This window comes from Neomonachus schauinslandi, chromosome 4 (genome assembly GCF_002201575.2).
Source record: "Neomonachus schauinslandi chromosome 4, ASM220157v2, whole genome shotgun sequence".
NCBI classification, from domain to species: Eukaryota; Metazoa; Chordata; class Mammalia; order Carnivora; family Phocidae; genus Neomonachus; species Neomonachus schauinslandi.
Genome location: NC_058406.1, coordinates 14,477,331 through 14,530,566, shown reverse-complemented (window position 1 = coordinate 14,530,566; position 53,236 = coordinate 14,477,331). Strand labels below are relative to the sequence as shown.

At 50.3% G+C, this 53,236-nt stretch overlaps 2 protein-coding genes and 1 non-coding gene across 3 annotated transcripts; 2 read left to right on the top strand and 1 right to left on the bottom strand.

Moving 5' to 3' along the window:
• Positions 1–993: 993 nt before the first annotated feature.
• On the bottom strand, positions 994–1,978 carry FAM43B (family with sequence similarity 43 member B). The gene has a single exon (XM_021683526.1). It carries the CDS (start codon positions 1,976–1,978, stop codon positions 995–997), a length of 984 nt encoding a protein of 327 aa, XP_021539201.1. The 3' UTR covers position 994.
• Positions 1,979–31,445: 29,467 nt separating this feature from the next.
• Positions 31,446–40,111, top strand: MUL1 (mitochondrial E3 ubiquitin protein ligase 1). The gene is made up of 4 exons (XM_021683524.1): positions 31,446–31,693; positions 36,038–36,125; positions 36,522–36,642; positions 38,131–40,111. The coding sequence occupies exons 1-4, from the start codon at positions 31,574–31,576 to the stop codon at positions 38,858–38,860; spliced, it is 1,059 nt and encodes a 352-aa protein (XP_021539199.1). The 5' UTR covers positions 31,446–31,573; the 3' UTR covers positions 38,861–40,111.
• An 8,255-nt stretch (positions 40,112–48,366) lies between these two features.
• LOC123324630 lies at positions 48,367–48,510 on the top strand. The gene has a single exon (XR_006539912.1). It is a non-coding gene; the product is annotated as a U4 spliceosomal RNA (small nuclear RNA).
• Positions 48,511–53,236: the final 4,726 nt, after the last annotated feature.

The window sequence follows — 53,236 nt, the reverse complement described above, 5'->3', positions numbered from 1 at the left end:
AGGCCCCCCCGGCGATCGCGCCCTCTCCCGTGCAGGGACCGGTGGGGGGGGGGGGGGGGGGGGGGGGGGGGGGGGGGGGGGGCATCCCTCCTGTGTCCACTTTCTGGGTGGCCAGTGTCCTCAAGCACCTGCCAAAGGTTCTCCTTACCTCCTTTGGAGACCCCATCTTGGTCCTAGTTGGAGGCACCTAGTGGGGAACCCCACACATCTGTCTGCAGAGATGTGGGGTGGGTGGAGTCTTGTGGGGGTGCCAGGTGCCAGGGCATACTCTTGGGCAGCTGCCCAGAGCAGAGGGCTGTTACCTGCTCTAACCTGTTGTTTGGGTTGGTAGGACCAGGCCAGTCTTCTCCGGAGATGGAGCAGTGAAGTCCAGAAATCCTCCAAGGGGTAGAGAGGCCAGGCACAGGGCCTGAGAATCCTTCCTTGTGTGTACGGCAGCCGACTCACTTCCCACCTTGGACCTGGCCTCCGGTCTCCCGGGCCACTATTCTTTCTCTGCAAGCATGCCTGCCCAGAACTGGTCCCATCCCAGGGAGGAAGGCTTGACTGGCCAAGGGCAGGACCACGGCTTCCACCTGGCCAACGTCCAAGGCCACCCTCCTGGATTTCTGGAAACTTCTTCCCCCTTCTTTGGAGGGGTTGTTCTGGGAGGGAGAGGGTGGTCTATGGGCAAAGACCTGTTGTAAAGCTTACGAGCAATTCCACGACGGAGGGCGCTCAGCAACTCCGGATGTGGGGGAGAGGTGAACATCGAATACTTCTGCTGCTCTCCTCCCCTTTGTCCCCCAATAATCAAGGGCGTATCAGGCGTCACCCTGAGCCAGGATGAGACGCGGGGCAGACAACAACAGAGACCACGAGGGAGGCAAGGGCCGGGGGACCAGAGGGGAGCCGAAGCGGGCAGGGCCAGGGTTGGAGGCTGGAAGTCAGGCCGGCGGGGGGCTGGGGCCGCGAGTCCCGCGCCCCTCCCCCCGCACCCCCACACGCCGCGCTCTTAGCGCGCCTGGCCCGCCCGCTCCCTGGGGCCGGCCTTCCAGCGGCGGGGCTGCGCGGGCGGCGGCTGCGCCGGGGCGCCCCGCAGGCTGCACGTCCTCAGCTCCCGGGCCAGGCTGAGCACCTCGGGCCGCTCGCGCTCCTCCGCGTCTGCGTCCTCCTCCTCGTCCTCCTCCTGGATGCTGCTGAGGCGCGGCGCCCCACGGCCGCGCTCGGCGGGCGGCGGCCGGTAGGCGCACTTGGCGTTGAGCAGCCGGCGCAGCGGGGCGCGGGGCACCGAGGCGGCGGCGCCCCCGGCGCGGAGGTGCTGCTGGCGCACGTGGCGAGCGTCGCTCTGGCGCTGCAGGCGCTTGAAGTCGCTGAAGGCCGCCAGCGCGGTCTGGCGGAGCAGGCGGGCCAGGGCGCGCGCCTTGTGCGCCCGCGCCAGCAGCACGGCGTGGCAGCGCAGCACCACGGCCTTGTGGCGCGCCTGGTGGCGGTAGACCCAGGCGAAGACGCGCGGGTGGCGCCCGTCCGCGGTGCAGTAGGTGATGCGCGGCAGCAGGTAGGCGTGCGCCGGCCGGCGGCCCCCCGAGCCCCCCGAGCTCCCCGAGCCCCCCGAGGCGCCGCGCTCGCACGGCTGCATGCGGATGCCGTGCGGCCCCAGCGTCAGCTTCATCTTGGTGCCCCCGCCCGGCCCGCAGCGCGCCCAGATCTTGCCCACGGCGTCGTCGGTGCAGCCGTCGCCCTTGGCGTGCAGGGTGACGGCGTTGCCCAGGTACCACACGGTGTAGGTCGGGTCCTCCTTGTTGAGCTCCACTTTCTGGCGCCGGCTGCGAAACACGCGGCCCAGGCGCTCCAGCGGCCAGTCGGGCAGCAGGTCCGGACAGGAGCGCAGGAAGCTGGAGAGTAGCGACGTGTAGGCGAGTCCCGGACTCAGGCTCTTCGCCTTGCACTTGGCCTCGTCCTCCACCAGCACGAATTTGTTGCGTCTCCAAGGCAGCATCGCGGCGGCGGCGGCCCAAGGGGCTGGGGGCGCCGGGAGCTCACGGGCGTCCTGGCCGGCGGCCGGGGGAGGGGAGGGCGAGCAGAAGCCCGCGGCCCCGGGGTCGCGAGCAGCTGGGCGGCGCCGGAGCCAGTCGGTGCCCGGAGATGCCCGGTGCCCGGCCGGGCTGGCAGCCGAGATGCCGGGGCGGCGGCCGAGCGTCCGGGAACAGCTTCCCCCGGGAGTAGCTCCAGCCGTCCGGGAAGCGAGGAGGGGAGGGGAGGTGGGCGTGGTGGAGGGGCCCCCCGGGCCCGAACTGGGGGGGGGGGATCCCGCAGTCCCCGCCGCCCAAATTGCGGCGGCAGGGAGGTCGCCGGAGCTGGGGTTGGCGGCTGGCCGCTCGGAGGGGTAGACCGAGAGCGCGAGACTGCGGTGGGGACTCCTTCAGGCGTCGCGGCTCCACCTCCCCGGGCTGCCTACATCACCGGGCGGGACCGCTAGCTCTCTTGTCCCCTCCCCTCGCCCTCCTCTCTCTCCTCCCCCGCGCCGGCTAGTGCTGCTCTTCGCCCGGGACCCGGCACAGGCGCGGTGGAACGGGATTAATCATTCTTATTGGAGGGGTGGGGATGGAGGGGCAGTTAAGGAGTAGGAATCTTTTGAAATGTACCGGAGGGCTTTGCTAAATGCACATTTTCCTGACCCCCCTGGTGGTCTCCACGCTCCCCTTGGCGCATTCGGGATCCCCCTCCTCTCTCCAGGATTCCTGCTGCCTGTCAGTCACTGCATGTCCCTACCCCCATCTCTGAGAGCGCTTTTGGGTGGGTTCCTGATGGGGCTGGCCAGGCGCACTTGGCCTCCTGTCTGCACAGCAGAAAGCCAGCTGAGGTGGCCGAGCTGTGCAGTGGAAAAGTACTGTCGCTTGGTGAAGCTTTCTCCTCGGTTCTTCCAAGGTCATGGGCCAGGCCGCTGCGCCTGATCTAGGAGAGCAGTCACTGCTCTGGCGCCTGATAGAGCCCCTCGCCTGGCCCGAAGCAGGAGGGTACTTTTTCAGGGTGGGGGAACGTTCCTGAGCAGTCCTGGGTCTTCGGGAATTGCATCTGACAAGCTCCCTGTGGCCAAAGGGCTGCCTCTGGGCCCTCTGAGGATTAAATAGTTAAGACTCCTGTTTGTGAATGCCAATCCTGCTCCCGAAAGCCCTGGGGTTTTGCATTCATTTTCTCCTTTAATCCTCAGAACAGCCCAGGCTCAGTTAAGTGCTTGCCCAAGGTCAAAGGGCTAGCAGGAGGTGGGACTTAGTGCTCTGCTCAGGTTTGGCTGACCCAGAAGCAGGCCCTCACCCTTCTAGGAGTCCACGAATGCTGCATCTAGATGGGCATTTTCCATCTTCCCCTGCGACCCATCAGTGGGGGCTTTAACTGGGGAGGGGGACTGAAGTACTCGGAAAGAGACAGTTGTCCCTAGGGGTGGGGGATGCATCTCCCCCTTTCAGGATTTGTTAAGCCACAGGTTCTGTAGAATCCCAGGTCGGCTCTGATGGGGCCCAGGAGTCTCACGACCTTGGGCTCTCACACAGTCAACATCCAGGCTCTTTCCTTGGCTTCAGAACAGGTCATCTGGGGAGTCTTCCAGGTCAGGAATGAGCTCAGAGGCTTGGGCCCGGCCAGGCAAGCCAAGTGACCTCTGGGAATGGGGGCAGTGGGAAGACTGTGTGTTCAACATTCAGGGTCAGCAGGCACCAGGAGTGAGTGGCTGGGTTCAGAGTCCTTGGGGGAATAAAAGTAAAAAAAAAAAAACCCAACCAACCAAACAAAAAAACCTCCCAAACACCCCCCCAAAACGAAACAAAACAAAACAAACCCCACCGCAACTAGGCTGCATCACTGAATGCTCCTAAAATGACATGCAAATAAAGAACAAGCAATTACTTAGAATTGCAGAATCTTAGCTTTGGAGGGGGCCTCACAGATGATCTAGTCTACTGTGGCCTCATTTTATTTTCAATATGGAAATGTCATTGCTTTTTAGTGATTATAAAAGTAATACGTGCTTGTGATCAACAGTCACCCAAGAAGGACATGGAAGCCTCCCGCTGTTCCCACCCTGTAGATGTGGCCTCATTTCCCCACAAGAGAACAGGCTCCGAAGACACAATGAGGCTTCATTTGAGTGCTTTTCGTGGGGCTAGATTTGCCCCTTGGGCCAACGGAGACATTAACTCAACCAACTCCCTTTATAGAAAAGACTTGAGATGGTTTTGACTGAAAGGTAGCTCACTGAGAAATCCTGCTATTTCCTGCCTTGGGGTCTCCTGAGTCCACCCTCTGGACCTCACTGCCTTGGGTGAGGGTGCCTTGTATCCCCCTCTTGGGAGGGTGCTGGTGGGAGTGGCCAGCAGCGAAGTATCATCGTGCAAAACTGAGATACCTCCAAGCCTCTTGAGGTTGCTCCGTTCACATATAAGGATGCAGGACTCACAGAGTTAAATTTGAATTTCAGATAAACAACAATTTTTTTTGTATAAGTAGGTCCCCAGGATTGCATGCCTTTTATCTGGTCGCTAAGCCTCCTGCCTTCCAGAGAAGGAGAGATCAAGGAGCTGCAGGTAAGTGTGCAGCCTTGAGTGCCTTCACTGCCTCCCTAAGCTTGCTCACCTAGTCCTGGTAGCATGGCTTCTGTTCCCATTGCCTTTGGGAAATCCTCTCTGGAGGATCACCCGGGGCTCTGTGAGATCAGTGTGCAACAGTCTGCTTTTATGTTAAGTCCCCTGGACCTCAAAGCAGCATTTGACATTGTGAGCCCTTTTGTTATCTTGTTCACAACTCACTTAGCCTCATTGGGGCAGGGATTCCCACCTCCCCCCACCCCCGGACCACACCTCACTTGGGGGGGCTCCTCTTTACACTCCCAGGCTTGGTCTCAGACCTTCTGCACTTCTGCCAACTTTGGTCCTTTAGAGGGCTCAGTTGCACCCAGAGCGCCACGGTCCTTTCTATTCACATTCCCCTCACTCAGGTCCTTGGTAAGAGCTCCCAACTTTGCATCAGCCATCATTGCTTTACGGACTGGTGTGCAGTTGGATTTTTTTTTTTTTTTGGTCCTTTTTCCACTCATTTTTATTTCTATCATATTGATACTTGTATTATTTTTATTTTAATTTTTTTGATACTTGTATTATTTTTAAAAGTCCAATAGCTGCCTAATAGTAGGCTTATACGTGAAAGGAGATCAGTCTCCTGCTCTACCTTCCCCAGTCTCAATTCTTACTTTTAAACACAACTGCTCTTTTACACATTTGAGATGGCACTATTGTCGTTGGCCTCCATGTTTTTAAATAACACATCTAATTCACTTTCTAGTTTTTAAAACTTTATCTATTGCCCACCTCCTATGGAAGATGAAGATTTGATGCCTTTTGATCTACCCCATCACACACATTTTTGCTCTCCCCTTCCTCCCAGTATTAGTCCAAACATTTTGTTGTCATTGTTCAGTGTTCAGTGCTTAATTATTATGATCTTGCAAACATTCAAAGCTGAGCCTTGAAGTGTGTTATGATTCCATTTACCTTATTGGACAACTGTTTCGCTTTTCCAGAAACAGGTAATTGCATTATTAAAAAAAAAAACTTCCTTATGTACTGTACCTATTAACTAATTCAGCCCCCCACTGTCCAACCTGGTTGAATGCACCAGGTGGTCTTTCAGTTCTAGGTGTTTCTCAGAGACATCCCTCCTGTAGGCATCCTCTCTGGCCTCCAATCTGCTCTGGTGACTCTATAGACTTAGCTCTACTTAGCTCTGCTACCATCCTGGGGAGTTTCTTTTGCCTGTTTCCTGGGTTGGATCTGGTTTAATGGATCCCTTGCTTCTGCCCCCCCCCGCCCCACCCACCTGTGTCTCTTTCCTTGTTTTGGCGTTTCTCGTTTCCAGTGGCTTTGATAGAGAGTTTGGCTGGGTGTAGAATTTTAGATTGGAAATAAATTTCCCTAGGAATTTTGAGGACACGATCCACTTGCTGTTGGAACGTCAAATGACATTCTGATACCTGATCCTGTGCATGTGACCTGATTTTTCCCTGTGAAAGTTTAAAGGGTCTTGCAGAGGTCTAAGTTTCATAGTGATGTGCCTTGACTCTGGGCACTTGGTGAGTCTTTTATTCTGGATCAATTTGAGGGACATTTCTTTGTGTTAATACCCTCCATTCTGTTTTCCGTTTTTGTTTTTTTCTTTGCAGACCTATTTTAGTCGGATGTTGGACCTCTTGGACTGGTCTTCTCATTTTTCAAAATGTTCTTTCCAATTTTCCATTTTTAAAAATGTTTGTTTTGTTTTCTGGGAAATTACCTCAACTTTATCTTCCAACCTTTCCATTAGATTTTTTTTTTCATATCTTTTCTCATAACTTTTCACTTCTAAAAGAGCAATTTTTCATTCTTTTTTAGAGCATCCCATTCTTGTTCATGTCTCAAAGAATGGTAATTATAGTTGCTTTTAAATTTTTTTTTAAAGATTTTATTTATTTATTTGAGAGAGAGAGAATGAGAGAGAGCACGAGAGGGAAGAGGGCAGAGGGAGAAGCAGACCCCCCGCTGAGCAGGGAGCCCGATGCGGGACTCGATCCCGGGACTCCAGGATCATGACCTGAGCCGAAGGCAGTCGCCCAACCAACTGAGCCACCCAGGCGCCCTGCTTTTAAATTTTTAAAAAAATTTTTAATTGTGGTAAAATACACATAACATAAAATGTACCATCTTAACCATTCTTTCTTATTTTTTTTAAGATTTTTATTTATTAAGAGAAAGTGTGTGGGTGAAGGAGCAGAGGGAATCTCCAAGCAGATGCCAAGCTGAGTGTGGGGCCGGATGCGGGACTCGACCTCACGACCCTGAGATCATGACCTAAGCTGAAATCAAGAGTCCAACACTTAACCGACTAAGCCACCCAGGCGCGCCCCTATCTTAACCATTCTTAAGTGTAAGTTCAGCATTGTGAATCATATTCATGTTGTTGTGCATCCAATCTCCAGAACTTTTTCATCTTGTAAAACCGAAATGCTATACCTGTTAAACAACAACTCCCCATTTCTCCCTGTCCTAGCCGCTGGCAACCACCATTCTGCTTTCTGCCTCTATGATTCCATATAAGTGAATCATGCAGTATTTGTCTCTTTGTGACTGGCTTATTTACTTTGCATAATGTCCTCAGGGTTCATCTGCGTTGTAGCAGGTGCCAAAATTTTCCTCCTTTTAAAGGCTGAATAATATTCCATTGTATAGATATACCATATTCTGTTTACCTGGTCATCTGTTGATGGACATTTGGGTTGCTTCCACCTTTTGGCTATCGTGAATAATGCTGCTATGAACGTGGGTGTAACAGAATCTTCAAGGCCCTGCTTTCAATTCATTTGGATCTATATCCAGAAGTGGAATTGCTAGATCATAGAGTAATTATATTTTGTAATATTTTGAAGAACTGCCATACTGTCTCCCATAGCTGCTGCACCATTTTATACCACACAAGGGTTTTAGTTTCTTCATCTCCTCACCACTTGCTATTTTTCTTATTATTATTACTTTAAAAATATATAGTAACCATCCTGATGGCTGTGAGGTGGTATCACATTATTATTTTGATTTGCATATCCCTAATTAGTGCTGTTGAGCATTTTTTTCATATGCCTGTTGGCTATTTGTGTATCTTCTTTGGGGAAATATCTATTCAAGTACTTTGCCCATTTTAAAATTGTTTAATTGTAGGAGCTCTTTATATATTCTGGATATTAACCCCTTATGACTGGCAAATATTTTCTCTGTTCCTTAGGTTGTCTTTTTATTCTGTTGATTGTGTCCTTTAATGCACAGAAGTTTTAAATTTTGCTGTAGTTCATTTTATCTATTTTTACCCTTGTTGCCTGTGATTTTGGTGTCCTATCCAAGAACTCATTGCCAAATTCAATGTCGTGAAGTTTTCTCCCTATGTTTTCTTCTTCTAAGAGTTTTATAGTTTAAGCCTTACTTTTAGGTCTTTGATCCATTTTGAGTTAATTTTGGCATATGGTGTGAGGTAAGGATCCAACATAATTTTTTTTGTATAAGGATATCCAGTTTTTCCTGCACCATTTGTTGAAGAGACCAGCCTTTTTTCAATGAGTGATCTTGGCACCCTTGTCAAAAATCATTTGACCATATATGCAAGCATTTATTTCTGGGCTTTCCATTCTATTCCATTGGTTTATGTCAGTATTTGTGTTGGTACTGTACTGTTTTGATTACTATGGTTTTGTGATAAGTTTTGAAAACAGAAAGTGTGAGACCTCCAACTTTGTTCTTCTTTTTTCAAGATGGTTATAGTTATCCAGGATCCCTTGAGATTCTATGTGAATTTCAGGATGGATATTTTTATTTCTGCAAAAAGTGCCATTGGGATTTTGATAGGGATTGCATTGAATCTGTAAATTTCTTTGGGTAGGATGGACACATTGTAACAATATGAAGTCTTCCAGTCCGTGAACATTGCTATTTATTTGTGTCTTCTTTAATTTCTTTCAGCAACATTTTATAGGTTTTAGTGTACAAATCTTTCCCCTTCTTGGTGAAGTTTATTACTAAGTATTTTATTCTTTTTGATGCTGTTGTAAATGAAATTGTTTTCTTAATTTGCTTTTCAGATCGTTCATTGTTAGTGTATAGAAATGCAACAGATTTTTGTGTGTTGATTTTGTATCTTGTAACTTTGCTGAACTTGTTCTAAAAGTTTTGTGGAATCTTTAGGGTTTTCTAATTATAGTTGTTTTAATTTTTATTTTTATTATTTTTTTAAAAAGATTTTATTTATTTATTTTTCAGAGAGAGAGAGAGAGAGAGAGAAAGAGAGCTCAAGCAGGGGGAGCAGCAGACAGAGGGAGAATCAGGCTCCCCCCTGAGCAAGGAGCCCAGTGTAGGACTCCTGGGATCATGACCTGAGCTGAAGGCAGACGCTTAACTGACTGAGCCACCCAGGAGTCCCAGTTGTTTTCATTTTTAAATTTTATGTATTATTATTATTGTTATTGTTATTATTTCTGGAGACTGTTGTGATTTTTATTCAATTTGGTATCCTGATTAAAATAAGAGCAAATAAGAATTATGTTTTAAAAACATTGCATTATTACTATATCATTTCAATATGGCTTTGCATTGATTGTATATATAGACAAAAATAACCTTGGAATTATAATTATCATTGTTTTAAAAAGCCTTCTTTAATTTCAGGCATTGCTCTGCTCCCTGGGTTCCTTTTTCCTGCTTTTCATTTTTTTATAATTAATTTTTAGAGATATAAATCTCTGAATCTCGTGTGGACAGCTTTCCTCTAATGTCTGGGAATCCTTGTTTCCTGTGTCTGAGAGGCACAAACGCAGATTGGAAACTCTGTATGTCTGGGGAGTGGAGAGGGATGAACAGGACTTGTTCATGGGCCTCAGTATCTGATGACAAACTCAGCCATCAATCTTATAAGGCAAGCCCAACAAAGGCTCTCCTTGACAGAACTTGAGTCAGACTCTTCTGCACCCTTTTGCTATGGCCCCAGTCCTGCATCGCTTGGTTTTAGCAAGAAACTTGATAAGTCATTTTGTTGATAAAGTAAGGCCCTGCCCTCCGTATCTGGTCACCCTCAATATCTGATCCAAATCCTCGTCCCCCACCATCATCCAGGTGAGATCTGATCACCTTCAGCAAGAATCCTGTGGAGTCGGTTTAGCGAGAATAACCCCTCACCCCTGATGTATCCTCTTAATAATTTTCCACCCACTGATTCCACCCTACTCCTTGGCTATAAACCCCCACTTGTTCTTGCGATATTGGGAATGGAGTCCAGTTCTGTACTGAGGTCTACTTTTCCCCTATTGCAATCATTTCTGAATAAAATCTGTTTTTACCCCTTTAACAGTCCAGCTCTGGTTTTTCTTGAACAACCTTCACAATATCGAGGGCTGTAGGTCTTTTCTTTTGGGCTGGCCACTGGCCCCAGAGAGAACTTCTAGACCCGCCTGCACATGGGAGAGGGGGTGTATAAACCGGGCTGCCAGCATTCTGGGGGAGGAGTGGAGACAGGGCCTCCTGCCTCCTGATCAGCATGCAGGCTGCCAGTGAATCCCTCACCCCGGCTATGCCCCAGGGTCCTCAGTCCAGAGGCCCTGGGGGCAGTCCCTCCAGAGAGGAAAACTCCAGTCGCCCGGCTAAGGACGTGGGGTGGGAATGCGTGCGCTTCTCAGGAAAGGGGATGGCATCTGGGGCTCTCACTGCAGGCTTTCACCCGGCCCTCTGTTTTTACTTTCCCCCTGCACCCTCATCACCAGCGATGTCTGGTGCTTGGAATACCCCAGTTCCAGGCTCCCCAGCATGACTCTTGTGAGGTTTCTGTTGTTCCCACCCTACTGAGCTTGCTACCCCTTGCCCGTGTGCCTTCCGTCTTCCAGAATGTTAACACCTCTCAGCTGCTGTCATCACTTCTCTCTTTTTCCTTGTCAGTTGGTGCCACTTTCGTTCTTTCACTGTCATGTTGGTGAGGCTTGGGGAAGGGAGGGGGAGTTTACTTCAGTTTTCCAGGTCTACCAGAAGTCTCTCCTCAGTAGTTTCAGATGGACCATTATTTTATTGTTTTTTAAAAAGATTTATTTATTTATTTATTTGACAGAGAGACACAGCAAGAGAGGGGACACAAGCAGGGGGAGTGGGGGAGGGAGAAGCAGGCTTCCCGCAGAGCAGGGAGCCCGACATGGGGCTCGATCCCAGGACCCTGGGATCATGACATGAGCTGAAGGCAGATGCTTAATGACTGAGCCACCCAGGCGCCCCATGGTGTGGTTTCTGAGGCAAGGACATTGTGGGTCACTGCCTGGTGGAAACCAGCTGCTGGGTCACGAGGACACTCAAGCAGCCCTCTGGAGAAGTCCACGTGGGGAGGAACTGAGGCCGATGGCTGGCATCAGTTCACCACGCATGTGAGGGAGCCACTTTGGAAGTGACCCTGCCGCCCCAGTCAGACCTTCAGATGACTCTGGCCCCAGCTGAAATCTGGGCTGCAACCTCGTGAGAGACCCTGCACCAGACCACGCGGCTTGCCCGCTCCCAAATTCCCAACCCACACAAACCGGGACATAATAAATGCTTACTGGGGTCGTAAATCGCTAAGCTTTGGGAGGATTTGTTTTTAGCAGAAGATAACGAGGACAATCCCTAATCTGTCAGTGGTCCCCCCAAAGCTCTGTGTGATTGCTACCCCCCCAGCTTCCCCAGGAGACCCTCTCTTGGCCTCAGCTATGCGGAGCTCCTTCCAGTCCGTCCACCTCCCCAGCACTGTCACGTCCTCTCCACAGGTTGGTCCTGCTCATCCCCATCCCTCCTCTTCATCTCGCGTCCTCTTCTAGCCTATTCATCTTTCCAACCAATGCCTAAGGGTCACCGCTAGGGAAACAGTCCCCTAAGCTCTCCTGCCTTCCCTTGGTTCTGCCCCTCACAGCTCCCTTAAAAGCATTTATCAGAATTGTCATCGTGTCATTATTCGTGTAATCATTTATATAACGCCTGACTCCCTCCACCCCTAAGACTCTGAGCACTCCGAGCGCAGGGAATGCTTCCATCTTTATGCTGCTGAACTCCACATTGCCCCCGACAGCATCTGGAACCTAGGAGGTTCTGAAAAGACATTTGTTGGACATGAGATGAGAATGAGGTGTGCTCCTGCGAGCTGACTCAGTGGTTGTCCTCAACTACAAGAGAAGCAGCTTTCAGCAAATCCCTAACTGACGGCAGGTCAGTAAGTTATTCTTAAAGGACAGCACATACACTTTAATTTAAAAAAACACACACACAAAACTCACTTCTGACAATGACTCATTTTGTGACCTTGGGCGGCTTGCCTTCCCTCTCTGAAAAAGGTAGATAGTAATTGGTGCAATGTTTCTCTTGAAGGCTGGGAACCATTTCATGTAGAGAGATTTTGGCAAGGTTTTCAAAGCTCTTAAAGTACAGTTTTCTTAATATCCAGGTGGTTGTAAGTGATTATGTAAATGGTGAATAGAAATGAGCTATGCTCTATCACATGGAGGCATCTCAGTTCTAGGTGTGTGTGTGTGTGTGTGTGTGTGTCTTTTGGTCTTAAACTGGTATACCTTTGTGTGTCTGTTTGTTTTAAAGAAGAATCTATGTTTGTTCTAGAATGCTCATGAACATCCAAAATTCTACAGATTTGTTTGAAGCGGTATTTTTTATAAAGATTTATTTATTTATTTGAGAGTGAGAGAGACCATGAGTGGGAGGGGCAGAGGGAGAGAGAGAATCTCAAGCCGACTCCACCATGAGTGCAGAGCCCGACATGGGCTTGATCTCACAACCCTGAGATCAGGACCTGAGCTGACACTAAGAGGCAGATGCTTAACCGACTGCGCCACCCAGGTGCCCCTGTTTGAAGCTGTATTCATTTCTAAGTCATTTGGCTCTATTCTTTTGTAATAATAATAAACCCATATTTACTGAAAGCTAACTCTGTGCCAGGCATTATGCAAAACCTTTTCCTTCACCAAGCCAATCCTCACAATCACTTTTGCAAGGCAGGAACTGTTATAATCCCCATTTTACAGATGAGGGGACTGAAGCTCAAAGAGGATAGATAACGTCCCTAAGGCTACGCAGCTGGTGAAGCAATAACCAAAATCCGTTTGGCATGCTCTTAACCTTTGGAAAAACTGCACATGTGGATTTGTGATTCAGAAATAAAGGGGAAAAAAGGGGTGCATGGGTGGCTCAGTCGGTTAGGTCTCTGACTCTTGATTTTGTCTCAGGTCATGATCTCAGGGTCAAGAGACTGAGCTCCGAGTCAGGCTCTGAGCTCAGTGTGGAGTCTGCCGGAGATTCTCTCACTCCCTCTTCCCCTCTCCCCGCTTGTGCTCTCTAAATAAATAAATAAATAATTTTAAAAAAAGAAACAAAGACAAAGAGGAATATGACAAAAATTCCTATTAATTCTGGAGGATTTTAAATGTCAAGGAGCCTTCAGAATAGCGTTGGTCTACAATCCGATGCCCGAGTACCGAGTGGTATGAATGTAGGAGATGAACAAGGGTGATGGATGAAATGTTATTTTCAGCCATCTGCGTTCACAAGATAAGCTCCTGGCGCACCCATCAAATTATAGTCCTGTTCAAAGCAAAATCATGTTTGCACACCAAACAGAACAGTCTAAACAAAGGCCAGTGTTTGCATACAGCTGGGTCTCAGGAATGCAGACAAGAGGAGACATCTGCGACCCACCAGGCCCTGATCCAGAGCAGGTGGGATCAAAGACAAGGCCAGAGGAGGGGATGTGGCTCCATTTTGTCCCGAAACTGATCTCAATGGGACTCTGTCCACTGGACCCCCTAACCTAATCAAATATGGCCAGTCTTCATTCACTCCGCCAGCTATTCAACAAATGATTTCTGAACGCTTGTTATGTGGCAGGCACAGGTCTGGAGGCCTGGAAGGCATGCGTGGTCCGTCTCTGGAGCTCATGGTCTTGTTTGAGAGAGGGATGTGTGTCATAGGAAGGTACATTAAATGAACTAATACACACAAATCATTATTTAATTATGTGGTGAGAAGGATGGAGTGCTCTGAAAGGGGGTCAGGGGCCACCTGTCTGAGGAAGTCATTTCATTTGAAACTTAGAGGTGTTGCCAGAGGAGAGACTATTAAAGAAGCACAGGTTTGGGGCGCCTGGGTGGCTCTGTCGGTTAAGCATCTGTCTTCGGCTCAGGTCATGATCTCAGGGTCCTGGGATCGAGTCCCTCATTGGGCTCCCTGCTCAGCAGGGAGCCTGCTTTTCCCTCTCCCTCTGCCCCTCCGCCCGCTCACGCGCACTCTCTCTCTCTCAAATAAATAAATAAAATCTTTAAAAAAAAAAGCGCACAGGTTTATTAGTTATGTATGTAACAAATCCCCCCAAAACTCAGTGGCTTACGACAACAATACTTATTGATTACCTCTCAGGGTTTCTGTGGGCCAGGAATTTGGGAGAAGCTCCACTGGCCAGTCCTCAGGATCTCTCTTGAGATCTGTCAAACGCTGGCTGGGGCTGCCATCATCTGAAGGGTCGACTGGGGCTGGAGGGTCCGCTCTGACATGGCTCACCCTTGTACCTGGCAAGATGGCACTGCTGTTGGCCGAGGGCTTAGTTTCTCTTCACGGGACTGCTTGCGTGTTCTGGTGGCCTGGTGGCTGACTTTTCCCCAGAGAGAATGAGCCAAGAGGCCAACATGGAAGCTGCAAAGCCCTTTATGATTAGTCTCTAAAGTCACAGAGTGTTTCTCTGCCATGTTCTATTAGTCACACAGGACCAGTCCTGCTCCAGCTGAGAGGGACTATATCAGGTTATGTGTGCTGGGAACTTGGACCCTTGGGAGGCACTTTAGAGGATAGTTACAAATGATTGGTCAACAGGGGTTAAGCAATGGCACTCTCATACAGTGTTTTCCTGGAGCCCTTGCAATGGATGGGTGAGTCCCGCCCCACGCCACTCAAACCCCTGGACCTGCAGTGGCGTACATGTCCTTGCTGCTTCCCGTTGCTGCTCACAAATCAAAATCCCTTTCTCCCCCCTAAAATCTCCCAAGTCACTGGACCACGCCACCCCCATGCTGTGGCCATTTATCAGCCCCAGGGGCCTTCTTCCCTAAAGATGTTAAGTCCCTGGCTCATTGTTCTCTGCTCTATCCACAAACATAATCCCTCACCGTTTCGGCCCCCATGTCCTCCTCTGAGGGTCCTGTCTTCTGCCCCGTCTTAACACTCATTCCCATTATCATACCCTTGACCTTGCCATTATCAAAAGCTGCAATCCCATCATAATGTCAATTCAAACCATCCCATAGTACAAGATTTTACCTTCTAGTGCACCATCTCCAGCAGTTCTTGGACCCTACCTGGTCCTCTCATTCATTGATCTTACTACCTTTATACCCTGCTCATAGCTCATTTCGCTCCTCACTCAGCTCAGATGGCATGACTTCCTGGCATATCCCCAATTTTGTTTCCCATTGCTGCTCTTACAGATTACCACAGGGCTGAAAACAACACAAATTTATTCTCTCACAGTTCTAGAGGTCTGAAATCTGAAATGGGTCTCACTGGGCTAACACCAAGCTGTTGGGAGGCTCTAGGGGAGGACTCCGTCTCCCTGCCTTGTCTAGCTTCTAGGGGCCACCCACATTCTTGCCCCTTCCACCATCAGCAATGTTGGACTGAGTCTCATCCGACCATTTTTCTGGTTGCCTCTTTTCTGTCTTCCTCTTCCACTTATAAAGACCCCTTGGGATCACATTTGGCCTGTCTGGATAATACAGGATAATCTCTCCATTTCATGGTCAACTGATGGCCAGTCTTAATTCTTTTTTTTTTTTTTTAAAGATTTTATTTATTTATTTGACAGAGAGAGAGAGAAAGAGAGAAACAGCATGAGAGGGGAGAGGGTCAGAGGGAGAAGCAAGCTCCCTGCTGAGCCAGGAGCCCAATGTGGGACTTGATCCCAGGACTCCGGGATCATGACCTGAACTGAAGGCAGCCGCTTAACCAACTGAGCCACCCAGGCGCTCATGCCAGTCTTAATTCTATCTGCAGCCTTAACTCGGATTCCTTTTTGCCATGTAATCTAACATATGCAGAGATTCCGGAGATGAGGATGTGAATATCTTTGGGGCCCCTCAAGTGCTTTGCTCTTCCCCCAGGTTATGTTACTAACCCGAGCAGAATCCCAAATCTCTCTTCATCCAACTGTCCACCTACTCTGTGTCTGCACCCGGGCAGCTCGGCCTGGCTGGACCAACACAGAAACCACAGCTCGGGCTCCATTCACGACCACTCATCTCAAGTAGATCTCAGCCAGCCAGCCAGTTCTACTATATGTCCCCAGCCCATTCACTCTCCCTCTCCCCGTGATGACTTCACACCTCCTCTCACTCCAGACGCCCACGCCTCCTTCCTTGTCCTCACTCTCAGCTGTGGTTTTTGCTTCCTACTTCACAAAGAAAATTGGGGCAATAGGAAGAGAACTTCCTCAGACTCAGCAGCGCCTCTACCCGCCCACCTGCATCTGTGCTCACACACTGTTTCCTTCTCGCTGCTGTGGAGGGGCTGCCTAGAGTCGGTCCTCCACTGCAGGGACTGAGCCCACAGCCCACCCCACTCACTTCCTCAGGGTCTTCACTCCGGAGAGCCCCTATGCTTTCTTCTGTGTTCTCAATGCCCGCCCCCCTTTTGGTTAATTTTTCCATCAGCGTACAAACATGCTATCATTTTTCATCCCATACAAAACAAAACCAAAATAAAACCTCTTGATCTGACATCCTGTCTCCAGCCAGTGCCTACTTTACTTCCCCACTGTTCTTTGCAGCGAAACTTGAAAAAGTGCTCTCTGCTTCTTGGGTCCAGTTCCTTCCCTCCCACTCTCTTGGATCTATTCATATCCAGCCTTGGCTTCCACTGTGCTTCTCAAGGTCACTGCCAACTGCCAAGCTGCTAAATCAGTGTCGATTTTCAGTGCTCACCTTAGCTTGTGGCAGCATTTGATACATCTGGCCAGCCCTCCCTCCAGAACACACATCTTTACATCCTCCTTGGTGTCCTTGTCTCTCCATGGCCACTCTCTCAAGCTCCTCTGCCCAGCTCTCCTCATCTCCTTGACCTTCGGGTGCTGGAGTGCCCACACTCTCTTGATGATCTCATCTGGGCTCTTAGCCTGAAATACCATTTTATAAGCCAACGACCTCCAAATTCTATCTGTAGCCTGGACCTCTCCTCTGAACTCCAAACTCTTTCCTATCCTAGACTTTCAGGTCAAATAAACTTCTCAAAATGAAAATGACACAAACCAGTTACTGGGCAAGAATTTAACATCAATCTCGACTCCTCTCTTTCCTTCACACCCTCACCCAGTCCTTCCCCTTTACCTCGGCTCTTCCTTCAAGAACATCTGGGGTCTGACAGCTTCCCACCACAGCCACTGCCCCTACCCTACTGTCTGCCCTCATTCTCTGCTGTAATTTTCTCCCTTGATGTGTATTTCCGTTTGTCTCAGTTTCCTATTGTCACTGTGACAAATGACTACAAACGGTGGCTTAAAACAACACAAATTTATTATCATACACTTCTGGAGATCAGAACTCCATCGGGCTATGTTCTTTTTGGAGGCTTGGGGGATAATGTGTTTCCTTCCCTTTTCCACCTTCTAGAAGCTGCCTAAACTCCTAGGCTTGTGGCCCCTTCCTCCATCTTCAAAGCCAGTAGCATAGCATCTTGTTTATTCTTGGGCCCACCTGGATAATCCAGGATAAGACCCTCCCCTCAAGATCCTTAACTTAATCACATCTGCAAAATCCCTTTTGCCACTTAGGGTGAAATATTCACAGATTCACAGGGATTAGGACATCTTTGGGAGGGGGGCATCAGTCAACCTACTCCACCTTCTGAAAAACTATATTTTCCTTCTGCATTTGTTTATCATCTGTCTTCTTGAGGGCGGGACTTAGACCCTTTGAGGGGGTTTTTTGTCTGTATCCCCAGTGCCTAGGACTATCCATGGTTAATAGTAGATGCTCAGAAAGTACTTTGGTGGCGTAACACCTGTGGTTTTGGCTGTGGCTGTGTTTGCCTGTTCTTGGGATATGTGCCATCAGCAACAATGACTCCTGTTTGAAAGCACCTGTTACCTATGCGGCAGGCAGTGATGAGAGTGCCTAGGGTGGTTTCCAGGAGGGCATTGGGCAGCCCCCCAACCCAGCCAGGCTGATGCGAGCCGCACTCCCCTTCCCTTTTTTCCTAGGCTGCTTCGCTGCAATTCGATTTAATCCTTTGATGTTTTTTGAGTCTCGAGGTGGAAGGCTCAGGCCCGCCCCACCACACCAGGAGATGTCTAGAAAGAGCCTCCGTCTCCCTCAGCTTCAAGCCAGAGATTCATCTTCAGTCTCACAAATGGTATTTTGTTACCATGGCAACCGAACTTCTAAAAAAACGGACGTCAAGCAACATGCGGATCCCAGTGCTCATGGCAACCACCATTCTGCATATTTTGGGGAGAAAATGTGTCTTGCCTTCTTCCTGCCTGTGAGTTGAGGGGGAAGGTGAGCTTAGCAGCACCAGGTTTCCTTCCGGAATTGATGAGACCCTGAGGGTTTTGGGTTAGAGGCCGGATCCCTCCCCCAGTGTGAAAGCAGCTCTTTTCCACAAGGTCACATAAGCGATGTCCCCCCCCCCCCCCCCCCCGCCCCAGGGGAAGGAGATCTGGCTCTTGCCCCTCCCTTCTTTGATGCTGTTCAAATCCCTGGAGCCTTGCTTGGCTTCCGCTGGGCGCGTACATGGGAGCCCCCGTCCCCCCACCCCCCAAGGGCTGAGAATCTGACAGGTGGAGGCATAACCCTTCACCCATTGTTCTATTTATTTGCTCGTGGATTCATTCATGCATTTCCTCAGTAAACATTCACAAAGACCCTACTATGTGCCAGACCCTGTGCTGGGGCTGCAGGGGCAAGTTGGACAGGATTCAGTGACCCTCATTCTCCAGCCCCGAACCTTACAGAGGAGATAAGTAAACACAAATTACATAGTGGCTTGAAAGAAAGAGGCGTGCATAAGGCATGGGGAGGAAGGGGGGTGCTTAACTCTGGCGTAGATGTAGGTGGGGGGTGGAAATCAAAGAACCCAGCCTTGTTTTAGCTTCTTTTATGGAAAAAATTGGCCAAACTATTCATTCGAGGAAGACTTAAGAAAATACCTCTAACAGCTTTCTCAAAGGCATTTTGGCCTCTCCACTGCCTCAAGTGAAGATGCACATTTTCCCCATTATAATGTTTCTGAAATCAAGATGTCTTATGATCAATGTATCTGTTTAACGAAGCGTTTCTTTCCCTACTCCCAATAAAATTGATGTGTCTTATAATCAGTGGCATCTTAGAATCAAGAAAACAGTGTTCCCAGTATTCATTAGTAACTAAGCCTGAAACCTCAGAGAATCTTCTCGGCCTCAGATTCCTGCTCATATTTTCTCCCTGAAGAAGTGTTGCCTTTCCCATTAGAAATAAGGTATGAGGGGTGCCTGGGTGGCTCAGTTGGTCAAGCCCTGAGTTGGGGCTCCACGCTCAGCAGGAAGTCTGTTTCTCCCTCTCCGTCTGTCCCTCCCCCAGCTTGTGCACGGCTCTCTCTCTCTCTCTCTCAAATAAATAGACAAATAAAATTTAAAAAAAAAGAAAAGAAAAGAAACAAGGTATGGTTCCAGTTAGAAGGATTTCGAGGGGCTCCCCTGCATTGGGTGGCAGGTTAGTTAGTGTTGAAGAGCCAGACGGCCTGGGTTCACTTCATGTCCAGACTCCTGGCTGTGAGACCCTCTCTGACCCTCATCTGTAAGATCATTATATTATGTAAATTTATCTTTCCGATGGTCCATTCAGCAAATTTTGATTGAGCATCTACTATGTGTGAGGCACTACTGAAGAACTAGGGATGCAGAAGTGGACAGAATATAAAATCTCTGCCTTTGTAAGCTTACATTCTATTGGGACACACCCATGATAAAGCCACAGATTATGAAAATATAGTACATTAGATGGTAGTAAGTGCTCTGGAGGAAAATGAAGCAGGGAAGTGGGTGGGGACAGCTAGTGCAGAACAGTTAGGGTTAGCAGTTGTGATTAGGTTCAATTGGGAGTAACAAAAAAGCCAAAATGATGGTGGCTTAAAAAAAAGACAAAAGTTCACTTCTCTATGATAGATATAGGAAGTCCAGGGTGACTTTATAGCCACTAAGGATCCAGGACCCATTTATCTTATTGCTCTGCCATCCTCAACACCTGGCTTCTCCCTCATGATCCAGGACAGCTGCTGGAGCTCCAGCTATCTTGACTATATTCCAGCCAGAAGGAGGAAAGGTGGCAGTGCAGGAGGATGTGCCTCTTTATAAAACCAGGTTGTGTCTTATGATCAATGTATATATTTATTGAAGTGTTTCTTTCCCTACTCTTAATTGACGTGTTGTTAAGAACATTCCGTAGAATGTGACACTTCCCTTTCCTCTCCTTTGTCCAGAACTTTGTTGCTGAGAAGGTTATACTGTTGGAAGGAGGGCTGGGAAATGCAGTTTTTACATGCCCAGCTGAAACTGAGAGCTTTTATGACAAGGCAAGAATGAATGGGATGAGTATTGGGGTGCAATTAGCTGTCTCTGCTACACATTGTTACACAGATTTGATTAGATAATGCGTACAAAGGATTTGGCATAGAATAAGCACTTGGTAAATATTAGCTATATTTCAGTGCACAGTTTTCTCAATGCATATGTGCTTGGGAGCTATTCGTGCATGGTAAACATAGAGTAGACGGGGACTCAAGGGTCTTAAGTGACTGCCCCATGGCTGCAGAACGGAATGGTGGTGGATCCTGTCTGGTGGGCATTGAGTGGGTCTGCCTGGGAAAGAACAGGGAGTCATATGGGGGGTGAGGGTGTGACAGGGATGACTCTGCGAAAGTCCTTTGAGTTCGAGGGGACCGTGCCCCACACAATGCCATAAGAGGTGGGGCCCGGAGAATGTGCTCAGTGCGTGCGGGCCACCAGCTTCTGCAGACTGCAGTCCTCTCCAGCACATGGGCCTTGTTACCTCTCCTTCCGGCCTGAGAGGTGTTGGCCACATAGGTTGGTGACTTTTCAGAGCGGTTTCTCTCACTCTGACATGCCTCAGCTCTGCTCAAAAGCTCCTTGCTTCCTGAATACAGTGTGGACTTCACCATTCAGTAGGCTTTGATACAAGTTCATTAAAGTAATCAGTTAAAGGACCTCATTGATCTGACTCTAATTTATTTTTTTCAGCCTCTTTCCCCATGACCTCCCCACTCCCTGGCCCAAGTGGAGTCTCTTTTTTTGTAACTCAATTGTTGCATTTTTTAGGAACCTCAGGTTATCAAACTGTTATTTAAAAATAATTGTTTCAATGGAAAAAACAAACAAACAAGGGCTAGGCTATTTCAGACTTACAATACCAAGAGTTGTCTTTGCTCATCAGACCCTTACCTGATCTCAGCCTGCAGCCCCTGGACCACAGGAACAAATACATGTCCCAGATGACACCACCATATTATCCCACCCCTTGGTCACAGTGATTGGTCCAGGGATAGACATGTGACCTAAGATAACCAACGTGAGGTCTTCCCTAAGACTTTTCCCGAATGCAACTACTGGGAAACTCTACCAGTCTCCCCCCCCACCCTTTTGCTTGCAAGACAAAGAGCTTAACCCAGTGCTGCTTGCAATGATGATGTAATTGTAAGGAGAAAGATGAATAGTGGTAGGAGAGATGGAAGCAAAAAGGCAGAGGAAAAAGGAGGAGGAGGGAGAGGGGAAGGGGAGAAGAGAAGAGAATGAATAAATATGGGTGCCTTTGAGTCCTGGATCAATGTGCCCTATAGGCCATCTTCACCACTGTACCTTTCCTAGTTAGAATATTGTTTTGTAAATAATTTTTCCTTTTTGGCTTCAGCTAGTTGGAGCTGGGCCAGGACTGGGACTGGAGTAAGACAAGCTTGTTTGTACAAACCTGAGAATGAGTGCCTCCTTAAATTTGCATCCTAGAGTGCTCACTGGCTCACCTTCGTCTTGGCCCTCCATTGAGTTTCACTAACTTGTAACTGAATGAATTTTTGGCCAATAAAAATTCTATTTACATTTTGTAACCACAAGTTAAAAACGTATTAGTTGATCAAATTGGCCAAATACATCTAAATATTGATGACCGCATCCTGTAGAACGTCGATGACTGGATCAAAGCTAGTGGGTATCTAGGCTAAGAAAGTGAACTGTAGCCCATTTCACAACTGCCAGTGACTGGCTAGACTGTAACACAAGCTATTACATCAAGAACATAGCTGTGTTGGTTATAATGTGGTCAGTCGTCATTGTACATTTCTGAGTTCTTGTTGCTCTGGCATGTCTTATGGCTGGCAGAATGGACACGAATTCATCTCCCTTTCTTTGGTTTACAGTGCCTAGGACAGTGTTTGTTGTATAGAAGGCATTCAATAAATATTTATTGGATTGGACTAAACAGCACTCTGATCTCTGGCCAATCCTCATGTCATAATGCATCGAATAGTGGCCATGCTGTTCCTTCTTGGCTAGTCAGTGTTTTCCTTCCCTGACCTCAGTGATTAGCTCGGGGATGGATATGTAACCCAAGGCAGTCCATGGGACTCAAATCCCAGGAACTTTGTTGAAACTGTCGAGAAAGGGAAGTCCTCTTCCATTGGGGCTGCAAAGCTGTGAAGATATGGGTCTAGGGCTCCCCGTGACCATTTTATGACCTGGGGACTGATTGTCTAAGAATGGAATAGAGTAGAGAAATAGCGAAATGAGTCCTGATAACGTGACTTGAGTCCTGGATCCAACCAACCCTGAATGTTTCAGTTTCTGAACTAAGGCATTCTATTTTTTGCATAAGCATGTTAAAGTTGAGCTTCTGCACTTGTCCCTGAAAGAGCCCTCATTAATGCAGCTGTCTTTTTATCTGCGTATCTGTTAGGATGCTCCTGGTGGTAGTGCTTATCAATGGCCAATTCACTGGGATTACACCATAGGGTTTATTATTCCATTGACAAGAAGTTCAGGGACGGACCACCATCAGACACAGTTTGATCAAGGTTCTGGCTCCACTTCTCTATGATTCGCTTGGATTTTCCCTTCTCCATGTATTGGTCTTGGTGGCAGCTAGAAGGCTTCAGCAGTTGCATCACACCAGATCCACTGGTCAGAGGTAGAAAATGGACCATCTCTTTCAGTCTGCTTCTTAAGAGAAGGCTGTCCTGAAGCCCCTCAGCAAACCTTCCCTCCAGCTTATTGGCTAGAACTGGGTCATGTGCTCATTCCTAAGCCAATCCCTGGCAAGGGGACCAGGGCCGGCATGATTGGCTGAGGCTGAGGCCAAGGCCCTCCTCCTGCAACACATGGTCCCACAGAGGGTTCTACGTTTATCCCTTCCTCTCCAGTGTTTACAGTCTCTTTCCTCTTCAGGTTCCATCCCATCTGCTTCACGCATAGATAACTTCCTCCCATCTTGTACTCTTTCTTTGTAAAGATTTTATTGATTTATTTGAGGGAGAAAGAGGGAGGGAGAGCACAAGCAAGGGGAGGGGCAGAGGGAGCAGCAGACTCCCCTCTGAGTATGGAGCCTGACCGGGGGCTCGAATCAGAGAACCCTGGGATCATGACCTCAGTTGAACGCAGACACTTCACTGACTGAGCCACCCAGGTACCCCACCATCTTGTACTCTTTCTAGCAGCCATCATGTTTCTCTACTTCCTTCCATTGGAGTTAGGTGGGCGCAGGGTTAGCAGAACTCAAAGGAAGTTTCTGAGGTGTGCAGAGGGGCTCAATATTCAGCCTCTTCCTCAGGATGGTCAGAGCCTCGGGATGGCAGGACCAGGGCCAAGAAGATGAAGTGCCAGAGATACAGATGGCTGCCAATAGACTCCTGTGAGGTAGTGAGTTCTCCACCAAGGGAATTATGCAGGTAACAGCTGGATGACTCTTTCTGAGTCAGCATAGAAGGGCTTCTACTGGGAGTGAATTTGGACCGGTTTGCTCTTTCATTTATTTATTCAACAAGTATTTATTGAGCACCTACTGTATACCAGCGCCTGGGCTAGATACTGAGAATGCAGCAGGTAATAAGAGAGTTACAGCTCCTGGGCTCATTCAGCTTAGAATTTAGCAGGGGAGATGGACCATAGATGAATCATTATACATGTAAATACACAATTGCAGGTATGATAGGTGAACTCCGGAGTCCCTTCTGAATGCAAGATTGATGATTCTGTATGTACGCTCCTTAGCTGAGTGCCTGGCACATAGTAACTGTTCAGTAAATGTTACTGCTATTGCTATTCCCTAACCATAGAAGCCCGCTGGCAATGTTTTCCTCCTCTGAACCTCTGTGTCATCTGTGTCTGTGTGTTACTCATTCGCCGTTTGGCCACACTTTGATTTTATTATTAAAGTTTTAAATTATCTTGTGACTACAATACATTTTTTCCCCAGAAACTACAAGATTAACCTACCAAATGATGCCAAAGAGATTCAACTAGTTAAAAAACTAGAATTGTTCAAATTTATTAACCTTCTTGCCTATGTTTTGCAAGCCAAGAACACAAACAATAATTAAAAGGAGAACAATTCCTTTTTTTTTTTAAAGATTTTATTTATTTATTTGACAGAGAGAGAGACAGCAAGAGTGGGAACACAAGCAGGGGGGGTGGGAGAGGGAGAAGCAGGCCTCCCACTGAGCAGGGAGCCCGATGTGGGGCTTGATCCCAGGACCCTGAGCTGAAGGCAGATGCTTAACGCCTGAGCCACCCAGGTTCCCCAAAAGGAGAACAATTCCTAACATGTCCATAGCAGTTTCTCACACATCAGCTTATGTGGGCTGACAGCAGTCCTGTATGGAAGACAGGGGACATCACCCGTCTTTCCGGCTAAGAAAACAAAGGCTCAGAATGGGGAAATGGTTTGTCCACTACCTGGGGAGGAGAATGTTTCTTTCTCTAATTTTTAAGTAGCTTGAATTTAAGTAGCAGAATCCCAGCTGGAGGATAATCTGGGGCCACCTACTTCTATTTACCCATTTTACAGATGAGAAACAGACCCAGGACTTGCCAAAGACCACATTGCTAGTAAATGGCAGAGCCTAGGACTCCAGGCTTGTCTAATTCCTCCTTTCCCAATCAATACCCAAGGTGCTGGTCCTTCCAACTGGCCAAGGGGTGCTGTTCATAACTAAGGGGGTTCCTGTATTTTCCAGGTGAGGCTGGTGGTAAAAGTAGCAACAGGTGAGGGTCACAGGACCTGCCGGCAAATAGCGAGGCTGAGGCGTAGTGGGACCCCTGGATACAGCCCAGGCTGGGGCCACAGTTAGCCTGAGCGCTCCCTCCCCTTTCTGTCGTCTTGCCTTCCTAGGCCCCAGTCCCTTTTATCCTCCTGCTTTTCGCTCACTGCTTCATGTGCGCCTTGCGCCTCCTTGTGGCTAAAAGTATCCGCTGCACCTGTTCCTGGGAAAATCCCCGAAATCATGGAATGTAGAAATTGAAGGACCTTTGGAGATCGTTTTACAAATAATTTCCATTTTTCCCCGCAGTGGTAAAACCAACCGGAGTCAGGATTAGAGCTCAGGAGTCCTGGTTTCTAGACTATTTCCCCAAATGGGCTGTCATTTACTCAATCTTTGAACAGGAGTAACTTGTGGGGTTCAGGGTAGAAAATGACCGATCAATCACTGAGTTGTTTTTAGGGCCAACAACATGAAAGAAGTAAGAATCGGTATAGGTTAGCGCCGAGGCATATAGATCCAGAGGAAGATGAAGTTGGGTAAACCCTACAACTTTACCTCACCGAGCCTCAGTTCCAGCCTCTGAAAATGGGGAGGAAAATAGTACCTAACCACTTTGTAGGGAAACGTGAGGATAGCGTGAGATGGTGCACAGAAATCCCAGTGCCTAGCACACCACATATGCAGAACAGATTGTAGACCTAAATGTAAAGCCGAAAACTATAAAACTCTGGGGGAGAAAACAGAAGAAAATATTTGTGATCTTAGGTTAGCTAAAGATTTCTTAGGTGAAACCTGGAAAGTATGGTGCAGAGAAGAAAAAAATTGATAAATTGGACTTCATAAAAATCAATGACTTATGCTCTCCAAAGACAATTTAAGAGAAGAAGTTAAGACACGATACTGAAGAAAATATTTACAAATCACATATTTGATGAAGGACTTGTATCCAAAATATGTAAAAGACTCTCAATAATTAGACAACAATACAATCCAGCAAGAAAATGCGAGAAAGATTAGAGCAGACACTTCACCCATGAACATAGATGAGTGGCAAATAAGCATATAAAAATCTTCAGCATCATTAGTCATTAGAGAAATACAAAGTTTAACCATGATGAAATGCCACTGTGCACCTATCAGAATGTTTAAAATTAAAAGGCTGATTTTTCCAAATGTTGGTGAGGGTTTGGAAGATCTGGAACTTGCATTCACCGCTGGTGGGAATGTAAAATGGTACAACCATTTTGGGGAACTGTTTAGAAGTTTCTTAAGACATTGAACGGACATCTACTGTATGACCCAGCATTCCGGTGCTGGAATTTACCCCAGAGAAATGAAAGCTTATGTCCATACAAATACTTGAACATGAATGTTCGAAGCAGCTTTATTTGTAGTAGTTGAAAACTAGAAACAGCCCAAATGTCCATCAACGGGTCAATGGATAAACAGATTTGTGGTGTGTTTACACAATGGAATACGATTCAGCTATGAGAAAGGGATAAACTATCATTGATATACGCAACAAGGTGAGTGAATCTCAAAATGCTGATTCTGAGCGTAAGAAGCCAGAGAAGGAGAGTACATGCTGTATGATTCCATTTATAGAAGATTTCAGAACATGCAAACTAATTTATAGTGACAGCAAGCAGATCAGAGGTTTCCTGGGGATGAAGGGTGGTGGAGGGCAGAAGAGAGGGATCGCCAAGGGATACTAGGAAACTTTTTGGGGTGATGGATATGTTCACTATCTTAATTGTGCTAATGGTTTCATGGGTCTATACAAATGTCAAAACTTATCAAATTGTACACTTTATCTTTTTATTTTTTATTTTTTATTTATTTTTTTGACAGAGAGAGACACAGCGAGAGAGGGAACACAAGCAGGGGGAGTGGGAGAGGGAGAAGCAGGCTTTCCGCGGAGCAGGGAGCTCGATGCGGGGCTCGATCCCAGGACCCTGGGATCATGACCTGAGCCGAAGGCAGACGCCCAACGACTGAGCCACCCAGGCGCCCCATCAAATTGTACGCTTTAAATATGTGCTGTTTATTGCATGTCAATAAAGCTGTTAAAAAAAAGAAAATTATAGTGCTTGGTTGATAACATACTGTGTGGAGGAGTTTCGAAGTGAAGTAGTGACAGGTCAGTCCCCATCTAGGGGATGGCACTTCTCTGGTGGTTTGCAGTGCAGGTGAGGCCAAGGCCCACCACCCCGTCCTCACAGGCCATTTTGCCTTCCACAAGACTTCCCATCTGTGTGCTGGAACCTTTGGTCAGTCAATGGTAAGTAGGTGCCACGGGCCCAAATAAGACTGAGAGAGAAAGTGAACCCACTGGGCGTAGACTCCCCCCTCTGCCCCCACCGTGGGTGCACCCTCTTTTGGGAAATCCTCAAAGCTTACATCCTTCCATGAGCTTCTGACAGCAGCATTCTCAGGGATGGACTGTGAATCAACTCACTGACCTCTAGACAACTTGGTCCCTCCCTCTTCATCAGACTTTTTGCCAGCTGCCTTGGATTGACTTTTCAGAAGCTTGCCCCATCTTTCTACAAGATCGTACCCCAACACATTTCCTTTTTGCCATGGCTGTTGGGAAGCTCACAGTCAAGAATGGTGTCCAACTGTAATGGTTAACCCATTCTAGGTGCCTAGTACCAGTTAATTTCTTGCTCCTTACAGCTTGTTTTTGTTATTGATTGATTTCTCTCTCTCTCTCTCTTTTTTTTAAGATTTTATTTATTTATTTGAGACAGAGAGGATGAGATAGCAAGCGAGAGGGCACAAAGTGGGGGGCAGAGGGAGAGGGAGGAGTGGGCTCCCAGCTGAGCAGGGAGCCCGATGCGGGGCTCGATCCTAGGACTCTGAGATCATGACCTGAGCCGAAGGCAGATGCTTAACCCACTGAGCCACCCAGGTATCCCTATTGATTGATTTCTATATCTACTTATTTATTTTTAAAAAATTTTTTTGTTAAGATTTTTATTTATTTGACAGAGAGAGACACAGAGAGAGAGGGAACACAAGCAGGGGGAGTGGGAGAGGGAGAAGCAGGCTTCCCGAGGAGCAGGGAGCCCGATGTGGGGCTCGATCCCGGGACCCTGAGATCATGACCTGAGCCGAAGGCAGATGCTTAACAACTGAGCCACCCAGGCGCCCCATCTATATTTATTTTTAATATATCTGTTTTATGGTATGTTCCATCTTAGGAAGTCATCTGTTTCTTTTCACAAATAGATGGGGTGTCAACCATTGTAAAAAGAAATGCGAGAGGTCAAGGGCATGTCCAGTACATTATCCTTGTGTCGCACCATATCTGTGAGAGTACATTGCATGGGAAAATGCTCATTAAAAGTATGTTGAACACATTATGTAATTCCTAATACTTATTATGTCAGAGGCTCTCCCAAGGGAAAGTTTTGTAAGGACACTGATTGACAACGGATGTGGATCTTTTTTATTTTCTATCTCCCGTGGCACCTGTCTGGTAATGTTAGTGCAGGTGCTAAGGTGTCTGCTTTCGTATCTTTTTGGTGCCTGGACCCTGCTAAGCATCTCGCTGGATGGACAGCCGCAGAGGGCATCTACCCAGTGACTCACGGGGAGTTGTTGCTCCTCCGAGAGGAAATCAGTGTCATAAGTCTGGTACTCTGTGTTTCCAGTGGTGGCATTGTCCTTGGTAGCCCATCTCTCCCAGGTTTGGCACCCCCCAGAGTCTCTGCCTGGTGCCTTAGGAACTTACCCTACTTTCTTGAAATCAGAGGCTCATCTTTACCTTGTGACTCAGTGAGGACAGCCATTCAGAGCTGGGAATGGCTCCCTAGGGATATCTGGCTGCAGCCGAAACTGCCAATCTCTCATCCTTCCTAACAAGGGCCACATGATTTACATTTCAAAATGTTCCAGTAGGACCGTGCTCAGCATGGCTAATGAAGGATTTCAGCATTTGGCAAAGAAACAGCAGGGTTAGTTAAAACTGAACTGTTTCGTTGAGGAGTGATGGTCTTTTAACGAGCTCCCGAGGAACCCATGGAAGGGTCTGAGAATAAAGCAAGAGGGCCTCCACGAGTCAGAAGCCATAAACAAGGACCCCTAGTGGTGGAGACACAACACCTGTTTTCATTGTTATGGGCCCTTCTTTGTTCTTTCCCTTGCTGTGTGCTAAGGATAAAGGAATTTTGATGGTAAGAAAACAGATTAGATCATGTTCTGCTGGTTCTCAAACAGCTTTACTAGATCACATCCCCAAAGTGAGGAGTTTAAATTTTTGGTTTGGTTTTTGGGGGCCTACAGGATCTGCTTGCAACCTTCCTTTTTAATTACTTGCTCCCTGTTCTCTGTCATCACATGTCCTGGGCTTGGACTATACCAGCCAGCTCTTGGTAGCTTTCCACTTTCGCTCATCCTGCTCCCTCTGCATGAACAGTCTTTCCTGTTCCCATCTATCCACTCCACCCTCTGTTCTGTTTACAGAACTCAAATTCCTTCCCTAGTGAGGAAAATAAACCACACCTCCCTACGCCGGTGGTACTTTGCTTACCCTAATTTCCCCGGGTCTGGATAATAGCTAACCGTCCATTTCTGCTTCTCCCCAAGATCCTAAGCAGCCAGAGGGCAGAGGCTGGTGGTATATGGTTCCATCTTCTAGTGCCCGGCCAGAGCCCCGGATGCAGGAGACTCTCATAATCATGGGTTGTGGAGTGGCGTGTTCTTGTTCTTTTATTTTTTTAAAAGATTTTATTAATTTATTTGAAAGAGAGAAGAGAGCATGAAAGAGAGCGAGAGATTGAGAGCAAGAGCAGGAGCGGGGGGGGAGGGGCAGAGGGAGAAGCAGGGAGCCCGATACAGGGCTCCATCCTAGGACCCTGGGATCATGACCCGAGCTGAAGGCAGACACCTGACTAAGCCACCAAGGCATCCCTCTTCTTATTCTTTTAAAATCAAGTTTTATTAATTCTAAATATGCCATACATTCTCACTAAAAAGTATAAAAGAGTGAAAAGTCACTCCGTTCTCTAGCCACCAGATTCCCTTCTATGCGAATAACCAATATTATCAGCTTTTTATGAATCCTTCTAGACATATATAAACATATGTATTTTTCTTCCTCCTTTTTAAAAATAAATGGGATCATACTTAAACAGTTTTGCACTTTGCCTTTTCACTTTACTATGCTCATATACATATATTTTTAAAACTTATTTAACCAATTAACTATTGATAATGTTTCAGTTGTTTTCATTCTTTTGCTATTAAAAACAATGCTGCAATGAATAATCTTGTATATTTGCCATGTTCAGATGTAATTTATGTAGGAAGAATTTCTGGAGGTGGAATTGCTAGGCCAATAGATATGGGTACTTTTAATCATTGCCTAATTGTTCTCTATAAAGAATGTCCGGTTTCACACCCATCAGCAATATATGGGAGATGGGAGTCTGTCCATGCACCGTTGCCAACACGATGTGTTACTAACTTTCAGACAAGTTCCATTAAAAAAAAATAAGATTAGATTTAATTTTAAGTGTGTGTGTGTGTGTGTGTAACAAATTCATGATCACCTCTTGGGTTGAAAATCATCAGAAGTATCTGGGAGTGTTAACAATCTGGAGATTCTGACCCCAGGTTCACAGAAAAGTAAAGAGATTTTACTTTTGTGAAGCAATTTACAGATTTTAGATGTATTTTACATGCACTGATTTTGACCAGTGGGTACATTCATACACTTCCAAGAATTTAAAGCATAACCGGGAGGAGCCAACTTGATGAACACTTTGATGTTTCGGGTAAGATTTTGGGTATCTTCTGATTATTTCAGTAAGGAGATTACTAAAGAGGTCAGAAGATAGTGTGAAATCTGCTCCATAGTCGTGTTATGAGGATTAAATAGGATGTCTGCAAAACTTTCGTCACAATACCTGATACATAATAGGCACTCAATAAAGTAGCGGTAGTTATTACCTAATAAACAATAGGCTGTTATATGCGTTGATGACAGATTAAGGGGCTATTTAGGTGACAAAATCTGCCCTTTTGGCAGTAAGGGCTCTGGCGCCCGATAAATTCCTCTCTAGCACTCATGAGCAGTGTGACTTTGAGCACATCCCCTAACCTCCCCGGCCTCAGTTTTCACATCTGGAAAGTGGAAGAATAAAATCCAAGGCTCAAGGTTTGCCCTGAGCTTAAATGTGCAATACTCCGAAGTGCTTGCTACACACTAGTTCTCTTCTTTCCTCCCAATCTACTGATTGGAGCCATCAAGAACCCATAGAAAAACCCGATAACCCCAGGAAACCAGAGGGATCGAGACCAGGGCGACACGAGCGTGTTCATCACCGCCGGGGGGCCGCGCGTCCAAGGGCAAAGGGTCACAAGCGACGCGCGATCTCTGACTTTCCCCTCCCCTCCCCTCCCCTCCCTTCCCTCCCCTCCCCTCCCTTCCCTTCCCTTCCCTTCCCTTCCCTTCCCTTGCCTTGCCTTCCCTTCCCCTCGGCGAGGAAAACCCCGCCCCTGTGGAGGCGGTCGCCCCCGGGCGATCACCCCGGCAACGCCGTCTTCCGGTCCGCTCGGCCCCGCCCACTTCCGGTCCCGGCGCGGCGCGTTAGCGCAGGGCGACCAGGAGCTGGCCTCCGGAAGGGCGGCGTGGGGGTGCGGTCCCGGGCGGAGGGCGGAGGGCGGCGGAGCGCGGGGGACGCGCGGCCTGACTTCGGCGTCGCTGCCGGCACTCAGGGCTCCGCGCAGCCATGGAGAGCGGAGGGCGGCCCTCGCTGGGCCAGTTCATCCTCCTGGGCACCAGCTCGGTCGTCACCGCCGTCCTGTATTCCGTGTACCGGCAGAAGGCCCAGGTCGCCCAAGAGCTCAAGGTCAGTGCTGGAGCCAGCCTGGCCTCAGTCGGCTCACCCCTGCCCCCGGTAATGGTGAGCCCGCGGTTCGCCTCGGGCTGCTCCAGCGTCGGAAACTGCCCCAAAGAGGAAACCGGCCCTTGAGGGGTGTCGCCCCGGAGTCACGGGAGGAACTAGGATCAGAATTCGGGTCTCGTGATAACCGCTGCACTTCCCCTTTTCTCCTCAGCCGCTCTCATTACTCAGAATCTCGACCTGATTCCTTTATTCGACAAATACTAAGGGCCGCCTGCTCTGCTCCAGGCACGGGGGCTGTCGCATGGGTAGAAGAGACAAAAGTCCCTGCCCTCATGGAGATTCCGTTCTGGTACAGGCAACCAGGCAATAAACACGTACCTCAGATGGTATGACAGATGGGGAGAAAAATACTACGGAATCATGCGGGGAAGAGAGGAAATGCAGTGGTGTGCTATTTTAAATAAGGTGACATTTAACAGAGCCCAGGAGGAGGTGAGGGAGACCGCGCAGGTGTCTAGGGGAAGAACAGTTCAGATGGAGGGAACAGCCAGTGCAGGAATCCTAGACTTTGCCCATTTTTGTAACCACTCACTTCTTGCTTCTACAGACTCTTCCTTTTTAATATTTTAGTTATTTTAAAAATAACGCTTGGGGCGCCTGGGTGGCTCAGTCGTTAAGCGTCTGCCTTCTGCTCAGGTCATGATCCCAGGGTCTTGGGATCCAGCCCCGCATCGGGCTCCCTGCTCGGCGGGAAGCCTGCTTCTCCCTCTCCCACTCCCCCTGCTTGTGTTCCCTCTCTCACTGTGTCTCTCTCTGTCAAATAAATAAAATCTTAAAAAAAAAAAAAAAGCTTGCTTTCTTAGACTGCCCTTTACAGCTTAGCACATTCTCATCTTATTTTTTTCTTCACAATAATTTTTTTTAAAGATTTTATTTATTTATTTATTTGACAGAGAGAGACACAGCGAGAGCGGGAACACAAGCAGGGGGAGTGGGAGAGAGAGAAGCAGGCTTCCCGCAGAGCAGGGAGAAGCAGGCTTCCCGCCGAGCAGGGAGCCCGATGCGGGGCTCCATCCCAGGGCCCTGGGATCATGACCTGAGCCGAGGGCAGACGCTTAACGGCTGAGACACCCAGGCGCCCCCTTCACAATGATTTTTTGAGGTGGGGAAAATGACAATCATCTCCAGATTGCAAACCAGGAAATTGAGACTCAGAGCAAAGGTCTTACAGCTCCTTGGGTTGGAACGTAAGTCTTTTGATTCCAAGTGTAGGATTTTTTCTCTTTTTTTCTTTTCCCTGATTGACCACATTGCTTTATTGTGAATGTCTGACTGGCCCATGAGAGATGGACCTCTTTAGGTCAGAGACAGGGTCTTATTTAACCTTTTTTTCCCCCCTTCCCCCTTCTAGGTTCTTATTCAGTGCTTGACAAGTGGTAGATGCTCAGTAAATGTGGATTCCTTTTGGCTGAAATGTCACAATACCACAGTTAGGGCTTCACTTGACATGTATTTGAAGGATTCCTAAACCTGACTTAGTTCATTGTCATCATATTGTTTTCAGTAAGGGCTTAGAAACCAGTGTGTGAAGTCCCTGCCATGGAGGGGAGTTTGGGAATCCATCCGGAATGATCCAGGTTACCAGGCAGTTGTTATTTGTGGTGCAAGTGGTGTCCTAGTAAGATTCCAGCTGCCCAGTTGTTTGTCTGATTATAAATAAGCGAGTTATGCTGAAGTTATTGGCTAGAAGTATAACTGATACTTCACTTTCTGACTCTGAAAGTCTGAAATCAGGTTGGCACCAGGCTGGCCCAATATGGGACCTTTGAAGCAGTGAACTCTTCAGGATCCATTTTTGGGTGACCTTAAAAGTTTTGCCAGTTTCCAAATGAGGATGAAATGGCCCCTTTCTGGAAAGAGTTGGGATTCCTAATATTTTAGATTCAGTTTTCTTGATCAGATTACAAAACGTCCGGACTAGGTTTGAGTCTTATCCTTGTGTAGCTCTCCTAGTGCTGGGAATGCATATTTATTGCTTACCTACATGTGCCAGCCCCTGGGCTAGATTCCTTCCCACGTTATGCATCATTTATTTTTTATTTTTATTTTTTAAGATTTTATTTATTTGAGAGAGAGAGATAGCAAGAGAGAGCACGGGCAGCGGGGAGAGGGAGAAGCAGGCTCCCTGCTCAGCAGGGAGCCCGATGTGGGGCTCCATCCCAGGACCCTGGGATCATGACCTGAACTGAAGGCAGACGTTTAACTGACTGAACCACCCAGGTGCCCTCCCATCGTTTAATAAACATAAAAATCCAGTGGCAGTTTTCTGTCCATTTTCTACAGCTCTGGAAACAGACTCAGGTAAATTAAGTTGCTCAAAGTCACAATGGATGCACTGAAGCTTGATTCAACCTCAGGTCTTTCTGACCATATTCCCTCTGCCCTTTAAAAATATTCTAACTGGCTTTCCTGTGGTGGATACTCTACCAGCTGTGTGACTTGGAGCAAAGCACTTCACCTCTCTGAGCCTCAGTTTCCTGATCTGTAATTGGGGATAATAATGTCTTCTGTATAGGGACGGTAGGAGCATTACATGGATTTATGCTTTTAAAGTGTTTGGCATAGTCCCTGGTATATACACTTGACCTTTGAACAACATGGGTTTGAACTGTGTGGGTCTACTTACACGCAGATTTTTTTTTTCAATACATACAGTACTATGAATGTATTTTCTCTCATGATTTTTATTTTTATTTTTTTTAAGATTTTATTTATTTTTTGACAGAGAGACAGAGAGGGAACACAAGCAGGGGGAGTGGGAGAGGGAGAAGCAGGCTTCCCGCGGAGCAGGGAGCCCGATGTGGGGCTCGATCCCAGGACCCTGGGATCATGACCCAAGCTGAAGGCAGACGCTTAACGACTGAGCCACCCAGGCACCCCTTTCTCTCATGATTTTTAAAAAGTATTTTCTTCTCTCTAGCTTGCTGTATTATAGGAACACAGCATATAATACATATAACCTACAAAGTATGTGTTGACTGCTTATGTTATCAGTAAGGCTTCTGGTCAACGATAGGCTATGAGTAGTGAAGTTTTGGGGGAGTCAGAGTTACATGCAGATTATCGACTGCGTGGCGGGTCAGCGCCCCTCACCCCTGCATTGTTCAAGGGCCAGTTGTAGTCTAAGTGATTATCCATTCACTTAACTTACTCATCAAATACGTATTGAGTGCCTGCTATGGGTCAGGCACTGTTTTTGGCACCAGGGGGACAGCAGTGAACAAGACAAGCAAGGTCCGAGCTATCCTCGAGTTTAATAGTCCAGGGGAGGGGGACAGAACAAAGGAGTCAATAGACTCCTAGTTGCTGGGCTGTTATTTGTACTATCCTCACAGTGTAGGTGGTTCATAAGTTTGGATTGACCTGGCTCCTGTCATTTACTGTGCAGCACTAGCTTCAACTTCGAGTGACCTCAGTGACCTAGAGTACCCATCCCTCCTCACCCCTTGAGGGCTTACGTACCTGGCATCCTTCAGATTTGTTGATGGCAATTCCCTGCAAGTGGGAAGTGTCCTTGATTCATCCCTGAATCCCCAGTGCCCAGCCCAGTGCCTGGCACATGGATGCTCAGGAACTGGTCATTGGTTTTATTAATTTTCTCTTTATTTTTGATGCAGCAGTGCCAGGCTGCTTGGTCCCCATGCAGGGGGGGGGAGCTGAATTGGAGGGGGTGGCAGAAGGAGGGGGATGGTGGCAGCTGTCACCATGGTCTCCTGCTTGTCAGAGGCTGGAAGGATGAACTGGAAAGTAGGAGAATAGTGCCAGCGAACAGAGCCTTGCCCCCCACAGCGAAGGCAGCCCTGTACTGTCCCGTGTAATGCAGAGTGTGGATTGCCCCCGGCACGCTGAGAGCAACGCCTACCCTTGCCCGAGCCCCTGCCATGTCCTGGGCACCGGCTTAGGTACTTTCCACAGAAGCCCTCTAATGCGTGGTTCTGTGTTGTCAAGAAGAGATTAAATTATGTTCAGTCTGTGGCATGAAAACGGATAAGGACCTTTCATATTTTCACTAAAAAAAGTTAAAATGAAGAGGAGGGTATGTTTCTGTTAACTGGGGGAAGAATGTCGCTGGCACCCCCATTCGCAGGGTGGCAGATGCCTGGTTATGTGGTGAAACTTCTGGGGCACAGCTTGGGAATGTGATTCTCCATAACCTCCTTCCTGCCTGATTTCCTCATTCTCTTTTCATTACATAGAAAAAGTAAATCGTCTTTTTCTTGTTGGGCCTGTAAGTGCGGTGGAACATGCAGTAGTCAGCAGCCAGTTGAATGTGTTGTTTGCATTTAGGGAGCTAAAAGAATCCACTTGGGTGAAGACTTAAAGAACATTCTCTCAGAAGCCCCAGGAAAATGTGTGCCTTATGCTGTTATTGAAGGTATGTTTATTTATTGGCAAAATTAAAAATTTCCTCTTCTCGAAGTTTAATAAAAATCTTCTTGGCTGATATTAAGGGCCTTTTGTATGGGGCAGTGTTCCAGAACTAGGACCTTGGGGTCAGAAAGACCTGGGTTATTGCTGTGTGATCCTGGCGCAATCACCCAACCTTTCTGAACCTCCCTTACCCCATCTGAACAAGAATTGCAACCTTTCAGGGTAGTTGGAAAGCTGAAATGATGTAAAGTGCTTAGCAGAGTGCTGACAAAACAACTTACCGTGATGTCATTTGCATCATTTTGATTAATTCAACTCAAACTAAAAACAACATTTAAATCACCTTGAAAGGAAAGGGCAGAACAGTTCTTCAGAAGTAAAATAATTTGTTTCCGTTTAGGGGCTGTTCGATCTGTTAAAGAAACGCTTAACAGCCAGTTCGTGGAAAATTGCAAGGGTGTGATTCAGCGGCTGACACTGCAGGAGCACAAGATGGTGTGGAATCGGACAACGCACCTCTGGTACATATCCTTTCTCCCCTGGCCAAGCCTCCCAGTCGGTCGGCTCACATGCTGGTGTCCTGGGTACTGTTCCCATGTCTTCCGGTTCCCCTGAGACAAGGCCTAGTCCAGTTTCTTCATGCTGACGGTATTCTTGCGGGAGAACGGTTTTTCCAGCCAGTCCTAGTGGGTTTTTGTTTTGTATTTTGTATTTTTTATTGTGGTAAGAATGCTTCACATGAGATCAACCACCCCCCCCCCCGCTGTTTTTTTAAAGATTTTATTTATTTATTTGAGAGAGACTGAGCATGAGCAGGGGGGGCGGTGGGGGAGAGGGCGGTGAGGAAGGGCAGAGGGAGAGGGAGAAGCAGACTCCCCACTGAGCAGGGAGCCCGATGCTGGACTCGATCCCAGGACCCCAGGATTATGACCTGAGCCAAAGACAGATGCTTAACTGACTGAGCCACCCAGGCGCCCCATGAGATCTACCCTTTTAACAATACTAGAGCATGTAGTACTGTAGGCTACAGGCACTAAGTTGTACAGCACATCTCTAGAATGTATTCATCTTGTATAACTGACACTTTATACCCACTGAACAGCAGCTCCCATTGTCTTCTCTCCCAGTCCATGGCAACCACCATTCTGCTCTCTGTCTCCATGAGTATGACTTCTATTTTATTTCATTTTTTTTTTTTTTTGAGAGAGAAAGAGATAACATGTGTGCATGCGCATGTGAGCAGGGGGAGGGGCAGAAGGGAAGGGAGAGAAGGAATCTTAAGCAGGCTCCACGCTCAGCACGGAGCACGACATGGGGCTCGATCTCATGACCCTGAGATCATGACCTGAGCCAAAATCAGGAGTCCGACACTTAACCGACTGAGCCACCCAGGCGCTCCTGAGTGTGACTGTTTTAGGTCCCTCATGTAAGTATTTGTTTTTCTGTGCAGTGGCTTGGTTCTCTTAGCATAATGTCCCCCAGGCTCATCCCTGTTGTCACTGTCACATATGGCAGAGTTTCCCTCCTTTTTATGGCTGAATAATGTCTGCGTGTGTATCACATTTTCTTTCTCCACTCATCTGCTGATGGGCATCTAGGTTGTTTCCATGTCTTGGTTCTTGTGAATAACGCTGCGGTGAACACAGGAGTGCGGATACCTCTTTGAGACCCTGATCGCACTTCTTTGGGACGTATACCCCGAGAAGTGGGATTGCCAGATCATACGGTAGTTCCGTTTTTCATTTCTTAAGGAACTGGATATTTATTTGAAAGTGGCAAAGAGAGGTAAACGGTGGGGCTGATCTAGGACAGTGCTTATTGCCCACTGATACAGCCCGAGAACCTCAAAAACGGAGCCTCCCTCTCATGAGGCTCTAGGATAACAGTGATTTGTGCGTATTCTTCCAGCTCGTTCGGACTGTATCCTGTCCTGGCATTTAGGCCATCCCCTCTCTGCCTGGGCGTGAGGTGTTTGCTGTCCTCTTTTATCTTGGGTTCTCTCATTTTAGGAACGACTGCTCAAAGATCATTCACCAGAGGACCAACACAGTGCCCTTCAACCTGGTCCCCCACGAGGACGGCGTGGCCGTGGCCGTGCGAGTGCTGAAGCCGCTGGACTCCCACGATCTGGGCCTGGAGACCGTGTACGAGAAGTTCCACCCCTCTGTCCAGTCCTTCACCGACGTCATCGGCCACTACATCAGCGGCGAGCGGCCCAAAGGCATCCAGGAGACAGAGGAGATGCTGAAGGTGGGCGCCACGCTCACGGGCGTAGGCGAGCTGGTTCTGGACAGCAGCTCCGTGCGCCTGCAGCCCCCCAAGCAGGGCATGCGGTACTACCTCAGCAGCCAGGACTTCGACGGCCTGCTGCAGAGGCAGGAGGCCAGCGTCCGACTCTGGAAGGTCCTGACGCTGGTCTTCGGCTTCGCCAGCTGCGCCGCCCTCTGCTTCATCCTCCGCAAGCACTACCTGCAGCGACAGGAGAGGCAGCGCCTCAGGCAGATGGAGAAGGAGTTCCAGGAGCATGAGGCCCGGCTGCTGAGCGGCGCCAAGCCCGAGGACAGGGAGAGTCTGAAGAGCGCCTGTGTTGTGTGTCTGAGCAGCTTCAAGTCCTGCGTCTTCCTGGAGTGCGGGCACGTGTGTTCCTGCACTGAGTGCTACCGCGCCTTGCCCGAGCCCAAGCGCTGCCCCGTCTGCAGACAGGAGATCGCCCGGGTGATTCCCTTGTACAACAGCTAACCGGTGAGGGGCCCCCAACCCCCACCTCAGGAATTTGTGTCTTGAGGCCCAGCTGTCATCCCAGCTACGACTGAGGGAGGGGACTGGGGGAGCCATCCAGCCTCACAGCCCCAACACTAGAATGTTGCCTTGCCACCGAGAGAGGGGACTCTTCCGCCACTGGCTGAGACTCACGGCCCCACCCTGGGGTGGGTGTGGTGGCCTTGCCTTCCTGGAACCGGCGGAGTGTGTGTGTGTGTGTGTGTGTGTGCGCGTGCGCGCGTGCATGTGTGTGCGCGTGTGTGTGTGACGGCACCTCATTGCTTGAGGGCCCAAGCCAGTGATCTCCAGCTCTTCTGGTCCTTTCTGGGGAATTGCTGGTTCCTGTGGTCTTGCACCTTGAGTGACTCAGCCAGCAGGGAGGCGAAGTCAGGCTCTGGGTGTGGTGTGTGCCCCACGGAGCTGTCTGAAGAGTCACCGCTGACGAGACTGTCACAGTCTTTCTTCCTTTTGCTTACACCCCAGGAAAAAGGCCAGGCTGGACGTGGGAACTGTGTCCCTTTCCCCTCACCTCCTCACCTCTTAATGTGGGCACATGTGTGTCGGGACAAAAGGGGGCGACGCCCGCCATCCGCCTTCTGCCTAAGAGCTGGGAACTCTGGTCAGCAGGCTGAAGGGCGGCCACTTGAGGGGACAGTCGGGCTGTCCTGTCGTCCCCAGTGGTGAAGGTGGCAGCTTGGCTGCAGCCCTCCTGGTGTCTCCGGGACCAGAGCGCACCGCTGGCCCTGGCTGGGAGCACGAGAGGCCCGAGGCCCGAGGGCTGGCTCTGGCTTTCTCTGCCTGGGGTTGGCCCGAGAGGCCTCACCACCTGAACGAAGCAATAAGGCTGCTGCTGCCCTAGCCTCCTGGCCCTGTCAGCCTCCCTCCTGGGCTGTCACGGAGGCAAAGTCGCCAGCCAGCACCCTGAGCGCAGAGCCTCTTCCAGAGTCCCGCCTCCTCACATTGAGAAGTTAGCATCCCATGGGTGGAGTCACATTGCCCCTTCCTGGGTTGCTGTTCACCCCCTCACGTGCCCCCCCCACCGAGTTTGTGGAAAGAAGTGGGGGAACCCCTTTCACCTCCTCTGACTAGTCGGAGGTCTCCTCTCTCCCTTCCCTGGCTTTGAATATTCATCCACTATCCTCTTTTGTGTGGGGGAGGTGGGTGCTCTCCGGGGGCTGACACCCGTTCTATGCAGGGTCCTGTGTGGACAGCACAAATTAAACATGTTACAACCAAGTGTTAACCTGTTGCTTTGTCAATGAAAGTTTGGTGGTTTGGCTGAGGCTTGCGTGAAATGGGACTGCATCTCACTGCGGTGGAATGATCTAGAGACCTTGAAGCCTCTCTGTGTGTCTTTTTCCTGGGCAAAGAGGTGCTTTGGGGCTCCTACAGGGCATGTTCGGCAGTTTGGTGAGGCGGAGGCCTGGGGGTGGGCGTCTTGGAGAGTAGCCTGTAGGTGGCCCTGGCCTCACGGACAAGTCCTGAGCAGAGGGGCAGTGACACGATGGGGCCGGGGTGGGATGCTGGGGGACAGCAGGGAGGAGATGAACATTTAGAGTATTGTACTACACGCTCTTCTGAGCTTTCATTTCAAGGTGAGCTGATCCTCACAAAACCTGCAGGCTCTCTTGGTCTCTGCATCTCAGAGAAGGAAATAACCCACGATGGGAAGTTCACTGGCCTGCAGCCTCCGGCTACTAGGTGGTGGGTCTGAATTAAAACTCCAGGCTGTTCCAAAGCCCCTGACCCTCCTGCTCACGGGCAGTGACTAATTTCCTGTGTGTACAGGACTACCCCACAGGATCCTCGCTCCCAAGTTCATGGAGGGGGCCCGCTGTGGAACAGGCGGAGGTGAGAAGCCACGTGCCAGTACTGAGTCCGGTCTGGTGAGGCGGAAAGAGCTTGGGGGCTGGGCAGGGTGAGGGGGCGCCCAATCACCTTGAAAGCACCTGCCCCTTTTTCCTTGTCCTTCAGCCCTGACTTTGTCAGAAGGTCCAGCTTTTATTTATTTTTATTTTTATTTTTTTTAAAGATTTTTATTTCTTAAGAGAGAGCATAAATGGGGGGGAGGCAGAGGGAAGAGGGACAAGCAGACTCCATGCCAAGCAGTGAGCCTGATGCGGGGCTCCAACCCAGGATCCTGAGAAGATCACGACCTGAGCCGAAGTCAGACGCTTGACTGACTGAGCCACCCAGGCGCTCCAGTCCAGCTTCCAGTAGAGGATGAATGAACCGTCTGTGGCCAGTGTATGTGGCCATCTATCGAGAGTTCAGCCCTCGGCACAGATTTCGTGAGTAAGTCTGAAAAGGGAAGGCCACCTGCTCTACCCCAGCCCCACTCAGATCTGGGCGGACCAAATCTGCCTCGACTGTTCTCCAAGCCGAACCTGGGGGAGACAGCCGCAGCACACGGTCCCCGCCTTAGGAAGTGACAGCTCATCGGGAACAGGAACACTCATGTACCCAGGTTTTGGATTTGAGGTCCCTGCTCAGTCCTAGCCCAGGTGGGGCTGACACTGTCTCAGCTTCCTGCCCCTGTGGCAGTTCCCACCTTCCATTTTGGGAGCCCCATCTCCAGGAGGGCTGAACGGGACCTACCAGGGACAGACAGGGCCCAGGCTGGGGAGTGGGGAGTGACAGGGAGGGGAGGACCATAGAACGTTAGTGCTGAACCAACCTTGGGATAGTTGTGAGTTTTCAGTTCTTTGCTAACTCAACCCCTATGCTCAGTCACTTTAATCCTAGACAGACACCTTCAGGAGGAGTCCTCTTGAATATCTGCTCCTGGTGTCTTGAATGTCTGCTAGGCACTTTATGTGCATTAATGCGGGGCGGCAGGGGGGTCCTACAGAGTGGACATTGTTATCCCCACCTTACAAGTGAGGCTCAGAAGGGCTCTGTGTTTGCCTCCAGCCACACATCATTGTGAGCCAGCCCGTGTTAGGTTCCTTACAGGCAGCATTCCTGAGACTTAGGGCAAGCAAGCGGGGGAGACCGTATTACCCCAATTTGCAGGTTATGTGATGCGCTCAAGGCTACCAAGGTCTGACTAGAATGCCTCCACCTTTTGTCTTCTATTACTTTAGGCCTGAGAGGGGAGGGAAAGTCATCCAACAGATCACTGCGTGTTGCAGATCCAGTGTTTTCCTGGCCAGTCACACCCTAGTTACATATCACAGGGAGAGGCTTTGACGTTTCCCTAGCTTATCTTGATGGAACAGAAGCCGGGAGGCAGGTCTTTGGAATCCTAACTCATTCAGAATTATGATAGAAAATTCAAGAAGCAACAATATGTGGAACATTTAAAAAGCAAACAACATGACAAACTTGGCCAATCTGGCACCCTTTATGACCCCGGTCCCAGGCCATGAAAATCCCGACTGGACGATGGGTCTGAGGCTGATGATCCCGCAGGGCCTCTGGAATGCTCAGAGGAAGAGCCGGTCATGTTCACTGATGGGCCTTTATTCATCTAACAAACATTTGCTAAATGTATATTTAGCAATCTCTGTGCCTGGAGTTGCAAAATGAATAAGACGCAGTCTCTGCCCTTGCAGGGCTCAGAGTTGTCTTAATATACCCTCATTATTCGAAAGGCAGTAAACCGTACTGGCCAGGTGTGATGACCCTCAGTTGTTGGGCATATTTGCTGTTCACAGAATAGTGTAGCTGGGATGAGCCTTTGAAATTGACCTGGTTAGAGCAGATTCCCATTCAAAATAAACCGACCAAGGGCAGTCCAGCGTTGCAGAAGGGGAGCCAAGCAGAGAAGACGTACCCCACAGAGCCTACAATGACCTACTGGAAACACCAACCTGACCGTGTCCCTCCTCTGCTTGAAGCACTTCCACAGGCCCCCTGTCATCTCCAGGCCCAGGCCCTGACTCTTCCCAGGCATCTGAAGGCCTGCGTAACCCAGCCCAGCTGTCCATGCCTCTCCGCATCCCTCCGTCCCACGCTTGTGGCTCCTGTCGCACAGTCAGTGAGGTTCCTGAGACATGCCATGCTGAGTCCTGCCCCTGGCATCCTGGCTCTTCACCTTGCTAACGTCTACTTACCTTTCAAAAGCAGCTTTAGGTGGTGTCCGCTCCATTCCTAGGTGCCTTGGAGGGGTTAGGTGCCCCTCCCCTGAGATTCCATAATACAGTCTTCTCAGTCCTGCCCTTAACCAGATTGCCCCTGTCTTGGGCAGGACCTGCCTGTATCTTATTTTTTCTCGGGTCGTCACTATACACTAGTTAGAGCTAACATTAGGGCTTGTTCTTTGCTGGGTACTGACTAAGTGCTCTCCATGATTCATGTCATTTAATCTGCACCCTGAGTTACGTGTTTGTATTATTCTTCCTTTAAAGAGAAGGAAACCGGGGCGCCTGGGGGGCTCAGTTGGTTAAGCGTCTGCCTTCGGCTCAGGTCCTGATCCCAGGGTCCTGGGATTGAGCCTCACATCGGGCTCCCTGCTCAGCAGGGAGCCTGCTTCTCTCTCTCCCCCTCCGCCCCGCTCGTGCTTTCTCTTTCTCTCAAATGGATAAAATCTACATAGATAGATAGATGATAGATAGATAGATAGATAGATAGATAGATAGATAGATAGATAGATAGATGATAGAAGGAAACCAAGGCCCAGAGTGGTCAGGTATCTTGCTAAGCTCACAAGAGAGTCAAGATTTAAGCCCACAGCAGTCTGACTCCAAGCCCAAGAGCTCAAGCAGTGAATGTCCGTGGAATGGGCAAGTTGACTAGCGAGTGAACTAGACCTGGGGTAAGCAGTCCTGAGAAGCTGCCTGTGGGAGTCGGTTACTGGACCAGAGATGAGGGCCATGACCTGGTTGTAGGAGTGAGGGAAGGGGCCTCAAGCCAATGTGGATAAACTGTATGAGAGGAACATTTGTGCAGCGAGCTGACCAGAGTGTTGACTCCTGATCGCACAGGAAAGTTGGGATGATGTCATTGGGTGGTGGGAAATAGTCTGGACCGGCAGCCCAAAGGCTGGCCTGCTCTCAGGACCTGGCTCTGTTGCTGTGTGATCTTAATGGAGTGATTTGACCTCTCTGGGCCTCAGCTCTATCTACAAATGGAGCAAGTTGGATTCGAAGCCCTCCAAACCTCCATCCGGCTCTGACATTTTGCATGTCTAAGCGTGGGTGAGGGAGCCAGGAGGGCAGTGTGGAGGTCCTCTTTGGGGCTGCAAGTCTGACAGATGAGAGCCGGGCCCTCTTCGGGCTAGCTGCCTGCCACAGCTTCGGGACCACATTCCCCTAAAGCCAGGGAGATCAGTACATTTTCTAATTAGATAGTGTTAACTTACCAATTTTCAATGTGATAAGTTTCAATGTAAGATGTCCTGAATTGCTCCCTGGAGTGCTCATTAGTCACTTCCCCTGCAGCTGCCTTATTGTTTTCCAGATGCCAGCCCAGGGACCTGGCATTTCCCTTCCCCAAGAGTGGGGCGCACGAGGCCCAGCAGTGACACCAGCGTTGGTTAGAGGGGCTGACCGGGCGTGGGCGGGGGCCCTCCTCTCCTGCCCTTTACCCTCTGTCCTTGCCAGAGCGATTCCCTTCCGCGACGTTCCTCAAATTCAGATCCCTCCGGGATTGGGCCACGACTCTGGAGGGCCACAGCTGAACTCAACAAGCATTAATTAGGCACCGAGTGTGCCAGGCACCTTGGATCTGTAACCTGAATGTTCTCTAGGCTGGGGGGGGAGGGAGGGACAAATGAGGTTGTATTAAAATTAATGTCCAAATTGCCCCAGCTGCAGGCCTCCCAGCCCCTCATCATCTTTCCTAGCACCTTGAAGGTGCTTCGTAGGGTGGAGCTTCATACACGCTTGCAATAAGTTGGTCCATAGTCTATTTCTTCCTACGCTTCCCCCCCTCTCCCCGCCGCAGGACTCTACCTGGGATCCCTCCTACTGCTGCAGGCTCTGCCATGACCTCCAGGTGGCGCTGTGCCCCCATGGTTGAGGCCGGCGGGAGGCCTCAGGAGCAACCAAGGCGGTTCTTCCAAAGGTCTATGCAAATGTTCCCTCCCCTGAAGGGCGGGAACAGGCCTGGGAGGATCCCGAACTGCTGATCCCAGGTCCAGCGGGGCACAGCCTGGAAAGGGGAGAAGCAGGGATTTTTCTCTCTGTTTCCTTCCTTTCTCTGCCCAACTCACCAGGAAGCTGGGTGCAGATGTGAAAGTTTTGAGAAGCCCAGAAAATTCTGGGGGAAAAAAAATCCCCCATTTCTCCCCTGATAATTTCCCAGGCATTCACGTCTTTAAATATACTAACCATGATTTCTTTCAACAAAAACGAGATATGCATAATGCATCACATGTTCTTAAAATACTCAAATGACTTCATACTGGTAAAGGATGCTTAAAAAAATTGTATGGCATAGATTCTGATTCTCCGCACAAGAAGCGTTTTCTCAGCAGGGGAAAGAAAGAAGCTTCTCTCAGCCTGGCCTGCTGTCCTTGCTCTCATCTCCCTGTCCTGACTTTGCCTTTTGCCCCCTCGTCCAAGTGCCCGGCTCCTCTGTCCCCTTCCCTGCTGCCTCTTGTCAACTACTTTCCTTGGCAGTCCTGTCTCTTATCTGCCCTGTTTGCCTCTTGCCTCCCAGTGTGTGTAAGAGTTTCTTCCTCTGCATGTGGATCTGTCCTCCTCCCTGAGGCTTTCTTAGGCTCTCTGCTTCTGTCTGCTTCTGCTTCCGTGGGGCTGGCTCACCTCCCATCTTTCTCACCTGTGCCTGGCCCCTGCGCTTGCAGACCGGATCTCCTCCTTCCTCAGCCCCTGCCCAGGCCGGGCAGGATGGGGAGGGCTCTGTGACCATGCAGTGGTTGCTCCTCACTCTTCTCCCCTTCCTGTCACATAGGGAATTCCTTTCCTAGGGAGCAAGGGCCCTTCTGTCCAACCCTGGAGGGCTTTAGGTGGCGGGACTCACGGCGTGGAGCTGTCCCCATCAGTGACCCCACAGCACCTCATCTGATCCATACATCTCCCTTTGAGGCTGATCTGGTTACCCCCCTTTCAGAGCTGAGAGGAATTCTGGCTCAGAGAGGGAAGTGACGGCATCCACATCCGTGGAAATGGTGTAGGAAGGGGTGTAGGAAGGGGTGTAGCTGGGATTGGCGCAGGTCTTCTGATTTACCCTCTTTTACTTGCTCTTCAGCAGATCCGGTAAACAGATCTGTGCTGGGAGACCTGGGGTCTTGATCCTGGCACTGTCTCTGGCGGGGCAGCTCATCTTCTCTGTTTGGGACCGGCTTTCCCCTCCGTGGAGTGGGAAAGTACCTCTTCTCTGTCCTGCCATCCTTACCCATCCTCAGGGACCTGAAATGACATCGCATCCAGGGGATGGGCAAGTGCTTGACTAACAGACAGTGGAGGTGGAAGGGTCCAGAGCTGTGCACAGCCCTTCAGCGGGCTCAGAAGTCAGTGGCCACATTCCTCTGCTCAGGCTTGAGCCACCACAGGTCTGACCCCAGGTCTGGGGGAGAGGCAGGAGTGAGGGCCTCTGGGCTTCAGATGTAAAATGTCCTTCTGTTGTCACAGGAGACTGGTGGGTAATGGCATTTGTAGGATCTAGTCCTGCCCTCTTTTTTAAGGGGCCACGGGGGTTCAGAGGTCCCCTGGGAACTGGGTACACAATTTCCTGCTTCTGAGAAAGAGAATCCATCTCTTTTATCAGATTTCCAAGGAGTCCCTGGCCTGCAAGAGGTCTGGACTCTTTAATCTACACCCCCTCCATATCTGTAGGTAGGCTGAGGTGTAGAGACTGGAAGAGGCTTGTCCCTGGTTTGGTGACTCCCAGGTGTCCTCAGGGAGGCACTGTCGCCCAACAGTTGGGAGCTCAGCCTCGAGTGAGACCAGCTGCCTCTCCTGCGCCATTCCTTGCAGCTCTGGCTTACCTCTCAACTTCCCTGGCTGCAGACCCTTACAGATGGTATAAGACAGATGACAGCCACTCCCAAGGGGATCATGAGTTGCCATTAGCATGATCCCGGGCCTGGTAAGCTCTTAGTAGTGACTGGGCAGCAGGAGTTTGGGATCAGAAGGTGGTGGTGGCCTTTTCTGAACTTGCTGGGGTCAGCTCCTTCTTTGTCCCCTTTAGCTCAGCTCATTGTTCTGGTGGGGCCAGGGGCTCTTTCATCAGTGGACTTTGGGCCTCTTGGGAGCTCTGGACAGACGAAGGCCGACATGTGGGTAAAGTATTCAGAGCCCAGGCTTCAGAGCCAGACCACAGTTCCCAGGCTCTTGAGCCTCCCCCGTGTGTCCACAGGGTTAAATGTGTACCTGCCCTTGTCTGCCCCTAGGGTCCTGAGGATGCACAAGACCACCATGGCGCCAGGCCTGTCTGAAGCCCTCTTTTTTCCCAGTCCGAGAGGGGCTATCGTTTTCCAGGGTGGCACAGAGCCCCAGCACCCCAGCCCCTGGGTCTGGTTTGGGGGCTGTAGGCAGAGCAGCTCTAGTAGAGTTCCGGGACCCCTCCCTCTCTCCCTCCTCCGTGTGAGGATGCGGAATGAGGAGGGTGGGGGAGAGCACATTCAGGACACTACCGGTTATCCCCTTTTCATGTTCTGGTGACATCTGGCTCCTGAAATCCTCCCAGCTGTCCTCACCCTTCCTTAGGTTTTGCTGAAGAGCCTGTGGGACTCCTACCTTGTGGGCTGTGGGTACAATAAAAACTTAAAGGGACACCTGGGTGGCTCAGATGGTTAAGCGTCTGCCTTCGGCTCAGGTCATGATCCCAGGGTCCTGGGATCGAGTCCCGCATCGGGCTCCCTGCTCAGTGGGAGCCTGCTTCTCCCTCTGCCTCTCTCTCTCTCTCTCTCTCTCTGTCTCTCATGAATAAATAAATAAAATCTTAAAAAAAACACTTAAAAAATTACCCTCTGATCCTTTTATGTACTTTATTTATTTATTTATTTAAAGATTTTATTTATTTGCGAGAGAGAGAATGAGAGACAGAGAGCATGAAAGGGAGGAGGGTCACAGGGAGAAGCAGACTCCCCGCTGAGCAGGGAGCCCGATGCGGGACTCGATCCCGGGACTTCAGGATCATGACCTGAGCCGAAGGCAGTCGCTTAACCAACTGAGCCACCCAGGCGCCCCCTTTTATGTATTTTATCTGAAATACAGTAAACTTCCTTGTTGAGAAAAGCCCCTTTATTTTCTGACTAATCCTGGGTTGCTGCACTGCCCGCCCCCATACAGTTCTGGGTGGGTTGAGTAATGCAGCAGTAAGAGCAGGGGAGAGCCCTCGGTTCCAGCAAGCCCTGTCGTCGGGGCCCCAGTTTCCTGTCTGTAATGGGAGGAGACTGGACTAGATAAACTCTACGGGTGGTTTCCCACTGAGCAGTCTAGAGCTCTGGGCATTCTTTGGAGATCCTTCAGGGAACATGGGGGACCCCCAAAGTGTGGGTCTTGAGCCCCTAGCTCCCCAGCAACTGGCCCTTTTCTACTTTTTATTTACTGAGGTTTCTTCTAAGATATTTCTGGAGCTTTGCGCAGTGGCAGTATCGTAGCCAATGAGGTTTATCCGAGGCGCGATTATTGCTAATAAGATATTTCTGGAAGGAAGGGTCTTGGTGATTAGACAGATGAAGGGAAGAAGCTAAGAGTCCTTGAGCTGTCCTGGGGGAAGTACAGTGCTGCCGCAAAAGTCCTCAACACACATTTGCTGAAGGAGTGAGAGATGCATGAATTCTTCTCTTATTGTTCTTTTTTTTTTTTTTTTAAGATTTTATTTATTCATTTGAGACACAGAGATAGAGAGAGAGAGCACGAGCAGGGAGAGAAGCAGAGGGAGAGGGAGAAGCAGGCTCCCCACTGAGCCAGGAGCCTGATGTGGGGCTCGATCCCAGGACCCCGGGATCATGACCTGAGCTGAAGGCAGACGCTTAACCATCTGAGCCACCCAGGCGCCCTCTTATTGTTCTTTGATTCAAGGCCTAAACTGCATCAGTGAGTTAACACGCCTCTCTCTCACGGTGTGTGTCCGTGCGTATGTGCGTGAGTGGGGAGGTGGGGGGCAGAGGCCCTGCCTGGCTGAGCCCAGGTTCCGTCCACGAGCCGAGAGGGCTGGGGGTGATGCGGGATGGCATCCAGGCTTGGCTCAGAGTGGCGGTGCCCTGCTGGGAGGCCACTTAGCCTCTCTGGAGGTGACCAGCTGGCCACTGACCTCGGACAGTGTCCTGGCCTTCCCTGCTGACGGAAGGCTAGGGTCGGAGCCAGCCCTGCTGAGGCTCGTCATTCCCTGTCCTCCCCTTTGTGGCAGTGTACCTGGGAGGGTCCCACAGACGCACTCTTCTCTGAGTCTTGCCATCGCTCTCTGCTGCAGCTGCTCGTGCCTCAGTTTCCCGTCTGGGTAGGAGACAGCGGAAGGAAACAAAGGGAACCACTGTGTGCCAGGTTTTGTGCTGGGTACTGCTGGGGCTGGCTTTCCCTTTATCGCCCCAACCCTGGCATAGGGCTCAGTGCACAGCAGGGACTTGCCAAGACCTAGTACTTCAACCGGGGGAATGTCTGTGCCCAAGGGGCTGTGGACGTGGTCCAGTCCTGTGGTCCCCAATTCTACGGAGTCCTAGGGTCCCGTGAAGGAGCTTTTGGATAATGTTTGGGGGAAAGCCCCCCACTTTTGCCTCAAGGAGGTTTTGTCTACTTTAGATTTGGGAGAACTGGCTGATTTTGCAGCTGCAAAAAAAGATGTGATTTTCTTCAAGTTTCCTATTTTGTGATGTGGAGTCAGAGGCCTAGGGGCGAGAACCAGCTTATTCAAGGCCACAAAGAGAGTCAATAGCTGAGGATGTGAACTATGTTCATCCAGGACTTACTGTGTACCAGGCATATGATGCTTGTATGATCTCTTTCCCTGGAACAAACCTGACCGAATAAGAATATTATTAGTTCCATTCGACAGATGAGCAAACTGAGGCACCATGAGGTGAAATAATCAGAGTTAGGAAATGCCACGTTAGGGATTTGAATGTGGCAGCTCCAGTGAAGGCTGCCCCCTCCTCCCCTGGGCTACTGCACTAGACCGTGTATCACCAGTCTTCCTTTCTGGGTAGTAGGGAGGGCAGCTTCCACTCCTGTCTTACTTGGTCTACTCCTCCATCTGGCCCTGGCATCCTCAACACAGCCCTAGGCATCTGGCTCGGAGCCAGCCCCTCAGCTTTAGAGGAGAACACAGGGATCCCGAGGATGTGTCTGCATCCAGGTCTAGCGCCCCGGAGATAAAGGGATGCCCCACTGAAGTCTGGACAGAAGGGAGGACTGAGTGCGGCCTTCATAACCGAGACAGCTGGGAGGGGTAGAGGTGCAGGAACGTCACACTCTTTCACGCTTGCTCTCGCAGAACTGCTGCGTGAACTTGGAGACACCAGTCACCCTTCAGGTACCTTATCTGTAAAATGGGCCTGACTGTCCCAGTCCTGCAGCTTCTAAAGGCTAAGGGAAGGCTCCAAGGAGGTAATAGTCATGGAAATGCTTTTCTGACTGTCCAGTGCCCCGTGTCTGGGGTGTGTGTGGGGGGGTGTTCTTCAGGAAGGGGGTGGGTACTGAGTTGGGAAGGTGCAATGCTTCCACCTTTAACCTTATTTGCAACAGGGCAAGGAAAACCTAAAAACTGATGGGGTGTAAAAGTTGGCTTCTCTTCTTCCTCTCGCTTGCTGCGTGTGCAGGTTTCCTCGGCCCTCCCGGGGCTGCGGTGCTCACCTCTGTACAGCAGGGACTGTGCTAGATGCTCAGTGTGTAAATTGCTTCATAACTCAGCGGCAAGGAGGGAACCGGGTGACTACAGTGGTCCCAGCCCTGCATGGAGTGTCCCCTATAAGGATCTGGAACCACAACTGGGAAGAGTGGCTTCTCCTGGCTCCATCACTAGCCTGTGACCTTGGCAAGTCACTTATCCCCTTTCTGCGAATATCAGTTAGAGGATGCAAGGTCTCCTCTTTCTACCTCAGAAGGTATTTATTTTGAGAAGCAAGGTCAATAATGGAGGTGAAATGCGTTGGGGGAAAAACAGAAAAGCAGGATACAAATGTAAGAGCTTCTTGTCGTAACTTGATCATCCTGCTTGTTATGCTTTTGTTTTCTCTTCCAGCATTTGGCCTGGTGCTAACCTCAAAGTAGACACTCTGCAGAGCCTTCATGAATGGGGCGGCTTGTGGAGGGAAGCAAAGGGAAACTGCAGACCTGCACTGACAAGCTGACAAGCGGGGGGATGTGGGGCAAGCCCCTGAGCCTCTCTCTCGGGGTCTCAGTTGCCCCCTTTGTCAATGAGGAGGTTGGGCTGGATCATCCCTTACGGATCCTCCCAGCTCTGATAGCTCTGAAGTGGGAATGAATGAAGTGCTAGTGTTCTTTCTCACTCATTAAGCACCAGGAGCCTGATTTCATTTTGTTTTGTTAAGAGTCCTGTGAGGCACCCAGGCAGCTAGCCAGCCACATGCCCCATTTTACAGCTGAGATTATGGAAGTTCAGAGAGGGGACACGACTTGTCCCAAGTCACACAGCTAGCCAATGACAGGATAGGGATTCAAACCCAGGCCTGACTCCCATTCCACACCCATCCCACGTGTCCCACTGTCTCTGTCTCCAGTTTCTCAGCCCCTTCCTCCCCTCTCCCCCAGGTGCCTGGCCTCTGGGCAGGGGACCCTTTTGCATAGTTGGGGGAGAGGGCTGGGCTGGTTCCTCTCAGGTAGCCCCCCTCTACCAGATGTTATGTCACTAAAAAACCACACCCCTTTCCCTCCAGCCTGCCCCCACCCGGAGTTCTAGAATGAAGGGGAGAGTCACTAAGGATGGGACCAGGTGCAGGGGCAGCAACTGAGCCAGGTGAGACTTCACCCTAGCCCTGCCTTCAGCAGGTTCCACGACCCTGGGACGGTTGCCCCTCTCAGTGGTCAGCCTGGCTCTGCCGAGTGAAGGCGGTCTCCAGGGGGAGAGCAGGTGCTGTTGGCTCTGGGCGAGGATAATGAGCCCTCCTCACACACCTTGCCCCCTCAGAGTTACCATCTGCTTGGCAGATGCGCCTCCCAGGCCTCTGGGGCTGCCCCGGTCTCCCTCCTGGGACCGGGAGCTCGTTCCTCGCCACAGAAGCCACATTCTCTCCCCAGGGCTCGAGGCTGTTGCTGGCAGGGAGGTGCCCCAGGGCAGAAGGCTGCAGGCCCGGGGCGTCCCCGGAGGAGGAGGCGGCGGACGCCGAGAGCCGGGCATCCCGGGCGAGCCCAGCGTAATGAGGCGCTCTCCTCTCCTCCGGGAGGCGGGGCTGCCCCCCTCCCCCCTTCCGCCTCCACCCGGAGGCCCCTCGGGAGCCCGAGTCCTGAGCCTTGGCCGGGGAGCAGGGCCTTCCAGGGCGATCGCAGTGGGGGAAGGAGGGCGTGAGGCCCAAGGGGCCGGGCCCCGGGTGTGTGAAGTGGGGCGCCAGTGTGGTGGGGGAGGGGGCTCCCTGGTTTGAGGCCGGAGGGGGAGGCTGTGTCCTCAGGTCGCCTTCGCGTCCTCCGACCTTTGGCCCCAGCGTCCGGCCTCCGGGGAGACCGGCGTCCATCTGTCCTTCCCGGCGTGTGGTCTTTGGTCCGCTCCCCCCCTCCTCGCCCCCCCCCCCGCTCCCGGCTCCCCGCCCGCCCCGCCCCGCGGGAGGGCGAGCGGGCGGCGGGTCCAGCGCGCACCGGCTCGGGGCCGGGTAAACACCCCGCGGGAGGGGTGCGGGGGAAGGAGGCGCCCGGAGGCGGCCGGGGCGGGGCTCGCGGGGGGCCCCTGGGCGCCAGCGGGCCGGCGGGGGCCGGGGGCGGGGGCAGGAAGCGAGCTGCGGCCCGGGCCGGCCCGCGCTGCCCGGTGACGTCGCGCGGCTTCCAGGGATCTCTCCCCGCGGCCCCGGGTCCCCTCGTCCCCGCCCTCCTCCCGCCCTCCTCCCCGCGCCTCGCCTCCGCGCCGCGGCCGGCATTTCTCGCTCGCAGCTTGCTCGCGGGCTGGCTCCTCCGTCCCGGCCTCCTCCTCCGCGCGCTCCCACTCTCCGCCTTCCTTCCCCGACCCTCTTTCTCTCCCCGCCGGCCCCGGCCCCGCTCCTCTCCGCTCCTCCCTCGGCCGCAGCGAGCCGGACCCATCGCTGCCTCCCCTTTCTTCTCTCCCTCCCCTCCGTCTCTCCCTGCCGGTCCCCCTGCCTCCCTCTCCCTCTCTCCTCCGTTTTTCTCGCCGTCTCCCTCCCGGTTTCTCTCTCGCCTCCCTCCCTCCGGGCATCCTCTCCCCTCCACCCCCCGTGCCCCCCCCCCCCCCTCCCTCCCCTCCCCCTCCGCCCCTCGGCGCCCCGCAGCTCGCCGCTCCCCAGTCAGCCTCCCCGAAGCCGCGCCGCCGCCGCCGCCGCCGCCG

Excerpts from the sequence above, each read along its gene's own strand:
- FAM43B (XM_021683526.1), bottom strand. The coding sequence starts at position 1,978 with ATGCTGCCTTGGAGACGCAACAAATTCGTGCTGGTGGAGGACGAGGCC.
- MUL1 (XM_021683524.1), top strand. The coding sequence starts at position 31,574 with ATGGAGAGCGGAGGGCGGCCCTCGCTGGGCCAGTTCATCCTCCTGGGC. Across the intron at positions 31,694-36,037 it reads AGGTCGCCCAAGAGCTCAAG|GGAGCTAAAAGAATCCACTT; the intron begins GTCAGTGCTGGA and ends GTTTGCATTTAG. Across the intron at positions 36,643-38,130 it reads AATCGGACAACGCACCTCTG|GAACGACTGCTCAAAGATCA; the intron begins GTACATATCCTT and ends CTCTCATTTTAG.